The sequence below is a fragment of the Tenrec ecaudatus genome, chromosome 2 (assembly GCF_050624435.1).
Source record: "Tenrec ecaudatus isolate mTenEca1 chromosome 2, mTenEca1.hap1, whole genome shotgun sequence".
NCBI lineage: Eukaryota > Metazoa > Chordata > Mammalia > Afrosoricida > Tenrecidae > Tenrec > Tenrec ecaudatus.
Genome location: NC_134531.1, coordinates 230,699,383 through 230,771,471, shown reverse-complemented (window position 1 = coordinate 230,771,471; position 72,089 = coordinate 230,699,383). Strand labels below are relative to the sequence as shown.

Here is a 72,089-nt window from a genome sequence, read left to right as displayed (position 1 = left end):
AATTAGATGATAATTGAAAGGTTGGTGGTTTGAAATCTAGCAGCACCTAGTAAGAAAGGCCTGGCAATATCTTTATGAAAGGTTAAAGTTATTGAAAATCAACTGTATATAATACAATTCTACTTGGCCTTACATATACTTGCCAGAATCTAATACATGGCCACTCATCCAGGGAGTCAGGATCTAATGCATGGCAGCTATTTTTATGCTCTTCTTTGTTGTTTGTGTTGTTTCTTTAAGGCTGAAATGAAGGAGATGGAAGTACAGAGGTTGAGGAGGACAGTCTTGAAACGTAATGATGGGCAGTGTGATAGGATAATATCCATAGGTCTATAAGGAGGATAAGTTAGTATATCTACTCCAACTCAATTTAGAGACCATTTCAGGAATAAATTTGACCCCGTGAACATGGACTGAAGACTGGAGATGTTTGGATGACATCAGGTACCATTCATAGTGAAAGCAAAATGTCATTTAAAATATAGTGAAGAGAGAAAGAGCAAAATGGTTACAAGCAGAGACTCTGAAACATCCATTTAAATCTAGAGCAGCTAAAGTGGCTGGGAGATTATCCCATTTTCCGGTCTCATAGCAAAGGAAGAAGTTGATCATGGAGGCAATTATCCACACATTCCATTTCCTCCTCCAATTCCTGGTTCTCCTTCTCCCTCTGTTGTTCTTTGTGAATGGAAACTAGTTGTTAATCCTTGTGTGGAAGCTTATACACTTAAGGACCCTAGTCACTAATCGCTGAAGTAACAGACCAGGAGCTCTAAGCACATTATGAGGACAAATAGCTGGGAAGTCCCATGAAACCAAGACCCTACAAAACCCTACAAACCAAAGAACCAAATACCATAAGGTACCAGTTGTACATAAGCAAACTCAAGAGTTACTCTCTTTTCTTTCTTTCTTTCTTTCTTTCTTTCTTTCTTTCTTTCTTTCTTTCTTCCTTCCTTTCTTTCTTTCTTTCTTCCTTTCTTTCTTAGTTTCTTTCTTCAGTCTTTCCATTTTTTGTTGTTGTTGTATACATTCATCTATCATAATTTTGGCCAATTTTCAAATGTCATTTCTAAATGAAAACTTCAGTTCATTCAAGGGGAAGAGAACCAAATTATAATAGCATTGTATCTGAATATATGTTTGTCTAGCTAGGGTTCTACTGTGGTAAAAATAGCACAAAGTATTTACCCCATGCATATTTACATTAAGTAGATTTTCTATTAATATTTTATTTCATATATGAGGTAATTGAGACATAGAAAAGTTATGACATGTCACCAGGTTCATATAACTTGCAAGTGATGTAGTCAGGTAACTTGTTCTATTAACTTTTCATACAAAGTCAGTGTGTATATATTTATATTTAAAACCTTTTAAGAGTATTTTGGAGGATTGATAGAGTTCCTAAGTGGACAGATGGTTACATGATTTGAAAATAATCAAAGAGATAGAGGTTGAAGTCCATCCAGAGGCACCTTGGAAAAGAGGCCTTACAATATAGTTCATAAAAGCTGGGCATTAGTAGGAAAGAGTAGAGCACATCCTGGCCCACCAGGCCTTGAGGACAATGGCCCCAGTTGGAGCAGCCAGTCCACAGAGAGGACTACATGGTCAGCCCCACTATGAGACATGATGCCCCTCACTGACCCAGGGCCCTGCGGGGGACAGCTCCGGATACACAGTGTGGGAATTGCGCCAAACTAATCCTGCCACACCTAGGCAAAACACTGGGGGAGTGTAGTGGAACAGCAATGGAATGGAGCAGCAAGGTTCCCAGGGAATGTTGAAGGTGGACTTTGGGGCCAGAGCATGGTGCCCCAACAGACTGGACTGGAAAACATTCCTAAAGGCCAACAAATGATCCTTGAACTAACTACAAGCTTTTCTTTCTCGTTGTGTTTTGTTTTGTTCTTTGTCAGTGGTTTGTTGTTGTTTTGTTGTATATTGTTGCTTGGTTTTGCTGTATCTTGTTTGTGTGCATGTTATTATTTCCGCAGGTCTTTCTAAATAAGATAGGCTGGATGAATCTGGAGGAGAAAACAATGGGATCTATAGCTCTGGGGGGACATAGGAGAGGGGGAGGTGGGGGGAAAGGAAGTGGTGTTAACAAACCCAGAGACAATGGAACAACAAGTGGTGGTGAGGTGGGTGTGAGAGGCCTGGTAGGGCATGGTCAAGGATAATGTAACCAAGAGGAATTGCTGAAACCCAGGTGGGGACTGAACATGATAGTGGGACAGGAGGAAAATCAAGGGAAATAGAGGAAAGAGTTGGGAGGCAAAGGGCATTTATAGGGGTCTAGATAAAGATATGTACATATGCAAATCTATTTATAGGTGAGGATGGGGAAATAGATTTATATGCCTATATTTATAGGTTTAATATTAAGGTAGCAGAATGACATTGGTAATCCACTCAAGTACTCCCTCAATGCAAGAATAATTTCTTCTATTAAATTGGCATTCTATGATGCTCACCTTCACGACACAACAACTGAAGATAAAGCAGGTGAATAAGCAAATATGGTGAAGAAAGCTGATGGTGCCCGGCTATCAAAAGATATAGCATCTGGAGTCTTAAAAACTTGAGGGTAAACAAGCGGCCATCTAGCTCAGAAGTAACAAAGCACACATGGAAGAACACACCAACCTGTGTGATCACAAGGTGTTGAAGGGATCAGGTATAAGGCATCATCAGAACAAAAAAATCTTACCATAGTGAATGAGTGGGGGAGTGCAGAGTGGATACCCAAAGCCCATTTGTAGGCCACTGGAGATCCCCTTGCAGAGAGATCTAGGGGAGGAGATGAGTCAGTCAAGGTGCGATGTAGCAATGATGAAAAAATACAACTTTCCTCTAGTTCCTAAATACTCCCCTCCCCACCCCTATCATGATCCAAATTCTACCTTGCCAGTCTGGCTAGACCAAAGGATGTCCACTGGTACAGACAGGAACTGGAAACACAGGGAATCCAGGGCAGATGATCCCTTCAGGACCAGTGGTGTGAGTGGCAATACTCAGAGGGTAGAGGGAGAGTGGTTTGGAAAGAGGACACCGATGACAAGAATCTACATGTGACCTCTTCCCTGGGGGATGAACAACAGAAAAGTGGGTGACGGGAGATGTCAGACAGTGAGATAGGACAAATAATAATTTATAAATGTTCAAGGGCTCATAAGGGAGGGGGGAGCGGGGAGGGAGGGGAAAATGAGGAGCTGATGCCAGGGGCTTAAGTGGAGAGCAAATATATTGGGAATGATGAGGGCAATGAATGTACACGTGTGCTTTACACAATTGATGTATGTATGGATTGTGATAAGAGTTGTATGAGCCCATAATAAAACGATTAAACAAAAAAAAACAAAACAAACAAACTGGGCATTAAAAATTGTATGGAGTGCAGTTCTCATTTGACATATGGGGTCACTGTGGCCCAGAGTTGATTTGATAGCAATTGATGGAGTATTAAATAAATCATATTCAATCAAGGAGATGAGAACAGCAAATGGCCTGAGAAACCCTATCTGACTTCCTCAGACTTCCTGAGTGCCACGACGCAGCGGGCAGACACACCTTCATGCTTCAGCCTTCCTCGTTCACTGGGACACCAACTGTCTTCCCCAGGGCATTCTTCTTCCATACAGAGTTCAGTAATGTGTTGCTATGGTCACACAAAGCTCACAGAAAATACGCACAGTTATCGAGGCCCATTGGGGAAGTTCTCAGGTTACCATAAGTCAGGATCAGTCAGCAGTAAGAATACAGTCATTGGTTCACAGCAACACCTGTCCTCAGGTGACAACGAGTCTTTCTCTAGTCCTCTGCCTCTTAGCAACATGGTTATTTGGCTTCTGCCTCTGTCGGCTAGGAAGCCATCCTGATGCTATGTCTCATGACTGCAACTCTTGCTCTGTCCCACAGACTCAGGTCACAGTCTCTGGTGCCTGTGGTCTCAGCTCTGTCACTTTAAATAGAACTGGATCATGGTCTTCCAACGGTCCTGGGATTTCTCTCTTTGATTCTCCTCCAAAGATGGTAATCCTTATAGCCCAGGGAGTGATAACAAAAACTGACCAATCCTCTCAATTAGTGTTATACACACACAATTTGATAGTTCCACCCAATCATGTGGTGGGAGGTACAGGCACTGGAATAGAAGAGCGATATTAAGACATTTCACTCCACCACAATGTGCAAGTTGCAAATATGAAACAACTTGGTTCTTTAACATTAGTAATTGATTCAAGGATTTGATTTTTAAATGTGCAAAATAACGGGCCTAGATTGCTCCATTTGTAATATTACATAACACTTAATGCAATTCTTACACTCTTAATGGATACTTTGAAAAATTCTACAGGTGACTTTTTTTTTAATTAATACATATCATTCCATAGTTCAATCATGTCAATCAGAATTGTACAATTGTTACTACAACTATTTCCAAACATTCTTTTTCTACATGGACTTCTTGACATCATCTCCCCTTCACCCCACCCCCATCTACGACTGCACCCCCATCACCCCCAAACCCTTATTCTACTTGCTGTCACTGTAGGTTTATCCATCCTGGGTTTTATATATTGAAAAATGGGGGGGGGGGTGGAGAAGCCCATATAACAAAACTTCCAGAGGGTGATCTTCAATGACATGACAACTCTGAGATACAGCCTAATATGGGAAATCAAACATCAACCAGAACAATATGAACAAAATGAACAATTTAGGAAACCAGATCAGGTCTAGCATGCATCTTGGGGGTGGGGGTGGGGAGCAGGGGGTTGTCTACTGAGAAAGTTTTAACCATTCAAGTCATATGTATGCCTTTGAACTTCTACACATATCTCTCCAAAGATCTGTTTAGTTACGACATTACTACCCCAGATGCTATTTTAACTGCAAGCAAGGAACCATTGTTCACCACGTTTTCCTATAGCACCCATGTCTTTTATGTTTTCTTTCTAAGGGCAAGTATTGAGTGGGTAGTGATGTAAGAATTAATAGTTCTTAAGTTGGAACTAGAATTTAGTGGGAGCCCAAACCCATTTCTGCAATTACGTATTTTCCCCCTTTTAACTTGCTATTATTTGGGGGTTAATAAATATGTCACATCGCTCCCTAGTTCACCCTTGTCAATCAGAATTGTACAATTGCTTCCATAATCAGTTTCCCAACATACTTTTCCTTCTTCAGGAAAAACATTGAATGAGTCAGGAAGCATCAAGAAAAGATGGAAAGAATACATGCGGTCATGGTTCCAGAAAGGATTTGTTGACACTCCACCATGTCAGGAGGTAGCATATGAGCAAGAACCAATGGTGCTGAAGGAAGATGTTCAAACTACACTGAATGCATTAGCCAAAAACACGACTCCAGGAATTAATGGGATACCCACTGAAATGTTTCAGAGAGCTGCAGAACTGGAATTACTAGCTCATCTATGTAGGGACATTCAGAAGACAGCTACCTAGCCATTTGACTGGAAGAGATCCATATTGGGGCACATTCCACAGAAAGGTGACCCCACAGAATGCTCAAACTGTAGAATGATGTCATTGATATCACACACAAGGAAATTTTTGCTTAACATCATCCAATAGTAGTTGCAGCGGCAAATTGACAGGGAACGTCCAGAAGTTCAGAAGAAAACGTGCATCAGGGATATCATTGTCCATCGGGTGGATCTTAACTCAAACCAGAGAATACCAGAAAGATGCTTACTGGTATTTCATAGACTATGTAGAGGCATTCGAATGTGTGGACCATACTAAACTGTTGATAATCTTGAGAAGAATTAGAACTCCAGAATGCTTCATTGTGCTCATTAAGAACTTGTAGATGGATCAAGAGGCAGTTGTGAGACGGGAAAAAGGAAATGTTGCATGGTTTAAAATCAGGAAAGGTGGGTATCAGGGTTGTATCCTCTCACCATAGTGTTCAATCTATATGCTGAGCAAATCATCAGAGAAGCTGGATTATATGAAGAAGAGTGAAGAATCAGGATTGTCAGAAGACTTATTAACCTGTGAATGCTGATAGCACAACCTTGCTTGCTGAAAGTGAGAACTCGAAGCACTTGCCGATGAAGATCAAAGATTGTAACATTTAGTATTGATTACAATTCAATGTAAAGGAGACCAAGATCCTCACAACTGGACCAACAGATAACATCGTGATAAATGGAAAAAAAGGTTGAAGTTATCAAGGATTTTTACTTACTTGGATGTAGAAGCAAAGCAGCAGTTAAAAGATAAAATGGGATATAGGTCTATGTACGTATATTTATATGTTGAGTATTAAGGTAGCAGATGGACCTTGGGCCTCTGCTCAAGTCCTCCTCAATGCAAGAACACTTTGTTCTACTAAGCTGACATTCTGTGATGCTCACCTTCCCAACACGATTGCTGAAGACAAAATGGGTGCATGCACAAATGTGATGAAGAAAGCTGATGGTGCCCAGCTATTACAGGATATAGTAATTATGGTCTTAAAGGCTTGAAGTTAAACAAGGGACCATCTAGCAGGGAAGCAACAAGCCCACATGGAAGCAAACCAGCTGATGTGCTTATGAGGTGTCAATGGGATCAGGTACCAGGCTTCAGAAGATTCCCAATCAATCATATCAATGGGAATGATAGGGGTCAGAGGAAGACCCAAAATCCATCTGTATACAATTGGAAATGCCCTCAGGGAAGGATTACAAGGAAGGGATGAATCAGCCAGGGTGCAGTAAACCACTGATGAAACTCAGGACAGTCCTCTAGTTCTGTAATGCTTCCTTTCCCAAAACTATCATGACCCCAGTTCTGCCTTACAAATCTGGCTAGACCGGAGCATGTACACTGGTACAGATAAGAGATCTCGACACAAGGGACCCAGGACAGATAAAGTCCTCAGAAACAGTAATGGGAGTAGCAATACCATGAGGTTAGGGAGAAGGTGGAGAGAGAAGGGAAGAAAGGTGGAACTGATCACAATGATGGGCATCTAACATGCTCCCCCTCCAGGGGGTGAACAACAGAAATGTGTGTGAAGGGAGACAGCAGATGGGGTAAAATGTGAAATTAAAAATAATTTATGAATTATCAAGGGTTCATGACGGTGGGAAGGTAGGGGAAGGAAGGGAAAAAGAGGAGCCAATACCAAGGACTTAAGCAGAAAGAAAATGTTTTGGAAATAATGAAGACAACATATGTATAAATATGCTTCATACAACTATTGTGTGGATTATGCTGAGTTGTATGAGCTCCCAATAAAATGATTTATAAATAAAAAAGAGATAAAATGATGCATTGCTTTGGGTAAATCTGCTGTACAAGAGCTCTTTAGAGTATTGGGGAGCAAAGATATTATTTTCAGGACTAAGGTGTGCCTAACCCAAGCCATGGTATTATATTGCATCATATGCACGTGAAAGTTGGCCATTCAATTAGGAAGACCGTAGAAGAATGGATGTGTTTGAATTGTGACATTTTGAAACTATCATAGACTGCTAACAGGACAAACCAATCTGTATTGGAAGAAGTAAGGCCGGTGTGCTCCTAAAAACAAGGATGGCAAGGCTTCGTCTCACATATTTTGGACATATTGTCAGGAGAGACCAGTCCCTGGAGAAGGAGATCATGTTTCCTAAAGGAGAGGGGTGGCAAAAATGGGGACTGTCCTTGCCGAGATGGATGGAAACGTTGGCTACAATAAAGAGTTCAGACATAGGAACAATTGTGAGGATGTTACAAGATAGACCCTGCAGTGTTTCATTCCGCTGTGCATAGGGTCACTATGGGCTGGTGCTTACCAACAATATATACACATATATAAATAGACACACATTTCTCTATATATAATTTCCTTATTGTCTCACCGAGGCAGAACATATTAAGACTGCTGTTTAATTTTTTTTCAAAAACATTCTTAACCTACTGATTTTTTTACTCTGCCAAGTAAACATATGGTACTTTGAGCAAGAACTCATCAGCATTAACCATTTCTACCTTTTATCAAAACTTACCTCGTGTCGACACTGACTGACATAATTTTCATATGTTCTTTAATCTTAAAGATGAAATGTTGGGTAGGAAAAGTTAAATATGCAGTCAACTTTGCATTCGATTGAATGGCTGTTTCTCCCTCGAAGAACGTGACACTTGCTCAAACTTGTTGAACAGCTGGCCTGCAGCCAAACTTAAGGCAACTGCACGTGCTCTATGTACCTCTCATGAGCAATGATGGATGAACTAGAGGGAAGCAGGTGAAATGAAAGGAACAGCACACGAGACCTGCAGAGAAGCATGTGTTGAACACAAGAGCTCTGTCTGAACACCTGTGCGACACCTGAGGTAAGCGAACGCATGTCTCCTAAAGAGGACACCACTGCGGGTAGGGAAAGGCTCAGGCAAAGCATGCTCTTTTCCTCTTTTAGAAAATTTAGAACTTAAAAAAGAAGAGGAAATATGTGCAAGCACATGGAATACAACCAAGATATACAGCAAAACCATATAAACTTTTAAGAGATTTGGGAAACTTTTACGACAATAACCTTCTAACCCAATGACTTGGAGTGGCTTGGGAACTCAGCACATGGTTTTCAGGGAAAATTGAGACCGTCGCCTGTTCATTATTGGGTTAGTCTGGGTAGACTAGAGAAACAAATCCAGAGACATTCATGTGTGTATAGAAAGACGTTTATATACAAGAGCAACTGAACATTGAGAAAACATAGCAGACCAGTCCAGATCAAGGCCATAAGTCCAATATTAGCCCATATGTCAGATTCCAATCTATAAAGTCCTCTTCAGACTCATGAAATACATGTAATGATGGTGAATGCAGGAGGATCACAGGCCAGTGGGTGGGAAATCTTGTGAATCCAGTGGCAGTGTAAGCATCTCAGTGCTGACAGGAGTCTCTATGTGGCTGCTCATGCTCCAGAGACCTGGTGGCATCAGGGTAGGCCCATGTGACTTCTCCAGCTCCCAGGGTGTAGCACCATGTGTCTTGTCAGTAGAGCACCTCTCTGGGAGTGAGCAGCGAGAGAGAGAGTGTGTCTCCAAGGGGGTGAGTAGTGAGAAAGAGTCCCTCCAGTCTCCAAGGAGAAAATCCACATATTCCCAGAATCTTCAGGGGAAGGCCATGCCCACACAGAGGCCTCATTCACTATGACTGATTGACAGACTAGACTCCACCCCTTCACTATGAATCCTCTCATATCCCAAATTGACACCAGATTATGTAACTACCATAACTATCATAATTCCAGGTACTGTTATAAAATGTAATTTTGTACAGGGATATAGAAAAGCGATTTGAAGTTCTATTAATAGAAAATTCATATTAGAATAAAATAGAAAAAGAAAACCAAATAGATTTTTGCCTAACAGCTAAATGTCAAATCATAGATATCAGTTTATACAATTATTTTCAAACAGTAAGGGTACAACAAGAAGACAATGTCCCCTAAGATGATTGCATGGAGCTCCAATCATTTCATTGATAGAATCGAGAATTTTATCAACTATTTTGTTTGTTATCCTAATATTTTACGAGTGAGTTTTCATTAGTTAAAACAAGAGGAGGTCTGTTGATGACCTCAAACATTCATCATAGGCATGGAATCCACATTAAACAACTAATGGAAAAGGACTTTGTACCTAATATAAAAATTAGATTAAGATTTTTATATGGCTTTATATAGAATGCTTGATCACCATCTTTTTTCTTCTTTTCCATTTTCCTTCTGTAAAAGAAAAAATATATTAATCCAATGGGACAAAAAAACACAAAAAAATAAGTAGGGAAAATGTATGTCAGCCATTTCCCTATGTACTCCATCTCTCCCCATATTTACTCAATCTATGTGCTGAGCACGTGTTCAGGGAAGCTGGATTATATGAAGAAGAGTGTGACATCTGGATTGGAGGAAGGCTGAAAGTGAGGAGGAATTGAAGCACTTGCGAATAATCAAAGGTTGTAGCCCTCGTTATGGATTGCAATTAAATGCAAAGAAGACCAGAATCCTCACAACTGAGCTAATAGTCACATCATGATAAATGAAGAAAAGATCGAAGTGTTCAAGGATCTTGTCTTGCTTGGGTTCACAATCAATGCTTATTGAAGCCTCAGTTAGAAAAGTCTAATGATGCATTGCACTGGGGCAATCTACTTCACAAATCTTCAAGGTGTGGAAAAGCAAAGATGTTACTTTGAAGACTAAAGTGGGTCTATTGTATTTTCAATGATGTCGTATGCATGTAGAAGTTGGGCATTGAATACAGAAGACTACATCGAATAAAGAATAAGTTAACCGATGCATTTGGATTATGTTGTTGTTACCATAATATTAAATGTACCATGGACTGCCAAAAGAATAAACAGATCTGTTTTGGAAAAGTAGAGCCAGAATGTTGCATCTCACAAGAGACCTTTCCCTTGAAGAGGACATCCTTCTTAGTAAAACAGATGAACAGTGCAAAGGAGGAAGATCCCCGAGGCGATGGATTGACACCTTGACTGCCACGATGGCTCTAGCATAGAAATAGTTGTGAGGATAGTGCAGGATTGGGGTGCTTTATTCTGCTGTACATAGGGTCGCTATGAATCAAAACCAACTCAATGACGCTTACTAGCAATAGTGGACATGGAGTTAAGTTTATTTAATATATAGTATATAAATCAGAATAACATTTCCACTTGGAATAAAAATATTATAGAGATTTATGATTCTCTGAAGTTTCTAATGCCTCATTTTGTTAACATTACCATAGATATGGATCTAAAATGTAAATAGTGTTTAAACAATAACAATTTACCCCTATACACATCTTCTTTTCTGACTTTGGCATATTTGAATAATCTCGTTTGCTTGTCATTAATGCTTTGCCAGAGTTATGTATAAAGTGGTGGGTGGGGGACAAAGAAGGAGCAGTTAATCTGCATCGAAGACAGTGTGTAAGAGAAATAGGGACGTTTGCACAACAGATGAGCTATTGATCTCTTCTTTACATCATTTTGAAATTCCATGGATATCCTTGATACATAAATAGCACTACAATTTCTGTTCCTTCTCTAAGATGATAAAAATATAAGAAAATTATTTTCTTTTGTAAAAGGGCATATTCTCTAGAAAATGTTTTTCCCTTTAGTTTTAGCTACTTGGTTTCATATGCTTCACTCAAAAAATTTCAAAACCTAAGAACAAAACCCATTGTGTCAATTTCAACTCACAGAGATGCTGTATGCAGAATAAAACTGTTTCCATAGAATTTTCAAGACCACGGATATATAATTAACTTTGTAATTGATGGCACAAAATAGCAAAGATCTAAGAAAGGGAATCTAACATTCCAAGAAAAAAAATTCTGTTTCTAGACAAGAGGTACAATCTTGCCCACTGAGAAATAATAATGACATGGGAAAAATAATTGAATTTTAAATTAAATTTTAATTTTTCTTTTTTTCTGATGAAAATTGATATTGTAGATATATTTCATAGACATCAAGCAGTTCCCTCAATCATATTTTTAAATATTTTGATAGTTTTAAGAGTGTTGTCTGAAATTGACATTATGAATCATAAATATTTTTTGTGTGTGAATCCTTTGGGCATTTAAAAAAATGTTCTGTAAAAGAAATACTTAGTAAATAATTAATCTTTTTATTCTTTCTTCACCTTCTGGTTGATACAAATATACAAAGGAAAGTCTAAAAATTAAAAATAATTACATATCAAGGCTAATATAAAAATTTTAACAAAATTCCAGGGATAATTTTCCCATATCATTGAAGCTTTGGAACAAGTTTGTGGGAATGCTACCCAAAATAAAATAAGGTTTTAAATGGATCAAATGTTTTTTATAATTATTTTATTAGGGACTCATTGAACTCTTATCACAATCCATTCATTGTGTCAGGCAAAATTGTACATTTTTTGCCATAATCATTCTCAAGACATTTGCTTTCTGCTTGAGCCCTTGGTATCAGCTCCGCATTTTCCCCCCCTCTCTGCATGCACCCCTCTCCCTCATGAAGCCTTGAACATTTACAAATTATCGTTATTATTTTGTCATATCTTACACTGTCCAACGTCTCCCTTCACCCACTTTTCTGTTATCTGTCCCCCAGGGAGGCGGTTATATATACATCCCTGTAATTGGTTCCCCCTTTCCACCCCACCCTCCCTCCACCGTCCTGGTATCGTCACTCTCACCACTGGTCCTGAAGAGATCATCTGTCCTGGATTCCCTGTGTTTCCAGTTCCTATCTGTACCAGTGGACATCCTCTGGTCTAGCCATATTTGTAAGGTACAATTGGGATCATGATAGTGGGTGGTTGGAAGAAGCATTTAGGAACTAGAAGTAAGTTGTATGTTTCATCATTCCTACATTGCACTCTGACTGGCTGGTCTCCTCCCCACAGTCCTTCTGTAAGGGGATGTCCAGTTGCTTACAGACTGGTCTTGGGTCCCCAATCTGCACTCCCCCTCATTCACAATGATATGATTTTTTGTTATTTGATGCCTGATACCCCATCCCTTCAACACCTCGTGATCACACAGGCTGGTGTGCTTCTTCTGTGTGGACTTTGTTACTTCTGAGCTAGATGGCCACTTGTTTATCTTCAAGTCTTTGAGACCCTAAATATGTCAGTAGTATCTTTTGATAGCCAGACACTATCAGCTTTCTTCACCACTTTTCCTTATGCACCTGTTTGTCTTTAGCAGTCATATTGGGAAGGTGGGCACACGTGGTATGATTTTTTTGTTCTTTAATGCCTGATACCTGATCCTTTCGACACCTCGTGTTCCATAAGTCTTTTTTTATAACTTTGTTATTATTTTTATTTTTACGTTTTATTAGAGGCTCATACAACTCTTATCACAATCCATAAATATACATACATCAATTGTATAAAGCACATCCGTACATTCTTTGCCCTAATCATTTTCAAAGCATTTGCTCTCCACTTAAGCCCTTTGCATCAGGTCCTCTTTTTTGTTTCCCCCTCCCTCCCCGCTACCTCTCCCTCATGAGCCCTTGGTAATTTATAGATTGTTATTTTGTCATATCTTGCCCTATCCGGAGTCTCTATACCCCTCCTTCTCTGCCGTCCATCTCCCAGGGAGGAGGTCACATGTGGATACTTGTAATCAGTTCCCCCTTTCCAACCAACTCACCCGCCACTCTCCCAGCATCTCCCCTCACACCCCTCGTCCTGAAGGTATCGTCCACCCTGGATTCCCTGTGCCTCCAGCTACAATATGCACCAGTGTACAACCTCTGCCCTATCCAGTTCTTCAAGTTAGAATTCCGATCATGGTAGTTGGGGGGAGGAAGCTTCCAGGATCTGGGGGAAAGCTGTGTTTTTCATCGGTACTACATCGCACCCTGACTGACCCATCTCCTCTCCTCAACCCTTCTATGAGGGGATCTCCAGTGGCCGACAAATGGGCCTTGGGTCTCCACTCTGTACTTCCCTCTTCATTCACTATGGTATTTTATATATATATATATATATATATATATATATATATATATATATATATATATATTGCATGCTGCCTTATACCTGGTCCCTTTGGTACCTAGTGATCGCACAGGCTGGTGTGCTACTTCCATGTGGGCTTTATTGCTTCTGAGCTAGATGGCCGCTTGTTCACCTTCAAATCTTTAAGACCCCAGACACTATCTCTTTTGATAGCCGGGCACCATCAGCTTTCTTCGCCACACATGCTTATGCACACGTTTGTCTTCGGCGATCGTATCATGGAGGTGTGCAGCCAATGATATGACTTTTTGTTCTTTGATGCCTGATAACTGATCCCTTTGGGACCACGCAGTCACACAGGCTGGTGTGTTCTTCCATGTGGGCTTTATTGCTTCTGAGCTAGATGGCGGCCACTTGTTTATCTTCAAGCCTTTAAGACCCCAGACACTATCTCTTTTGATAGCCGGGCACCATCAGCTTTCTTCACCACATTTACTTGTTCACCCACTTTGGCCTCAGCAGTTGTGTCCGTAGGGTGAGCATCGTAGCGTGCCAATTTAATAAAAGAAAGTATTCATGGATTGAGGGAGTGCTTCAGTAGAGGTCCAAGGTCCTGCCACCACCTTAATACTAAACCTATAAATATAGACACATAGATCTATTTCCCCATCCTCATATATATTTGCATGTACATGTTTTTGTCTAGACCACCATAAATTCCCCTTGACTCCTACCTCTTTCCTCCATCTCCCTTGACTTTCCTCCTGCCCTACTACCATGGTCTGTCCCCACCTGATCTACAGCTATACCTCTACTCTACGCAACCTTACCCTTGATCATTCCCGACCAGGCCTGCCACTCCCCCCCCACTACCATTTTGAGTCCCATGTTGTTCCCTTGTCCCTGTGTTTGTTAACACCACTTCCTTACCCCCCTACATCCCCCACCCTAAGTCCCCCCTGAACTGTCGGTCCCATTGTTTTTCCTTCAGATAGTTCATCCAGTGTGTCCTATTCAGACAGACCTGTGGAGACACTAAAATGCACGAAAACAAGACAGAGGAAAACAACAAAAACAAACCACTGACAAAGAACAAAACAAAACTCTTCACGAAAGAAAAGCTTGTAGTTAGTTCAAGGATCATTTGTTGGCCCTTAGGAGCGTTTTCCAGTCCAGTCTGTTGGGGCACCACGCCCTGGCCCCAAAGTCCACTTTCAGCATTCCCTGGGGATCTTGCCACTCCATACCCTTGCTGTTCCGCTGCACTCCCCCAGTGCTTTGCCTCGGTGTGGTGGGATCAGTCAGGTGCAATTCCCTCACTGTGTCTGCGGTGCTGTCCCCTGTATCACTCTTAGTCACTGAGGGGCATCATGTCTCATGGTGGGGCCAGCCATGTTGTTCTCTCTGTTGACTGGCTGCTCTACTCAGGAACATCATCCTCACGGCCTGGTGGGCAAGGCTGTGTTCTACTCTCTCCTCCTCCCCCTTCATCTGCTCCCATGTGCTCTGATCAGATATGTCCACCTCCTGGAGCTGCAGAATCAATGTTGTCATATGAAAAAAATTCTTCTTGGGGGAGGGGCCATAAGTCTTATAAGCATGATCAAACCAGTAAGGATGATTTTATGGAAGTAACTCAAACCAGTGCAAGTTGGGTTTATCAGTACACTCCAGAGAGCAAAATCCAATCCAAAGAGTGGCTTCTGGGGGTATTTGGTATGACAAATTCAAGGTAGTTAGTTCAGAAGGTTATGGAAATTTGTTTAGGGGATTCTAAAGGAATGTCTTGATAGATTTTCTGAACGGACACAAGATGATTTTGGATGCTTACTTTGAAGATGTTTTAAGCAAGTTATAAACTTCATTAGTGAGAAAAAGGCCAGAAATGTTGGTCTGATGATTTTTTTCCCCAAAAACAAGGACAATGTATTGCTCATTCTTTGAGGGTAGACAGGATTGTCCTATGACAATTTTATTGGGAAACTTTAGGCCCATCAACCCTATATCCCTAATTGTGCCTCTTTGGACATATTTTTGTTCCCCAAACTCAAAGAATATTGAAAAGGAATATGAATTTAGCTTCTTAATGATGCCACAATTTTTACATGCTATAAACAGTTTGAGAGATGGAAAAAATGCCTTCAGAAAGGCATAGACCTAGATAGAGGATATATTGAGAAAAACCAGCTTCTCGGTTTATATTTTTTATTTAATAAATTATCCTATGATTTTGTAGTAATATTTTTTTACTTTTCATATGGGCCATGATTCACTTGTAATAAAATTGTGTTTCACAAATTAGTAAAACAATCATAGTCAAATCTAGTTTTATTTTTTAACTAAAGGGTCAAGTACATAAAGCTTTGAAATATTAGGCCTCCAAGACAAAATATACAAAATATATTTTAAATACTTGAGTAAAATTGATTTGGATGTAAGTCATAGCAATAGCAATGTATTTCATTTTACATCCTGTTCTGAATTTAGCCAACATTTCTGACAGTTACCTCTCCATGTACTGGGGCAATACTTTATGAATTTTAGTCAGCATAATTTTATTTTCCTGTATTATAAAGATATTGTTTGATAATTTCCACATTGTGTTAGATCCCCTTCTTTGGGTGGACATACACAGGGATTTATTTCTTTCAGTTGACCAGGCAACTATATTTTAAATGTCTTGGCATAGATGAAAGGGCATTGTCATATGCTGGGTTTTCTAGCAGTAAAGCTTACATATGTATATATAGAAAGAAATTTATATCAAGAAAATTACTCACACAGTTTTATGTAGGAGCAAGTCTACGTGTGGGCAGGTTCCAAGCCTGTGGATCAGTTGTTAGGCTGGAGGCTTCTTGTGACTCACTTAGCTTCAGGGACTGATGAATCCACAGTTGCCAGGAGATGGCAGTCTGTGGAGTGCTGCAGTAAATGAATATGCCACTAGATAACAGGCTGCTGATGACTAGAATCATTAGGCAATATAGAGGCTGACTGGCTGAATCCAAAGAGCTGGAGGTCAATAAGTCATATATAGGATCCAAAACTGGGAAAGGGCCAGCACGCTTTTTCACAATGTTCACTTATCTTGCAAGCAGTTTAGGCCCCCAAAAAACATACTTTCAGTTAAGTAAGTCACCATGGCTGTGATCTGAGTAAGCGCATTGTGTCCCATTCCAATTCTAGCATGTTTTGTTCGGTGTCATCATACGGCCTTGACTGCCAAACCACTGAAAATCCTGGACTAGCCACACTGTCACAAAACCTTACCTACCAACATGAACTTGCCTCACTGTTTTGAATTATTGAGGATTTCAACAGGTATTCCATCATTTCTGAAGCCTTAGTTTTCACCAATGTCTTCAGTGCAGCTTGTACTTCTTGGTTCAGTACCATGTGTTCTTTATCATAGGAAACTGCTACCTTCTGAAATGGTTGATCTTTGACCAGTTCTTTTTGTCACTTTGAGGACTAAGATGGCCTGACCCAAGCCATGGGCTTTTCAATCACTGCATACACATACAAAAGTTGGACAATGAATGAAGAAGACCAAATAATAATGGATACATTTGAATTCTGATGTTGGCAAGAGTGTTAAATTGGGATGTCAGGAGAATGAATCTTTGTGTGTGTGTGGAAGAAATACAGTCAGAAGTCATTAGTCTCATGTACTTGGACTATGCTATCAAGAATCCTTTAAGAGGAATGTTATGCTTGATAAATAAAAGGAAATCTCAGCGAGATGGATTGACACAGTGACTGCAACAATAGGCTGAAACAGAGAAATAACAGTGAGAATGGTGCAGGACCACGCGGCGTTTTACTCTATTGTACATAGTGTTATTTGAGTTGAAATAGACCCAACGTTACACAGTAACAAATATGATGATAACTCAGTTATTGAATACATACTCATTATCAGTCATTATCAAAGAGAACTTCCATGAACTAGCTAACTTATTTTCTCAAAAGCCTGAGAGCTCTATCCTATTATCTGATATTCAAAACTCGAAAACTCATTGCCATCAAATTGATGCCACCTCACAGTGATCCCCTGTGGGTTTCTGATGCTGTGAATGTTTAGAGGAGTAGAAATCCCAGTTCTTTTACCCATGAAGCAACGGTTTCAAACAAACACCATGCGGATCGCAGCCTAATGCATACCCACTACACCATTATCTGGCGTTTTTTAGCTCACCACTCCACTGTCAGTTTGTTGTGTTGTACTGAATTGTGTGTTGCTGTGATGCTAGAAGCTATGCCACCAGTATTCCAAATGTCATCAGGGTCGCCCATGGGTGAAAAGGTTTAAGTGGAGCTTCCAGGCTAAGAACACACTACAAAGACAGAATAGACCCTACACTTCAGAGGGATTAGCCACTAACATCGTTATGAATCTAAGACAGATATTGTCAGATGTTGTACTACAAGTTGAGCACTTTTCATTATTTTGAAAGACACTCAAAATATTACTGGAAAAGAGCTGCCTCTTTAAGGTAGAGTCCGTCTTAATCATCTGGATGGAGAAGAAATGTAGGGCCTTCATTTACCAACGGAGTACAACTTAAAATGGGAAGAACAGTCACATACATCCATTAATAATTAAAACTTGGGATATACAAAGTATGAAACTAGGAAAATGATGTCATCAAAGAAGAAATGGAACACAAAAAAACTGATTTTTCTAGTCACTAGAGATCTAAAATAGTCTGATATTAGCCACTTTGTGTTCGACCACCATATGGTTTTATGCTGAGAATGAAAAATCAAAGACGAAAGGTGTCAGATTCATCACTGAAAAACATTGCAAGAGCTATCTTGAAATTTAATGCTGTTTGTGATAGGAAAATATTTATACAACCACATGGAAATCCATTTTTTTTCAGTCTGTCATATTGTGGAGACTTGTGTGTTGCTGTCTTGTGGGAAACTGTGTCACTGGCATTTAAAATCCAAGCTGGGCCATTCAAAGTGAACAAATTTCAGCTGAGCTTCCAGACTAAGAACAGAGAGCAAAGACTACCAAAAAAAAAAAAAAAAGGCTTTCCACTTCAAAGAAATTAGCCACTGAAAACCTATGGATAGCACCGAAATATTGCCCGTTACTGAAAACCTGATGAGCAGAAGAAGAGTATTGAAGGGAGAGTGCCAGAAGCTGAGCCCCCCAGGTCAAAGGCATTCAAAATATGACTGAGGAAGAGTTGCCTTCTCAAAGTTAGTTGATATCATGATGTGGTTGGAGTGAAGCTTGCAGGAATAAAGCTTCATTTGCTGATGAGGCACAAGCCAAAATGAGAAGAAACAGCTGTAAATTCATTAATATTGGATCTTTGAATGACAAAGTATGAATCTAGGAAAGCTGGAATTAAAAATAATAATAAAAAAGAAACAGAACACAAAGATCCATAATCTAAGAGTTAAGGAGTCAAAATAGACAGGTATTAGATATGTTGAATCAGAAAATCATATTGTTTACTAGGGCCTCAAAGAGAATAGAACCACATTCAGTACCCAAAAGGATATTTCCAGGTCAATATTGAAATACTATTTCCAGATCAAAATTGAAATGCTGTTGTTTATGGGATAATATCTATCTGTATACAAGGAAATCCAATCAATACAATTATTAGTCAAATTTATGAACCAACCAGGAAAGCTAATCATAAAGAAAATGAATTTTACCAACACCTTCAGTCTGAAATTTATCAAACATTGGATCAAGATGCGTTGTTAATTATTGGCAATTGAAAGGCAAAACTCGGAAATAAAGAGAATGGAATGGTAGTTGGTAAATATGGTCTTGGGATAGAAATGAAGCTGTTGGTACCATGAAAGAATTTTGCAAGACTAACAACTTATTCAAAGCAAATGCCTTTTTCAAAAACACACATGGAAATGATAACAGTGGATTTCTCCAGATAAAATACACAGAAATCAAATTGACTATATCTGTGGGAAAATGCAATGGAGAAGCTCAATATCAGTAGGTAAAATCAGTCCAGATGTGGACTGTGGAACAAATCATCAGTTGCTCATATGTAAGTTAAGGTTGAAGCTGATATGAAGCTTCATAAAATGAAAACAAGTCCACACGAACCAAAATATTACTTGAAGTATATTGCATAGGAATGTCAAGAACATCTCAAGAACAGATTTGATGCATTGGACACTGGTGACAGAAGATCTGATCTGATGAGCTGGTGGAGGACATCAGGACATCATTCATGAAGAAAGCAAAAGGTCATTAAAAAGATGTGAAAGAAAGTACAGGTCAAATGGATGTCCAAAGAGACTTTGAAAACTTGCTCTTAATCACAGAGCAGCTAAGGCAAATGGAAGAAATGATAAAGCAAAATAGCTGAACAGGGCATTTTAAAGGGCAGCTTGAGAATGCAGTTAAATATTATAATTAAATGTGGAAGTACCTATTATTAGAAAACCAAAAAGAAATAATTCACATATTATATCTTAATCAGAATGAACTAAAAAAAAAACCCTCAAGCCAAGGGTTGCAATTTTGAAAGACCCTATGTGCAAAATATTAAATGATGCAGGAAGTACTGATAAAAGATGGAAATAATGCAATCACAGAAGTGAACTAGTGACATTCAACCATTTTAGAAGGTAACATATGCCCAAGAGCCAAGGGTAGGATAGTTTTAACCACAAACAGTGCTCCAGGAATTGACGGAATAACCAATTGAAATGTTTTAACAAGCTGATGAAGCAGAGGTAGCACCTGCTCATCACTTGCAGGAAATTTGGAAGACAGCCCCTTGGCTAACCGAATGGAAGAGATTCATATTTGGACCCATTCCAAAAAATAGTGACACAAAAGACTGCTCAAATTATAGAACAAGATCATGATATCAGATGCAAGTAAAATCTTACTGAAGATCATCCAACAATAATTGCATGAGTACATGAGGCAGGGAGCAGTCAGTTTCAGGTTGGACCCAGAAGAGGACGTGGGACAAGAGATATTGTCACTGATGTCAGATAGATCTTGACTCAAAGCAGAGAATACCAGGAAATGTTTACTTGTGTTTAATTGATTATGCAAAGGAATATGACTGTGGATCATAACAAAATGAACAGACAGGCAAATGAGAATTCCAGAACACTTTATTGTGCTCATGTGGAACTTGTAGCTGGATCAAGAGAAAGTTGTGCAAACAGAAAAAATGCATACTACATGTTTTCAAAAAGGTGTGCATCATGTTTATATCATTTCCCCATATCAATTCAGTACATATATATTGAGAAAATAATCAGAGAAATTGGGATATATGAAAAAAAATGCCTCATCAGAATTGGAAGAAAACTTTAATAGCTTTAGTCATGCAGATGACATGACCTGGCTTGCTGAAAGTGACAAGACTTGAAGTATTTGCTGATGAAGATCAAAGATGGCAACTTTAAGTATGGATTTCAATTCAATATAAGATAAAACAAAACCTTTACAACTGGAACAATGGATAAAATCATGATTAACAGAGAAAAGATTAAAGTTGTCAAGAATTTCAACTTGCTTGGGTCCACAACCAATGTTCATGGAAGCAACAGCGGAGTTCAAACCTTGCACTAGGTAAATCTATTGTCCAAGACCCCTTTAAAGTGTTGACAAGCAAGATGTTATTTTGAGGACTACAGTACTCCTGAACCAGCCATTGTATATTTCAATGATCTCAGATGCATGTGAAAAGTTGAACATTGAATAAGGAAGACTGAAGAAAATTGATGCATTTGTATTGTGGTTTGGGGGGGGGGGGATCTTAAAATAATCATGGACTGTTACAAGAACAAACAAATCTGTCTTTGGAGAACTGCAGTTAGAATGACCTTAGAGGCAAGGATGATGAGACGTTATCGTCATGTATTTTGGGCATTCCCTGGAGAAGGACATCATGCTTGATAAGGTAGAGGGGCAGAAGAAAAGAGGAAGACCCTCCGTGACATGGTTTCAGTGGCTGCAAAATGGGCTCTACATAAGAATAACAGTGACGATGCCATAGGACTGGGCAGTGTTTTTCTATTGTATATAGAGTTGCTATGAATTGGAACTGACTCTCTGGCACCTAACAAGAACACACAAGCAAGTTCAGGGAATAAAATTTTATTCAAATTTATGCACAAACCACTAGAGCTAGTAATGAATTAATTGAAGAATTATACCTACTTCTTCAGTGTGATATTTATTACACATGCAGTCAAGATGCCTTGATAACTTCTTATTGGAATGAAAAATTTGTAAAGCAATAGGATCAGTATTTGGAAATATGGCCTTGGTGAGAGAAACAAAGCTGAAAATTGCATGAAAGAATTTGCAAGACCAACAACTTATTCATTGCAAATAAATTTTTTTTCAGCAATATAAACAGTGACTACATGCATGGACTTCTCCAAATATAGTACACAAGAATTAAATTGAACATATCTGCATGAAAACATGATGGAAAAGCTTAATAGCATTAGCCAAAGCGAGACAAGGAATTATCTGTGTAACAGATCATCAATTTCTCATATATATGTTCAGGATGAAGCTAAGAAAATCAAAACAAATTCATGACAGCTAAAATATAACTTTTATCATATACCATCTGAATTTTGAGAACATCTCAAGAGCGTATTTAACACATGAAACATTAGTGAATAAAGACCTGATGAGTTGTTGGATTATATCAAGAATATTACATATATAACAAAGCAGAAAGTCACTATGAGACAGGAAAGAAAGAAAAAAAACAAGTAAATGTAAGAAGAGACTTAAGAGAACTTAAGCATGAACATAGAGTAAATTTAGGAAACAAATGGCATCAATGATGAAAATTTCAACAAATAGAAGAGAAAAATGGAAAGGATAGCTTGAGAAGAAAATGTAGAACATTATAATGATATGTGCAACCACAAAAAGAAAGAACATGCTCAGTAGATCTCAAGTTGAAAGAATTCATGCAAAATGCAATGATTGAGTTGCTACACTGAAGGATTCCATGTGTAAAATATTGAATGATGGATGCATCATGAAAAGATGAAAAAAATACATGGAGATACTGTACCAAAAAGAATTGGTGAATGTTCAACCAATTTTAAGAGATAATAAGTAAAATTTTGCTCAAAATGTTTCAAATGCTTCATTATATTTACAGAGAATTGCTAAAAATTCAAGATGGATGCAGAAGAAGACATGACAGGTGGGATTTCATTGCTTATACAAGAAGAATCTTGGCTGAAAGCAGAGAAAAGGAGAAATATGTTTGCTGTGTCCTGTGAAGTATGCAAAGGCATTGATCTTATATGGAAAAAACTGGGAAACTATGAAAAATATTGAAAAGAGTGAGAATCTAGAACACTTCATTTGTGTCCATGTAAAACCAGTAAACAAGCCAACAGGCACTTATCTCAACAGACCAAGAGGATACTGAGTGTTTTAAAATCAAGGAAGGTATGTCTCGGGTGTATCTTTATCTGTATGCTGAACAAATAATTCAGGAAATATAATTATATGAAGAAGAGCACAGCATCATGAGTAAGCAAAGGATCATTAACAACATGTCACATGCAGATGACACAACCAGTATTGCTAAAGGTGCGGAGTAATTAAAGTATTTGCTGATGAAAATCAAACACTGTCACATTCAGAATGGATTACAACTCATTGTCTGAATCCTCACAATGAAACCAATAGCCAATATCATGATAAAACAGAGAGCATTGTTGTTTTCAAAAAACATTTTTTACTATGATCCACAATCAATGATATGGAAGCCAGCAGTCCAGAAGTCAAATAGCATATTGCATTAGACACATCTGATGAACAACTTTAAAGTATTGAAGAGCAAGGATGTTACTTTCGAGAACTGAGTTGTGCTTGACACAATCATGGTATTTTCATTTTCCTCATATACATGTAAGATTTGGATAATGACAAATCTGTGGTGAGGAGGGTGTAGGAGGCCTGGTAGGGTGTTACCAAGGGTAGTGTAACCAAGAGGAATTACTGAAACCCTAATGAAGGCTGAACATGATAGGGGGACAAGAGAAAAGTAAAAGGAGATAGAAGAAAGAGCTAGGAGGCAATAGACATTTATAGAGGTTTAAATAAAGGCATGTGCATATGTAAATATATTTATATATGAGGATGTGGAAATAGATCTACGTGCATATCTGTATAGATTTAGTATATAGGTAGCAGATGCACATTGGGCCTCCACTCAAGTACTCCCTCAATGCAAGAATACTTTGTTCTATTAAACTGTCTCCATGAATGCTCACTTTTGCCCACACACTCACTGAAGACAAAGTGGAGTCTTAAAGGCTTGAAGGTAAACAAGTGGCCATCTAGCTCAGAAGCAACAAAGCCCACATGGAAGAAACACATCAGCCTGTGCAATCACGAGATGTTGAAGGGATCAGGTATCAGGCATCATCAGAACAAAAAATAATATCATTGTGAATGAGGGGGAATGCAGAGTGGAGACCTAAAGCCCATCTGTAGGCAATCCCCTCATGGGAGGGTCACGGGGAAGAGATGAGCCAATCAGGTGCCGTGTAGCAATGGTGAAACAGTCAACTTTCCTCTAGTTCTTAAATTCTTCCTTCCCTGCCCCCACTATCATGATCCCAATTCTACCTTACAAATCTGGCTAGACCAGAGGATGTACACTGGTAGAGATAGGAACTGGAAACACAGGGAATCCAGGACAGATGATCTCTTCAGGAACAGTGGTGAGAGTGGCAACATCTGGAGGGTGGAGGGAGGATGGGTTAGAAAGCTGGAACTGATTACAAGGGCTTCCTCCCTGGGGGACGGACAACAGAAAAGTGGGTGAAGGGAGACGTTGGACAGTGCAAGATATGACAAAACAATAATTTATAAATTATCTAGGGTTCATGAGGGATGGGGAAGTGGGGAGGAAGGGGAAAATGAGGAACTGATGCCAGGGGCTTAAGTGGAGAGCAAATGTTTTGAGAATGATGAGGGTAATGAGCATACAAATGTGCTTTACACAATTTATGTATGTATGGATTGTGATAAAAGTTATATGAGTTCCTAATAAAATGATTTTTTAAAGATATGGATAATTGATTATGAAGATTGAAGAAAAATTCCTTGATTTGAATTCGAGTGTTGGCCAAGAATAGTTAAATTACCACTGACTACCAGAAACAAATAAATCTTGGAAGGAGTGCAACCAGAATGCTCCTTAGAGGAGGATGGTGACGCTTTGTATCGCATTACTTTGAACATGTCTTACATCATCCAATATATCCATTCACCTACAAGTCTGTTATTCGTTCTCCTCGAGTGGCATTGTATAGTCATCATTACTATCTAGCTCCCCCTATTGATCTTCCCTGCCCATCTTCCAGTACCCGTGGGGAATCATTACTCCTGTTACTGCTTCTGAAGGGTTATCTATCTTGACTTTCAGGCATCAAATGATCTTAATAATACAAATGATCATACTGATGTCTAACAAGATTAATTAGGTGAAACAAGGACCATAATAGTAAGGGGAGGGAATATTAAAGAACTAGAGGGTAGTTATATGTTTAATCAGTGCTATACCGCACCCTGGACTTAACATCACTTCCATGCAGCCCTTCTGTGAGGGACTGTCCAATTACCTCACAGGTGGGTTTTCACTTTGTCCATGTTTTGCACATCAGTTGGCTTGTTTTTAAACTTGCTTGTTTTTGAACTTCTGATAACTGTTCAACACTCCATAATCGCCCAGGCTGATATGCTTATTCCATGTGGGCTTTGATGTTTCCCTGCTAGATGGCCACTTGTTTAACTTCAAGTCTTTAAGACTCCAGATGCTATATATTTTAATAGCCTGGAACCATCAGCTTTCTTTACCGCATTTGCTTATACACCCATTTTATCTCCAGAGATCATGTCAGGAAGGTGAGTATCATACAGTACCAACTTATTAGAACAAACAGTTCTTGTACTGAGGTAAGATTTAAGTAGAGACCCAAAGTCCATCTGCTTCCTTGTTGTGTGTGTGTACATACTACATACAAATACACCTGTCTTTATATATTCATATATGTGATTTTCTTTTATAGTAATCAATGTTTTTTTTGACCAAAGGAATGAGAACAGAGTATCAACATTACATATGTGTGTTTTATGTTTGGAAGAATAAACGTATTTATCCAAAAAGAAAAATAAATTTGCCACAAAAAAAACCCAATGTAAATTTATCAAACCTTATAAAATTTCCTCATGTCAACAAACAACATAAATGATGTAAGTTGAATATAATTTGGATAAAAAAAATCATGAGTGACAAAATGTTAATACTCTTAGAATGCAAAACTCACTTCCATCATTATTAAAATGTTGCTGTCATATTGAAAAATTCCAAGAATATGACAAGCAATTCAGTAAAGTAAAAACACAGTTGATGTCTAAGCAAATTTTAGAAAATCATTAATAATTAGATAGATTCAAAGTAAATCCTAAAATGATATTCCCATATTGATTAGAATCAGGGAAAATGGACATTCTCATGAACTCTGTGGCAATAAAATTGGATTTACCTTCTTAGTGGTCAATTTGGAAAGTCATGAATGTTTTTTGCCACATTTCTGTAACTCTTAATCTAATACTATTTCGCCATTAGCCTCATAATTTAAGGAGACACTTTATCGTATGATCAAATATTTACCGTATATAGAACTATGTTATTGTTGTGTGTTTTTGTTTGTAATTAAGAAACAAAATGTTCAAATATAGGATATTTTAGGGAAGTATAAATAGAAGTTTATGATACAATCTAGGTCATGTAAAAATCATGGTGCTAGAATAATATTTAAAGCCATGATAAAAATGTTATTTGTCTTTAAATTAATAAAATTACTAAATATTATGTATCATGAGTTTTGTAAGACTATGTAAACAACATGTATATTCAACAGATGAATACATCTACATACATATGTTAAATGAAATAGTAAGCAGAATCCATTTTCTTGGTATACCATTACATTATGCTTCCCTTAAAAATAAATTAAGCACCATCTATACAATGTCCAGAAGAACAGGGGCACTGATCGCACCTTTTATTAGAAACCAGTGTTCTGCCAGAAATTGCAGACTGCTGCTGGAACCAATGGAGATTTTCTGAAGTAAATATATATCTTAACCTTCCTTTCAAACTGGCACAACATCAACACCAAGGTCAGCTATTCATTATTTACTGTACAAGCACAGATCAACTCCTTAGCAGCAATTGTTCTCCAGTATTGGCAGGGGCTAGACATGCTGGTGGTGGCCAAAATGGAATTTGTGCCATGCTCAAAGAAAAATGCCATTTCTGGTTAATTCCATTGGTCACATTCAAGAACATATTTGTCAGTTCCCAGATGCAGCAAAAGAACCGCAGGCCCAGGCTCCACATGGATGGAGCCCCAGGTCAGATGTCTGGTCTTGGAGCTCCTGTTTACTACCTTTCCTGCGCCCCTTGACCTCTATTGCTCTCTTAGTTTCTTTTTAGATCTTGTGTTTTGAATGTTCTTGTTCCTTTAGTCCCTTCCAGGGTAAAAGCTGTGAGTTTACAGATGATCATGCAGCCAACACGGTCCAGCCCACCACTCAACCAGTGGTGGGATTCCAATAATTTAATAACGTGTGCCACCCTAATGACCATTTTAAGTATAAAAAAGATATACTTGAGGTAGTTTATTATTTCATATATTTGATCAATAAATAAGAACAATTTAAGAGGTACATAAAACTAGAATTTTGAAATTTAATGCAAAAAAAACCCTTTGGCAAAACCTAATAAAACTGTTAGAGTTTTTTTCATATTGCTCCTTGATTGATATCTTCATGTGCAATATTCTCCGCTTGTATCCAGGCATCAACCTCTGTGTGATTTCTCCTCATGCATCCTTTCACTGTAGGAGTAGGATCCCATTCCTTTAGAGGTAGGCTGATGAGGCAGTAGTCATTGCGTGTTCTCTGAACATATTATGTTCATCTTTTAAAAACCCATTTCCCCTGATGATGATCTTGCAGAAGTTGTTATTATGATGTTTTTAGCTCTTTGAACCCTTTCAGAAATTGCATAATATTGCATGGGAATTAGGAGCAGAGCACAAAACTTAAATGAATGATAACATCTTCACCCTTTGGTTGTTTGATACCTTTTCTCTTTACACTATATGTTTGTTTCCTGAAGTAACAAACATAGGAAATAAAAATGTAACATTATAAATAAAGTATAATGAGTTTTATGAAACCAATGAATGGATACTATAAGCATAGTTCTAACTAATTTTTATACCAGTGGGCAGAATGAAGATTATTACAGGTGTTTAGAATATGCTAGTGTGAAGATGAACATTTAAAAAGAGTAAGGAAGAAATTTGTAATTTCCACATCAGGCTGCGGCCCAGCAACCCACCTGAGCGAGAACCCCGATTACAGTGCTATTTTAACAACCGTTTCACTGAATTCAACAAAACATTAGGTATAGTTTCTACCAATCAGGGTGAACCTGGTGAGTCCACCACTGAGTTCAGCCCCTTAGATCAGGCTGCTACCACATTCCATGCAGACGCTTTTCCCTTAGTCCTTGTGCAGAGGGATGGAAGTAGTGGCATCCAAATCAGCTTAGCTCTAGGTCCCTGTTCAGCAAGAAGTAGTTACAGAAGGATGATCCCTCAACTTTCAAAATAATTTGCATAGTATCACTTGGCAGGGTGTTCTGGTAGGCAAGGATGGAAAGAGGTGAGAGTGGGAGGAGTCTGACAGTAATTGTAAGACAAAGGAGAGGTGGAGACTCCTTTACGGCACCTTTCTTCATCAATTAAAGAGACTAGAGGCAATGGTATAATGAAATGGCCAGGGGAAGAAAGTCAGGGTGTTCACACCACCCCCACAATGACCCAATAGATTCTTGAGTTTGGGATCTGAGCTAAGAGCTGGGTGTGAAGTCTGGGGTGGATGATGCACATACCTGGAAAGAGGAGGTACACTACAGAGGACTAGTCAATAGCAGAAGACCCTCCAGAAAGCCAGTCCGGGCTGTGCGGTAGACCATCAGCCAGGCCTTTCAGACTCCCTTAGGGCCCTTTGACTCTTCTTCCCCAAAGTATTACCTTAACTAAATTACTCTTTCTGTTCAATCCTTTTTTTTTTAATGGTCTAAATGTTGTCCCTCTCCTGACATCTTTCTTACAAGGGGGACAAGAACCAAAGGGTGGAGAGGCTTGAAACTGAGCCTCCTCTTGATGACAGCTGGAACAATGGGCTCCAATGATAACTGTGTGCATTGGTGCAGGCTCAGGCGGTGTTTCATTCTGCTGCACATCGGAGTACTATGAATTGAAATCTATTCAATGGCTCCTAACAACAATGCCTAGTTTGGCCTGTGCACATAATGCTATATCTCTGTACTTTTTCCCTCTTCATAAAGACAGAGCACCCTTTCCTCTTTTGTGCGCCTGGGAAAAATGTCCAGTGATGCCAATTCCTCCCTCACAGCAAATAATAGACTGAGATAATAACAAGTTTCTTTCTTCCACTTTGGTTATACATATCTTTCATAGATGTCAAATTTCACTATTTTCTTGTTTCTCTGGTGGTGCTGTTGGAGAAGGAGAAGCTAGACTGCTAAGCACAAGGTCAGGGGTTCAAACCCACTAGGTTCTCTGTGGGAGGAAGAAGAGGCTATCTGTTCACATAAGATTTACAGCTTCTGAAACCCTCTTAGGGTTGCTTTGAGTTGAAATTAAAGTCCATAGCATTAGACTATATACTTTTCCCACAGGAGTGTTAAGTCTTCTAGGGTTGGGGCTATGTCTTATGTCCTGAAAACTTTTTAAATTTATAGACATCCAAACAACAAATGTTTACTTCAACTCAATTGAAATGAAAGAAAATATTGGAGCAATAGTTGCCAATGATGGAATAAAAATACCCCCCATAATTCTTAAAATTAAGTTTTTATGATTAAGCAATTACAAGCAACATTTATAAAGTTTCATAAAATGACAATCATTAAGTTATTAAATTTTACAGTTGAGAATTTTTATATAAGCATTTAATAGGGATTTGGCATTTATTTTTATAATATAGGATTTCAAAGTTAGTAGATTTGCTTTTCTGCTCCAGGGAATTGTATGAGCTATATTACTTTAAGGGACCTTCTGATGAAAATAATCAAGACATCTTGTTGGGAGGGGGTGATATTAGAAATAAAATCTTCAGGAATGCCTGTGTGAACTGACAAGAAAACAAGGAATTCTCAGAAGGGAAACAGGAAGAGGAAGAGAATTCTAGGACAGCAGGAGGCAAAGCTCAGAAGCCAATTTCCCCACTCAGGGAAATTGTTGAATGAGGGGATTTGCTGTATGAATAAACATTGTTTTCAGGGCTGGTTTGGAATGAGTGCAGGGCATAAACCTCAGATCTGTGAGCACAAGACATTGGACACCAAATGGGTGCTCAGGAGGGATCTTCATCGCTCTGTCTAGCCATGACTCAAAAGAATACAAGGGAAATTGTCTGTCTTGAACTTTAATATTTTATGGAGTGTAAAAACAAAACAAAAACATTTACTTCAGTCTTTGTAACCACAAGTCATCTGATTTTAGTTTTCCAGACTGAATTCACACTTCCTGGGTGGTCTCAGTACCTTTTGTGCAAGTGTTCATTGTAAAGTGGTCCCTGGTTAGAAGAGCCCACAAGGAATCTGGCAGAACCAGACAAAAGCCCTCCTCTCTTGTGAAAACTACCACAGTGAAGGGCTCAACTAATCTCTGTAGAAATAAACCTCACAGAAAAACAAAAGCAAAGCAGGGCAAAAGGAAACAAAGCAAAACAAAGTAAGGCAGCCATATTGAGTGAGACCTAGCAGAAAAGGAAACAGACTAGACTTACATCTGCAAATACATTCGTTATTACAGTGAACAGAGGCAAAGGATAAAACAATGATTTGAGAATGAGCCAAAGGTGAGTGTCCATGTAAAGATCTAAGCGTTGGAAACTTAATAAAATCATCTTAACAGATGACAAGACAAAGATGAAGAGCAAATTACTGAACTGAAGAGAGAATTCCCAGAATTTGGGGGAATAAGAGAAGTGGGAAATAAAGAAAACAAGATTCAGATAGAAGAAACTTAAAATAAATCAATGCTTTGACATAACAGTGAAAATTCATATGACCAAATATGAACTTTTAAAAGGTTTAAAAGCAGCCAGCTGCATACAGAATTACATTTTGAGGAATGATAACTATTAAGAGATGATTTTTCGGCAGCAATAAAAGCTTGAAAAAATAATGATGTATTTAATATCCTTTGACAAAATAGCTTTCAAAGAAAAATTATATAATAGAATAAAAACAACATTAAGAACAAAGGAAACCAAAGAACTTGTCCACAATAGACACTCACTGAAGAAAACCTAAAATTTATACTTTAGGCAGAATGAACATCATATCAAACATATATATATATATATATATATATTTGCCAGAAAACAAGGCAACAAATAATCCCAAAACATATAAAATGGTTAAGAATATCAATAACTATCATTCGCCACATTAACAATTTGAAGGAGAAAAAAAATAACAATTGTATCAGAAGAATTCACACAAAAAATTAGATAAAATTCTTACAAAACTAAGAATGATAGACAACTTTTGTGACTTCATGAAGGGTTCCTTAACAAATTTTATGGCAAACATTATATTTGAGAAATGTTGGAAGTATATAATGTAAGCTCACTAATTTATTAAGGACAGCTTCCGTTTCCACTTTAAGATTGTCATTACAGAGTCCCAAAATAATTTATATTAACATAATTAATAATAAAGCACAACATTTTTAATACAAGATGAGCACACAAAGCTCAGTTGGGGTCCTATACTCAATTAACAGTGAAATCAGATATGACCTGTCATTTAAATGGAAATGGATATATATACCAAGAAATATGATAAGGGATCTAAAAATATGATAAGGATTCTAAAAGTATTTTGCACCTATGCAATTTTATTGAAAATCATTAAGGAAACCAAAATAAAGGGATAATTGTAATATAATAGGTGGCTTCAACAAGTACATGGAAAAATCCCATTCTTTTAATTTCCATTTTCCCATGATTTTTAGCCCCATTCATAGATTGAAAGATATATAGAATCTCTAGATTCTAGAGAAAGTAATTTGCACTTAACTTTATCTATAATTCCAATATTACTAAGCTAAAAATATCAAAATTTTCTCTTGCTGGTTTGATAAACTGCAAAATTGATATGGAAGAGAACCAAGCTACCTACCACTCCTGTAAAACAAAACCAAACAAAAATTTTGTAACGAGAGTTAATATGAAGAATTGTTTTTAAAAGGTCTTAGGAGGTAGCAATAGATCACTGCTTCTATCATATCAGCTAGCAACTCTAGATAAAAAAGTAAAAATAATATAGATTAGAAACACATTAGAAAATTATTGATGGAAAGAGTTCAAAATAGAGGATATTTCTGAGGTAAAGAAAATTAAATCTATAGGAGAAGGATGAGGTAAGTGGAACATGTCCAACCTGAGGGACTGGCTGAGGCTGGGGATGGGCTAGGAATTAGATACAACATAGGCACAGAGGTTTTCTTGGGTAAAAGAGAAACAAGCAGAGCTTTTGATAGTGATCTGCTTCTGATGGAGTAAATTTAAAGAATTGGAGTTTGGAAGAATGAACCCCAAATAGCTTCCCTGCCAGGTCCTGACCCTTACTGGGTCAGCAAGGAAAATGAGAGATCTTTGCTGGAAGTGCTGGTACATCTTTCTAGATGGAGAACTCACAATAAACATATGACAGGCTCTTCCTGTGAGAAGTAAAGCCACACGTTAATTGAATTTACATAGAACAGCAGCTTAGTGCTGGGGTAAATCAATTTTTAAAATTATATTCAATTGAGCAGCTTTTTCAGAGACTCTTCCAGAGTCTCTTACAGTCTTCTTTAACGAGGAAGAAAAATGCTTTTCCTCAGAATAATATCTTCTTCATTGTGTAGTTGCGTCTCTCTGTCCTTCTCTTACCTGGTCTCTCCTCCTTTGTGCCATGTGGTGTTTTCCCAGAACGATGACTTCAAAGCAGAGTTCATGATTTCAAGAGACCACAGTGAATCTGCCAGTCTACTTAAAGTTAGGTTCAGCACTGGCATAGTTTTACTTCCTCTTATATTATTTGCTGTTATTAGGCATCATTAAGTTAGACAAATTGATACATTGCCTTGTCCGGGAAATGGGAAAAGTGACCCACATCTGGATAATGGGCTGTTAATTAATTCATGGTCATCTGTAGCCCATCACAGCAAAGACTATTCTTTCCACATTACATCATCATCATTTAAGTGAACATCTATGAGTGAATATTTGTGAACCCTATTTTGTTCTTTAAAAGTTACACATACACTTATCACATGGCACTGTAAAATATATAACGACAGAATCTCTTTCAAATGTTTGTAGCTACTTTTTCATAATTATCCCCAAACTAGAAACAATCCAAATGTTTTATAAACAGGGAATAGATGAAAAAATATTGGTACCCTATGCAATGGAATCCAATTTAGCAAAATTAAAAAACAAAACAAATACAAACTGTTGATCTACACAATAATACAACTTGATCTTAAGATTCATTTTTTTAAATGAAAGAAGACAAACTCAAAAGGCTTTAAAAGGTTCAGTGTATTTTCATGGCATTAAGGAAAAGTAAAACTCCTAGAGATGTAAAGCATATCTGTCAAGTGAAGACAGATGTTGATAATAAAGCGGGAGCATGAGGGAAAGTATGAGAGGATGAAGCAGTGTGGCATCATGATTGGAATGGTGGATACTTCGGCTGTTAACTGAAAACTGGGTTATTCAAACCCAACAGCCAATCTGCTGGAGAAAGAAAAGGCTTTTTACTACCATAAAGATGTACAGCTTTAAGACCTCTAAGGAGCACTTTGACTGCCCTATTGGTCACTATGAGTCAGAATGAACTTGCTGGCAAGGGGTATATGACTCTGTAATTTTCAAAACTTGTAGTAATGTACAGCACAAAGACTGAGTCAGTAATTTAATGCCACATACAAGAAGAACACTATACAACCACTACTCCATAGTTAGTCCGTTTCTTCCTCTTAGTGGAATGGATTAAGAAGCTGTGCACTACTGTATATGTATATGATTATGGAAGAAATGAAGCAAATGCACACATGTTTCAGAAAATGGGGCAAAGTTTGTTTATTATTGTCTGAGGCAAAATGTTACAAATAGTTAAAGGAGGAAGGCTACTGTAATAATTAGGTTTTGTGTCAACTTGACTGGCCCTGGTTCTGAATAATTTGGCTATAATCCCTCGTGATGTGATCTAATACAGCATATCATCTCCATGATAGAATCTAACATGATGCACTCAACTCTGTGAGCAACCAATAGTGGTGGTGCAAAGTTGTCCCTTTGATTAGATTGCAGCCTTGATGCACGTGGAAGAAAGGTGTGTGATGTGCCCTTTCTTAAGCAGACTCTGTGGAAAGCTTGTGACTTGAACTGAATCTGGACCCTGCATCTGGTTCATTGACCTGACATTGTCTCCCCATCTCAGTAGCCATCAGTGAACCGCTGACGCTGAATTCATTTGATTTTGCATCCATCATCCTGTGGTATTCCTGTTTCATCTTCCTGGTTCATCAGTCATTGCAACTACATGAGTCAGGAGAAGCCTCAAGTTTAATATCTGACCCATGGACATGAACTGGACTAGATTTACCCACATCTACAATGGTGTGAGCAATTTTTGATATAAATTTCTTTCTGTATCATTACACATTTAAACATCACTGGTTTTACTTACCTAAATAAACCAGCACAGCTACTATGTGGTGCTAAACTAACCACAACTGAGGAATGAGAATAACCTGGTTATCAGACAGAGCATATTGGAAAGGCGTCTACAGTAATTAAATGATAAAATCTGTCTCAAATGGTTGAAATTGTATCACTTGATCTCACCTTTGATATATGTTGTGCTTGATCTGGTTTTTAATATTTTCTGGGTTTTTTATATTGGAGTTTGTAAAGTTCAATATGTGGAACCTAGGGTAAGTGGATGTGTAGAGACAGCAAGTAGAATAAGGCTTCCGGGGGGGGGGGGGGATTGCAGGAGGTGGGTGGAGAAAGGGGAAGATGATATCAAGGAGTTCAAGAAGGAAGAACATCCTTTGAAACTGACTGAGGTAGTATCTGTAAAACACTGCTTGATACTATTGAACTATGGAATGGTATGATACTTGGATTGGGTTCTAATAAAATGGTTTTGGGGAAAAACTAGAATTAGTAGTTTTTACATTGCATATATCAATATATTCAGGAATATATAGATAAACAGATAATAGACGTATATGTAGTTTACTTTTAAGTTAAGATTTTATTCATTTTAATTAATATGCATCTTCAGTGCCTGTGTTAGCCCGGAGATGACTAGAGAAACAAATCCAGTGACACTCATATGTGCGTATGAGAGAGCAAGCAAACATCCCAGCCCAGTCTAGATCAAGTCCATACGTTTGACACATGTCTGTGAGTCCCTCTTCAGACTCACACAACTACGTGCAATGGTGAAGAATGCAGAAAGATCACAGGCCATGTGGGGAGAGGTCAGACGCTTACAGACATCCTCTCCGAGGGCAGTTAGTCACCAGACTATATGGCAGGCCTCACTCCCTGCTACTGGGGACAATAAACTATTCCTCCCTGAGGTCTGCGACCAAGCGATCTCACCCTACCAATAATGATCTCTATCAGTTGAGTCAGGGAACAGGCCAAACTGGCTCTGTGACATCCAAAGTTAAGTTATCCGCCCATCTTATCACATGTATTGCATGTACGTCCCTAGACCACCCCCTCTCATTACTGTATTACCTATGGCACAACCCTTCCCTGTGATGTATGTACTCACCTGTAATTAGGGGGCTTGCATGTCCCCGGAGAATATAAAAAGTCTGGGCTAACATTAAAGATCGCTCTCTCGCTCCATGTGGACCATCGAGTGGGGCTGAGGTGAGCATGCTACTATGAATCGTATATGACTCCATTTATTTCAATACTTCATTTATATCTCTCATGCTCTCTATAACTTTACTATGATCTTTACTTGTTATCGCTGTACAATTGCACCTACCGGGCCCGTAATGATGTGTTAGGGGCTGGCTTCTCCTGACAAGGCCAGAGTGTACAAAGTCATGTGGAGCTAATGGTGGTGGTCAACGCACAACGATGGCAGCAACCAGGGTCCACCAGCAGGAAGAGGAAGTCAAAGAGAGAGGGGGAGGCTCCCGGGATGCTCCTTATGAGAAGACCATGTCCACAAGGAGGCACCATTATGCTGTGACCTGATTGACAGTTTGAACTCCACCTCTAAAAATCCTTGATATATCTTCTATATATCTTCAAGTTGATATGACTTTATGTAAAGTAACACAGTGTTCAAGCATAATTTTACTTCCAATATGAAATTGCATTACAATTCTGTAGATATAGATAGCTGCCATCCAATCAATTCTGACCCACACTAATCTTATGTTGCTTGGTCCTGTGTCATCTTCACACTCTCCAGATGTTTTGGCTATTGTGCCAATCTAGCTCACTGGAGTCTTTCTTCTGTTTGCTGACTCTCTTCCTCTCCAATGGATCTTACTTGATGATGTGCCCGATGCAAGTAAGTCAGACAGTGTTCTCTTGCTCCTCAGATGGGTCCACTGGCTAATATTTGGTAGCAGGTCACTAACTCTTTCTTCATCGACTCTTAGTCTGAACACTTTCTACCATGAGTGACTGTTGGTATTTGAAATACAAATGGCACAATAACCCAGCAGCACACATGTTACCACACTTTGACAAAATCAGGTGGTGAGATTTTTAGGTAGATGTTTGAAAATTGTGTTGTTATTAGTAGATGCTGTCTAGTTGGTTCCCACTCGTAGTAACCTGGGATACAACAGAAGAAACATGCCCTGCCTGCACCGTCTTCCCCATGGTTGCTATGCTTCAGCCTATTGTTGCAGACCCTGTGGCAATCCATCTCTTCATGTTTTCATTCCCCTTCCACTGTACACTTCAGTATGATGTTCTTCTCCAGGGACTCGTCCCTCCTGATAACTTGTCCAAAGTCCATGAAATAAGGTCTCAAAATGCTCACTTCTAAGGAGCATTATGAAGGCATCTTTACCAAACAGAGTTGGTTGTTCTTCTGATGGTCCACAGCACTTTCAATATTCCTCATCAGCACCGTAACTCACATGCATTGATCCTGCTTCCATCTTTCTTATTCAATATCAAACTTTCCCATTTTATGAGGTGATAGAAAATACCACGGCATAATTGGATAAGTCCCACCTTTTAAAATCCACCATGCAAACTTATCTAGATAATCAATAATGTACTTTTAGTTTTGAATTAATATTTTAAAGCCTTTTCTAGAAATTTGCTGATAGTTAATAAAATAATAGGTAATAAAATAATATATTTTAAATATTTATTATTTGAGCACTGTAGAATAATTTTTTTCTGGAAAACTTTTTTTTATTACATGAAGTTGGTATTTAGGATGAAAGCTTTTAAGTATATTTAAATCTTCTGTTACATATATTTTAAAATGTTATTAAATGAACAATACAGATAATTATTGACAAACATAAGCATATAAAGTGCAAAGCAATCTATATTAAAATTTAGAGTGATTATTTTAGACTGTAATAAGCAAGTCAATCTTCCATGAACTTAAATAAATTAATTTCTGAGGCTTCATTTCTAAATTTGTGAAAAATGAACAACCAAACATATTGTAATTATCTAATATGCTATGAAGTTAAGTTAATGAGGGTGTTTAAGCACTCGATAAGGTTTCTATTTAGGTGTAAACAGCACATTGAGTTATTGGCAGTACTTTATAAACAAAATTCAGACATACTTTATTACAGATGCTATATTTCCACTGTTCTAGTGGAAGCAATTGTTCATTGATAAAACTATGCAGTAAAAAATGAGCAAAAACATTTATTTGCATGGTTTGAATGTGCGTATATTTTTCAAAGATCAATATTGTATGGAATTATATCTAGGAAGGCTTAGAAAAGTTGAGAAAGAAAGTTTTTCTTATGTTTGTATAATTTATGATTAATTTCAGAGTACTTCTTAAGCCAATAGAGTAAAACGTGAAGCACCTTTTTGATTAGCTTTAATGTTTATCATCGTACAAACAGAAAGTTGGCAACATGGAGTTCTAGAAGCCACAGCTTTTGAAACAATCTTACAGCACACTTTATTGCACAGGGAAAATGATAGTGCTATAGTTTATTGTGCCAGCCTGGCCGATAAACACAAGTAGGATTAACTGAAGGGCAGAGGGATAAATGGCTCGGTGAGCCTCGCCTTGCTTGTTCTGTGCCTCAGTTTAAAGGGGTACACTACCTGTGGGATGCCTAGCCTGTGGACTGTGTCACTGTAAGGTGAGGTCCCATCAAGCCCACACGATTGGAATGTTCATCTGTGGAGCTGGGGACCGACAGTTGATGACAGTTGGGGACCTGCCTTGCTGTTTGCTGCCTGGATATATATAGCCCAGCTCTCTCTACAGAAGGGGACTGGCAACTGGCAGCTCTCAAGCCTTAAAGGACTGCTAGTGTCTCACTGCTCTATAATTTAACTGTTAATTTCTTGTATTATCTATCTGTATGTACTTTAACGGTTCATTTCTTGAATTATATATCTATCTTTATAAATATATTTATATATAATCACCAGCAATCTGGTTTGTCTCTCTAGAGAACCCTGTCTAATACAGATACTAAACCTTAAAGAAACTTTGTTGCACAGGGAAAATGATATTAAACCTTAAGTACACTTTGTTTCACAGGGAAAATAATACTAAAACTTAAAGGAACTCAGTGTCCACAAATAATTCAATTTTGTACTCTTGTACAAAATTTACTCATTTATATAGTCTATAGTCCAAAGGACTGCGCATGAAAATACTGGCCAAGGAAAATAGAGACACCCTCACCAAAATGAATGGACACAATAGCTACAAGAAGAGACTCACACATACCAAAAGTCACGACAATGAATCCTCACCAGACAAAATTCCATTCTGTGGTACATGAGTCATGTCCATAAGTACATGAGTGAGAGCCAACTGGAAGATAATTAACAAGCTGCTAATCATAACGTAGTAGTTTGAAACAACCAGCAAATCTGAGCGATTCTACTCCTAAGGCTTACATAGAAAGTAAATGTTTAGAAAAGAATGATGGCAACATATATACAAATATGCTTCATACAATTGATGTATAGATTGTTACAAGAGCTGTAAGAACCCCCAATGAGATGTTCTTTTAATTAAAAAAAAAAGTTGCAGTCTTGAAAATCAACAAGGGAAGGTCTACCCAGTCCTGATGGTAGTGAAATTTTTGGAGTGCTTTTACCATTTCTCAGAACCAGCTGTTTGGGAGGAAAACACTGGCTCCTTACCCAAAGAGAACTTCTACCTCTGGGGAGCATGATCTGTAGTTCGCTGTCATAAAAGACTAAGCAGATGACCACCGTCGTTTTGCTCCACCCAGAGCCTCTCACTTCTCATTGGCAAACACATGCTGACTCAGCTTTGCAGCCATGTTGGCAGGGGTGAACGAATGGATTCCAACCCCTGATGGCCTTATGCACAACAGAATTAGACACTTCCCAGTCTTTGCCAGTCTCACAATTGTCCCTATGTTCATTCCATTGTTGAAGCCACTGTATCAATCCATTGGCAGAATTTCTTAAAGATGCACACATAGGCCTTCGCTTAAGAATATATCTCAAGTCTTGTTTGGCTACAAATATTCTGGACCCTTTTTTCCAGCATGTCTGGTAATGAGCTTTTCTGTGTTGATTTTGCATTTGTTTTCATTTCTTTTGCAAATCTAGCTACGTGTCCACACACTCTATTATCAGCCACCTTAGCTCAGACTTTGAAATCCTAGAGGGTGTCTCAGAAGCTACCTCCTCCACACTGTTCTAGTGCGATTCTCAATGTAGCAACCCCAGCATCCTTGTTGGACTTCTTGAATGAATCTTCTACATTTTGGCACTCAAGATACATCCAATAGGACTTATAAAAGTAATCATTACATAATATAGGGCAATTTGGAGAGAAAACAAAACCAAAAAAATATGCAGAAAGGATAAAGACCAAGTACTTAAGATTACCAAATTGCCATAACTGAGTACAGAGTGTGATTTTACTAGAAGCAAAGACATTAGGCTGCTTTTGATTTTAGAGTCATTAATTTAAAACATACAAATTCACTTGCAGCATCCTTCCTCTCATAAGGTTACCAGAGGGAAAGTCGCATGCTTTTACAAAGCATTCTAAAATTCTATTTAAAGCAATGTCCAAAGTACCTGAGAAGAGGTCTTGCCATGTTTGCCTCTCGGGAGCATTCTGGCCATACTCCATCCAAGACAGATATGCTTATTCTTTTTGTAGTCCATGGTACTTTCAATATTCTATACCAACAGGATCAGATAATTCAACTGCGTCAATTTTTCTTCAGCCTTCCTTACTCAGTTTCCAAATTTGCATGCATATGGAGCAATGGAAAATACCATGGCTCAGGTCAGGTCAACATAGTATAGCAGACTGAGAAACAAGCGGCTGTAAATGTGTAGAGTCATGCTATAATCAGTCCCACTCATTGAATAATTAATGCAAAAAATTAATGCTTATACTTAGCGATCTAGAGTTTAATTAACAAGAGACACAGACACTGAACTTCAAGAGCTATGCTATTTTGATGTTTTGCAATAACATTACCTCCCAAAAGATGGCACTAAGAAACAACCGTTATATGACCTTCAAGTAAATAATAACTGACAGGGAAAAATAAATTGTCGAGCATCTGTAGCTTTATATTTAATTTATTTTCTTTCAGCTTTAAAGGTTTGTTTCTTAAGTCATCCAATACATTGGCATTTATAGGTTAATTTTTAAAAAAAATCAGTTTCCATTATAGCTTTTAAATGAGTAGAAACTTTTATCTGAATCTAAACTCACACATAACTTTATGATTATATGCTTCAGAAGATGATATTTTAAAGCTGATTTTTAAAAAATTCCTTTTTGGCATTGTGTAAGTATGTTCAGAATATACTGCATGAATTTTATATGTAATTCAAATTAATAATATAATTTTAATGAATATGTTATTGAAGCTGCATGTTCTAGAAACTGATGAACTGATTAATATTACTTAATAAATGGCATACCATAAGGGCATCTTTAAACTAATAGTAAAAAACAACCTATAAGTATTGGTGAACGTATGTTTAAATCAAACTACAAAAAAATGCTACCATTTGATATTTGGGGGCTTAAAATCAATCATACTTCACTTAGAAATCCAGGTTCTGTACTAATCAAGGTATAAATGCATGGATCATCATATGAAGAACAACAATAATCCCTTTTATTATAAATAAAGTTGAATTTGGAGAATGCAGTTTATGGACGTGGGTTTCTATATACTGAAATCCAGATTAGTGCAATTTCACCATCTCAAAGGGGCTTTCTATAGAAAGTAAAGGAAAATCTATAGACATGTGTTTCCCAAGAGTAACAGAGAAAGGAAAAATTCTGGGCATCCCTTGCCCAGAGTCTTCCAGCTCACCAGTCAGATACATCATCTTCAGTTAGATCAGCCGAATGAAAGCATGATCATAAACTGTTAGACTGAGTGAGAAGGTAAGGAGAGTCAGGAAGATGAGAACCATGGACTCTTCATGACAGGAAAGGATGATAAGAGCGAAGAACAAGGGCCTTCTAACTCCCAAAGGAATTTCTAATTTAAGAAGACTCTGGGACTGTCCGGGGCCCGGCACAAGCAAACTCCTGAGAACCAGGTGAGAGGTATCCTCTCGGTGGACCTGCGGTTTCACCTGGACAATGTCTCTGCTCACAAACACTTAAGTCAGTCCCGCGGTACACTTTCAACCACCCAGCTTCTCTGCCTGCTGCAGCTCACTGTGTGTACACTCTAGAGGCCAGCAAGACCGCCCTCAGAGCTCCACCTTCAACTCACAGTTTTAATTTAGAAAGAAGCCCAAACTGACCAAGATGGATGTCACTCCGTTCCTTCAACCTCCAGTCACCTCCAACAAGTGAAACATTGCATGTCTGTCATCTTTATGTGTGAGCAAGACAGGACAGCCCATTTAACACGTCTCTGCTGGTCCCCCATGGGTACCCCTGTACCTGAATGACCCGAGCGTTCATGCTTATCACAGGTGGTTTTCTCCCCACTCTCAGAGGAGCCTTGCAGAGGCCTGGCTGCATGTCCCGTGGGGACAGAGGCTGCTGAGTGTGGCCAGCTGCCTGTCCCCAACACCGCAGAGGGCAGGGAAGTGTCAGGTCAAAAATGTAGGAGCCCCTGCTTCCAGCTTCCCTCAATTTGAGTGAATACTTCAAACAGTTTCTGTTTTCCCCAAATGAGAGTGAGCTCCATGACTTTCGACTTAGCTTCAGTCAGTTCCAGTGGGACAACTGGATTGTGGCCCCTCACTGATACAACCCCCGGTCCTGTAAGGGGGACTGTCCTCATGCCGTGGGACATCACTATGGCTCCCAGTGCACAGCCTGATACAGAGCATCATCCATGAGAAACTGGACTCCTCTGTGAGCAGGCCAGCATGCGTGCCTGCCAATGACAGCCCCGTGAGTGTGCTAACGATTGATCCCGATGGCTCACTTGAGAATAAAGAATATGAAGACATCATAGCCACCAAGGACACCTGTCGTTAACACATGCTGCTCCAAAGTGAAGCCGCTTTGAGCTAAGAAAGGTGGGGTGCCTATCCAGCTTCACACAAGGACTCATGGAGCATCATATCTGTGGAGGATGCAGTGGGATGTGGGGTTAGACGGGGGCCTGCAGAGAGCAGTACCTCTGGGGGACAGCATTGTCAAAGGATGGCTTCACATGTTTTCACTGAGTCGGTTTTAGTCCCGAATGAAAATGAAAAGTCAGCATAGAGGAGAACTTTAAATGTCCCCCAACTTCCCCCGTTGGGGTGACTATTTTTCTTTCTCAGATGAGTCTTGTTTTTTGTTGAAAGGTTTTTTAAAAATGTAATTAGCACATCTCTTGGATAGAATTGTAGCTCTATGCAGAGAATTTGGAATGTGATACTCTTACTGAATGGAAGAAAAAATTCCTGTCTGTGGCATAAAAAAGAGAAAGAAAGAAAGAAAGAAAGAGGGAAAGAGAAAGAAAGAGAAAGAAAGAAAGAAAGAAAGAAAGAAAGAAAGAAAGAAAGAAAGAAAGAAAGAAAGAGAAAGGGTTCAGGTCCACTATCAAACCGTCTTAAATATTCCCTAATAATAGGATGTTAGAGTACAAGAGAAATTAATCTTATTGAAGGTCAGTTATGAAATGGAAAATATATAGACTCTAGAAGAGTGCACTAAAAGAACCAGTTCTTATCTTTAAATGTTCTTCTGGAGATTTGGCATAATTTAGCTCTCTCTGAACAGATAAATCCTAGGTCAATGTGATAAAGTTTTGTGCCATCTTGGTTGGGACAAAATTCCCCATGGTTTGGGAGTGAACATCTAGCAAGATCAACGACCTGACTCAATGCAATATAATGAAAAGTCAGTCAGTTGTAAACCTCCATAATAGTTTAAGATGCAGTTAGAATGTAACACCTTTACTCAAGGTACAACCCTGATACAAATCAAAGGAAGTTATCCTTGGGGATATCGCCTTTCCTCTTCCAATAAAATAACACTGTGGAAAAGCTTGCTTGGATTTTTGCTGGGTATAGATCCTGCATCTGACTCATCAACTACCATTTCTTTCTTTTGTTTCCTTGTCTTGCAAAATAGAACAGTTCAATAGGTTTTTAATCTTTTTAAAAAATTGAGCTAAAATTAACATATCATACAATTTAAAAGCTCAATCAAATTGTTAGGTCTCTCTCTCTTGGCTAGATTCCAACCTCAGTCCTTGGCTCCCTGCGAGAAAGATTTCACATCGAAGCCGCGCTCGTGATCCAAGTGAATTTAATGAGAGTTAAAAGAAGCTTCAGGTTTTACGTAGCACCCATAGGATTCCTTTGACCATGAGGCCTGGCAGAGACTGCTCCGGGTCATGCAAGGATCTCTCTCCCACCACGAAGACGACCAGACAAGCCAAGCCAAGACAAGCCCCTCTCCCTCTCGGTTCCTGCCTTTTCAAGGATTCCAGGGGGAGGCATGGTGAACGACCCCAGGTTGATCCCATTGGCTGAATTGCAATCACCTGGTCCAGGTGGGTTGCTCCAGGTGTAACACCTATCCGAGGCCACCGGCGGGAAAATCCAGCTTTGTCCTATGCTGGCTCTCCTGGGCATGTGTCAATGGACTTCCCAATCCCTGATGCTAGCTACCTAACAATATCAAAAATGTTGTAAAATCATTGTCACAATCAACTTTGGAACTTTTCCTTCCTTCTTGTACCCACTGATGTTGGCTCCCATTTCCCCCACCCTCCCCTTTCATACCCCCGGGAAATCATTATTACAGCTACTGTCTTCATAAATCCACTCGTCCTAGTTTCTCTATACAGGTAAACATGCAAAACTAGGACAAAGAGCAAACAGGGACCCAGCAACAATGACCATACAAAATAGGGAGACCAGGAAAGATGGTGTCCAGATAGATTTACCCACCTGGGGCTCCTGCTGCCAGACCAGAAAATTAAGGGCAAGGAGAATGAGTCTGGGAGGCCAAGTCCTAAAATTAGAATCAGGGTAGTAGGGTTTGGCCTAGACTCCTGCTTTTTTAAAAAATTTCACTCACAAAGGGAACTGAGAATGCACTGCAATGCTCTAGGTTCATTGTGCTGGGCTCATGGGTTCCTGACCCCAGCCCCTGCCAGAGCCCTAGTCCAACAGCAGCAGCTATTACACCAGGCTGTTGCCTAAAGGTGGTCATAATCCCAGACTGGAAGAGAGCCTGTGAAAGGTAGTCACAGAACCACACACCAGAATTCCCTGCACTGTTAGCTACCTTGTGCTCATAGCCTAGGGGGGTGGATAGCCATAGATTTGCAGCAATTGAAAAGACATCAGGAAATCTACCCGAGTCAGAATACAGTGTGACAGCACACAAGCGAGTAGCTATAGCTGGGGGCAGGGGGGAGGGGCAAACTCAGTTCCAGTTGTCCGAGAAGAAATCAACCTCTGTGATAAGCTAGATCTCTTCCCCTGGGGGTTCAGCATGACAGCCCTGAAATCAGGGCACCCCACAAGCCCAATATAAAAAAGAGAAAAAATATATTTTCTCTATAAAAACTGCAAGTCCAAGGCTCATTGTTGAACTCCGAGACAAAGCTGAAGAACATGTCCTTGAGCATACATTAACATCATAAGGGAGCCAGAGCTAAGGAGTGCCAGAAGTTAACTACAGAGCCCAGAGACTTTCATCATAACAAAGAGCTTCTGGAGCAAACTGCAGGCTCAGAATAATTCCACTGAGCCCAAATGGAGAGCCCATAGCTGGGGGACCAATTTAATTTTATTCAATTCAAGTTGACCAGGGAGGGGGGAAAAAACAAACTTCTCTGAGCTTCTTGGGGTTCCGCAGTCTTGACACAAGCTAGGACAACTCTACAAGTCCAGTGGGGAGAGCTTCTGTCCACCCTCAGTGGTCCCACACCCAGCTGGAGAGATCCTGCCTGTTTTTCCAGTCCCAAGGTCAGGTGATCAGGGCTCAGCTATCTCCTTACTTTTTATTGTATTTCTTCTCTCTTTATTCTCTCTGCTCTCTTTCCCACCACAGTTGGTCTTAGCAGGCCCAGTTTTTTCCCTTTTTCTTTCGTTTTCTTCTTTCCCTCTCTCTTCTTTCACATGCTACTGCTGGCGTCCCGGCCACTACCCTCCGCGTAGGGCAACTCCACTGAAACAGCAGGAGGAGCTCCAGCCTGCCCTCTGTGGGAGGGCTGCACATCACACAAGGCAGCCCTGCCAGCCCTCTCCAGCCCTCCACACTGCTGAGGAATCCTCCACCTGGCCTCCACGGTGATCTTGCCAACTAGGGCAATTCCGCCGAGTACTTGTGGTACCCTGCACCAAAAGGGCACATCCACTCATCACCTTGGGGCAGGGTTTAAACTCTCCAGCCCCATGTTCATGCAATCAGGAATCAGCTATCTCTCTACTCTTTATTTTTATTTCTTCTCTCTTTTCTACCACAGTCTCAGTGAGCATAGCTGTGTTTTTCTCTTTGTCTTTCTTTTCTTTATCTTCTTTATAATTTTGTTTGCTTCTTTTCTTTTTCTCTCCTCTTCCTCTCTTTCCTTTCACATACACTGTTGGCTTCCAGCCCCCCCTACCCTCTGCCTAGGGCAATTCCTTCCACCCAGTGAGGAGAGCCTTCCCTCTGTGGCAATGCATCACACGACATGACGCAGTGTTGCACATGGCATGGCATGGCACGATGCTCAGCTAGCTCTTTATCTATCTATTTATTTATTTTATTTTCTTCATTCCCTTTTTCTTCCTTTTGCCTCAGAGCAGACAATCCACAAAGAAGATCATATGGCTGGTCCCATTATGAGACATGACTTCCCTCACTGATCCATAACCCTACAGGGCACAACACTGGAGACACAGTGTGGAAATTGCACCTGATCTGATCCCACCACACCAACGCAAAACACTCTGTCTTGGTTTTGTGTATGTCATTATCTCCGTAGTTCTTTAAATAAGATAGGCTGGATGATCATTCTGGAGGTAAAAACAATGGGATCATCGGTTCCAGGGAGACATGGGAGAGGGGGAGGTAGTGGGAAAGGAAGTGGTGCTAACAAACCCAGGGAAAAGGGAACAACAAGTGATCCAAATTGGTGGTGAGGAGGGTGTAGGAGGTCTGTTAGGGCATGATAAAGGGTAATATACCCGAGAGGAATTACTGAAGCTCAAATGAAGGCTGAGCATGATAGTGGGACAAGACAAAAGTAAAAGTAAATAGAGGAAAGAGCTAGTGGGCAAAGGGCATTTATAGAGGTCTAAATAAAGGAATGCACATATGTAAATATATTTATATATGAGGATGGGGAAATCGATCTATGTTCATATATTTATAGGTTTAGTATTAAGGTAGCAGATGAACATTGGGCCTCCAATCAAGTACTCCCTCAATGTAAGAAGATTTTTTTCTTTTAAACTGGCATTCTATGATGCTCACCTTCCTGATACAATTGCTGAAGACAAAGCGGGTTCATAAGCAAATGTGGTGAAGGAAGCTGATGGTACCTGGATATCAAAAGATATAGCATCTGGGGTCTTAAAGATTTGAAGCTAAACAAGCGGCCATCCAGCTGAGAAGCAAAAAAGCCCACATGGAAGAAACACGCCAGCCTGTGTGATCACGAGGTGCCAAAAGGATCAGTTATCAGGCATCAAAGAGCAAAATATCATATCATTGTGTGCTCACTTCCCGTATATAATCACTAAAAAATGAGTACATAAACAAATGTGGTGAAGAAAGCTGATGGTGCCTGGCTATAAAAAGATATAGCATTTGGGGTCCTAAGGGCTTGAAGGTAAACAAGCAGCCAATTAGATGAGGATTATCAAAGCCCACATGGAAGAAGCACGCCAGCTTGTGTGATCACGAGATGTTGAAGGGATCAGGTATCAGGCATCAAATAACAAAAAATCATATCATTGTGAATGAGGAGAGTATGGAGTGGGGACTCAAAGCCTATCTGTAGGCAACTGGACATCTCCTTATGGAAGGGTCATGGGGAGGAGATGAGGCAGTCAGGGTGCAGTGTAGCAATGATGAAACATATAACTTACTTCCAGTTCCTAAATGCTTCCTTCCACCCCACCCCCATCATGATCCCAATTCTACCTTACAAATCTGGCTAGATCAGAGGATATACACTGGTACAGATAGGAACAGAAAACAGAGGGAATCCAGGACAGATGATCCCTTCAGGACCAGTGGTGAGAATGGCAATACTGGGATTGTGAAGGGAGGGTGGGGTGGCAAGGGGGAACCAATTACAGGGATCTATATAAAACCTCCTCCCTGGGGGTTGGACAACAGATAAGTGGGTGAAGGGAGACGTCGGACCGTGTAAGATATGACAAAATAATAATTTATAAATTATCTTGGGTTCATGAGGAGGTTGGAGCAAGGAGGGAGGGGAAAATGGGGAGATGCTGTCAAGGGCTTAAGTGGAGAGCAAATGTTTTGAGAATGATGAGGACAATGAATGTACAAATGTGATGTATGTATGGATTGTGATAAGAGTTGTATGAGCCCCCAATAAAATGTTTTTTAAAAAAGTCACCCAACAGCAGCGAAAATAGTGAGGGATTTCTTTTTTTTTTTTTTCCTTACACATGGAACAATTTTATTTGGTCTGGGAGGGGAGGCTGGGACGGGCAGGGCTAGTGGCCACCTGCGGGGGCTTTCCCGGACATCAGGTGTTCCTCCATTCCGGTTTAGAAGAAACACCCTTATTGATGAAGTCCCCACGCAAGGCCGGCAGCGTAGTGCCTGCCAGGCAGCCTGCGGGAGGTGCGCCCTAGGCACTGCGGGGTCCCTTGGAGAGCAGGGCCTGGAGGTCGGGCTGGAGGTCGATGGTGGGGAAGCGGCGGCTGTACCTGCGCACAGGCACACCATCGCGGCCCACCAAGAACTTCTCGAAGTTCCAGGAGATGTCGCTGAAGCACACAGGCGACCAGGTGATAAGCTTGGGGTTGGTCAGGAGAGAGGTGGCATCTTGGTTGGGCGCCGGCAGGGCCTCCCGGAGGAAGGCAAAGAGCAGGTGAGAATTGGCGCCGGTCACCTCGCACTTCTCAAACAGGCAGAAGTTGGGCTTGAACCTGCCGCCAGGTCGTATGTGCTTGAGGAAATTCAGAACCTCTTCATTCTTGGTGTTCTCCTGATGCCCAAACTGGTTGCACGGGAAACCTAGCACGACCAGGCCCCGGGGGCCGAGGCGCCGCTGCAGGTCGTTCATCTGGGTGTAGTCCCGGACCGTGGTGCCTCAGAGCAACGCCACGTTCTCGATGAGCAGCACCTTGCCCTGCAGCGAGGCCAGGCAGTGAGGGATTTCTTAGAAGAAAACTTTCCAAGCTTAATAAATGAAAATCAGGCAATGGTTTAGGTGACCTGGAGAACACCAACTAGTCTGAAGCCCAAGAAGAAGTCTCCAAGATACATAACGTATTAGTTACCTAATTTGTGTCAATTTAAGGATTTAGAGTGCAGGGGTAGAGTCTAGGCTGTCAAACTGGAGATAGCCAATGAGACTTCTGTGAGCATGGCCCTCTCCTGAGAATTCTGGTAAATCTGGTACTTCCCTCTTGGAGGCAGAAAACACATCTCTGCTACTCCTTGGGAGACATTGCAGAAGACAACCCACATGGACGCAACCAGACTTCAGAAGCCGGATTAGCCACCGAGAGACCCCTGCCAGCATTGAGATGCTTACAACACCACTGGACCCAAAGACTTTCTGCCCACTGGCTTATGATCATCCTGCATTTGGCTTCATTGCATGTGTTTCATGAGTCTGAAGAGGACTTTATAGATTGGTATTGGACATATGGGCTAATATCAGACTTATGGCCTTGGACTGGACTGGACTGGGATGTTTTCTCAATGTTCAATTCCTCTTGTATATAAACCTTTCCCTTATATACATGCGTGTCCATGGATTTGTTTCTCTAATCCACCCAGACTAACACGCATAGTAGTTAAATTATCCAACTATGAGGGAAGGATGATAATCATCAGAGGAGTTGGGAAAAACAAATAGTCACTTATAAAGGCACCCAAACAAGAATATGCTCAGACCTATCAGTGGACACGGTGAAGAAGAGTACGGATGGAGTAACATATTCCAAAAAGTGAAGGAAAATAACACAAAACCAAGAAGACTCTATTCTGCCCAATTATTTATTAAGATAGATGGAGAAGTAAGAGTCTCCCCAGACAAGGAAAAAGTTAAAGAATACGTAAAAAGAAACCCAGCCCTACAAAAGATCCTTGCTGACCCAGTATGGGCAGAATATCAACACTCACCAAGCAAAACCAAGTGAATATCACATAGAACAATTCCACTCAGAAGGTGACAAAGAGAAAACAGCCACTAAGATAGTATTAGCTCTATGGTGGAAAGAAGGCAAGAATGAATCATACACACACACACACACACACACAACACAAAATGATAATATAGGTAGGTAGGAAAACACCCCCCAAAAAAGGTACAAGATGGCATAACAGAGTTCACAGATGGTTGTAATAAACTGAATATCAATAGACTGAACTCAGTCATTAAAAGGCAGAGGCTGGAAGACTGGCTTGAAAAACATAACCTGTTGATCTACTGCCTACAGGAGACACATCTCAAGCTTACAGACAAAAATAGGCTGAGAATTGAAGGATGGAGAAAATATACCAAGCAAATAGCAATTAAAAAAAAGCAGGGGTAACAATCTTAATCTGTGAAAAAATTGATCTCAGTGTGTAGGCCATAACAAGAGACAAGGAGGGACACTATATAATGCTCAAGGGAACAGTAGACAAAGATATAAGGCCAAGAAAAGGCATCAACGGTATTCATCTGGGGAAGGAAGGGGCAAAAACTATTGTTATTTGCAGACGATATGATCTTAAATAAGAAAAAAACTGCCCACTAAGGAGGTGGGTAAAAGACCTGAACAGAAGTTTCACAAGGGCAGAAATTTGAATGGCCAATAAACATATGAGAAAATGTTCCCGATCTTTAGCCATAAGAGAAATGCAAATTAAAATTATGAGATACCAGCTAACATCCTCAAAGATAACCCAATTCAAAAAGTCAGAAAGTAACAAGTGTTGGAGGGGCTGTGGGGAGATAGAAACTCTTGTTCACTGCTAGTGGACCTGTAGGTATGTACAGCCATTATGCAAATAGATTTGACTTTATCTAAACAGATGGAAATCGAGCTATCATATGGCCCAGCAATTCTCTTACTGGGAATATACCCAGAAGAGGAAAGAAACAAACCACGGACAGACATCTGTGCTCCAATGTTCATCAAGGCACAGTTCACAATCACAAGGAGTTGGAAACAACCTAAATTTCCATCACCAGACGAATGGATCAAAAAATTGTCATACATACATACAATGGAGTACTACACATCCCTAAAACGCAGTGATGAACACATGAGGCACATTGTCTCATGGGAAGAACTGGAGGAAATCATGCTAAGCAGAGTAAGCCAAGCACAAAAGGACAAGTACAACATGGATCCACTGAGGTAAGCTTAAAAAATGGGGCATAGGAGAAAAGCTACTATATACATACACTCCTTCGGTGAGGTCCAGGTACTATGGCAGGGGCCAAATCCAATCCAGGGATACATACAGCAACCAACTAAATAGGAGGGGGAAGAAAGGAAAAAAGAAAGAAAGAGAGAGAGAGAGAGAGAGAGAGAGAGAGAGAGAGAGAGAGAGAGAGAGAGAGAGAGAGAGAGAGAGAGAGAGAGAGAAAGGAAGGAAGAAAGGAAGAAAGGAAGAAAGAAAGAAAGAAAGAAAGAAAGAAAGAAAGAAAGAAAGAAAGAAAGAAAGAAAGAAAGAAAGAAAGACATGGGTAGTGTGGGGAGCAGGGCACAAAACCACCCAAGGGAAGGGTATTGTTTATATCTCCACGGGAGAGGGAGAGAGAGCCCAGGCTTCAACCTGATGCACCAAGACATGAATATAACATAGCGACATGTACCAGGGAGCCAATAAAGAGGTCTGTGGGACCTGTTCCAATCTCCACTATGTGGTCCCCCACTCCCACCCCCCTAGATGAAAGCACTTCAGGGGACAGCACTGAAGCTACAACTTGGAGAGAGTGGCACATCTGATTAGAGTACACAGGAGAAAAGAAGAGGGATGAAGAGGGAGAGGCCCAACAAGCCCTGAGGACGATATTCTTGCTCAGCGAAGACAAAGCACAGAGAGGACCATAGGGCTGGCCCCACCACAAGACAAGACACTCCTCAGTGAACCACAACACCACAGGGGATAACACTGGAGACACAGTGTAGGAATTGTGCCAAATATGATCCCATTACACGGAAGTGAAACACTAAGGGCATGCAACAGAACAGCAAGGGGAACAATATGATGAAATCTCCTCCAGGGAATACCAAAAATAGACTTTGGAGACAGAGTGTGGCACCCCATCAGACTCTACAGGAAACACTTGTAAAAGCCAGCAAACAGACCTTGAACTATTTATAGGCTTTTCCATTTTTGTCAGTGGCTTTCTTCTTGTTGTTATTATGTTTTTGTTACTATTATTTTGTTGGTTTTGACTTCCTTTGTTGTTTTACTTGGCTTTGCCTGTTTTTTGTGTGTGTCCTTATTAATGTTTCTGCATGTCCATCTAGATAATATAGGTGGTATAAACAATTCAGAGACAAAAAGAATGAGACAGATGGTTCCAGGGGGATATGGGAGCAGGGGAGGTGGGAGAAAGGAAAGAGGGGGAGGAACCAACCTAGCGACTAGGGAGCAACAAGTGAACTAAAATAAATGGAAAGAAGGGCATAGGATGCCTAGTGGGGCTTGATCAAGGGTAATGTAGGAGTGAGGAATTCCTAAACCCAAATGAAGGCCAAATATGATGATGGGACAAGGGGAAAGTAAAAAGAAATAGAGGAAATAACCAGGACACAAAGGCCATTTAAAGAGGTCTAAATACAGGCATGTACATATGTAAATATATTTATATATAATGAGAGGGGAATAGATCTATGTACTTCTACCTATATGTTAAGAATTAAGGTTGCAGATGGACATCGGGCCTTGATTCAAGTATGCCCTCAACGCAAGAACACTTTGTTCTAATAATCTAGCATTCTGTGATGCTCACCTTCCTGACATGATCACTGAAGACAAAATGGGTGCATAAACAATTGTGGTAAAGAAAACTGATGGTGCCGGGCTATCAAAAGATATAGCATCTGGGGTCTTAAAGGTTTGAAGATAAACAAGCAGCCACCTAGCTGAGAAGCAACAAAGCTCACATGGAAGAAGCACACCAGCTATGTGATCATGAGGTGTAGATGGGATAAGTTATCAGGCATATAAGACCCAGAACAAAATCATACCCAATGTGAATGGGTGGAGAGCGACTTGGAGACCCAAAGCCCATCTGTAGACAATTGGACATCCCCTTACTGAAGGGTCACAAGGAAGAGATGAGGCAACCAGGGTGAAGTATAGCACCTATGAAACACATAACTTTCCTCTGCTTCTTTAATGCTTCCTCCCACCCCCCACACTGTCATGGCCTCAATTCTACCTTACAAATTGGATTAGACTAGAACATAGATACTGTTACAGATAGAGCCAGAAACACAGGGAATCCAGAATAGATAAATCCCTCAGTACCACCAATGAGAATAGAGATATTAGGAGGATAAGGGGAAGATAGGGGTAGAAAGTGAAAATTGATCACAAGGATCAACATATAATCCCTTTTCAAGGGGACGAACAACAGAAAAGTGGGTGAAGAGGACAATGTAAGTTATGAAAATAATGATCTTTAACTTATCAAGGGTTAATGTGGGAGGGCAGTTGGGGGAGAGAGGGAGAAAACGAGGAGTTGATATCAAGGGTTCAAGTAGCAAGAATATGCTTTGAAAATGATGATGTATATGTACAAACATTCTTGACACACTGGATGAATGTATGGATTGTGATATGAGATTTAAGAGCCCCAATAAAAACATTTAATTTAAAAAATGAAAATGGAGTAAACAAAAACAAAACAAAAAAAAACAGAGAGACCTCAATCTAGGAGATAGAAAATTTTAAATTTTAGAATAAATTCACATTGCTTCTAGAGGAAAACTGAATGACAAAGTGTTACATTTTAGCCTAAATACAATCCCTAAAATCCACATGCAATGCTTTCCTCTGATAATAGGGCTGTTTCTGTTTTTAGTCTATGAGCAGTAGGGATTCATTGGGAACTCAATCCACAAAGGGACAGTGAAAATAGATTTGGGGCTACCACTATCATCCAGATGTTTAGAATTTAGGCAATGGTACAATTCCCTCCTCTGGGTTTGCATCTTATTATTTATAATCCTTGGATCATACAGGCTGATATACATCTTCCATGTTGACTTAGCTGACTCCTCATTTGCATGGCTGCTTGATTTGAAACAGGTCTTGAAGACTCCTGATCCTGTTTTCCATGATAATAGAGCATCATCTGATTTCTTTGCCTCATTTTGCTATGACACTCATGTCTCTAGTGCTCTCTCCATGAGTATCGGCAGTCAAGTGATCAAAAGATGTATTGCATTGGGTAAATCCCTTTCTCCAGATCTCTTTAGAGTACTGAAAAGCAAGGATGTTACTTTGAGGACTAATGTGCACCTGATGCAAGCCATGGCATTTTCAGCTGCCTCATATGCATGTGAAAGTTGAGTATTTATTAAGGAAAAGCAAACAAGAATTGATGTTTTGAATTGTAGTGCTCAACTGCTAGAAGGAAAATTGATCTGTGTGGAACATGTGTGACTGGAGTGCTCCTTAAAGACAAAGATGAGGAGACTTTGTCTTAGATACTTTTTGCATGTTCTCAGGAGCTACCATTCCCTAGAGAAAGACATCATGTTTTATAAAGTAGAGGTGCAGCTAAAAAAAGGAAGGCTCTCAAGGAGATGAAGTGACATAATGGGTGCAAAATTGGCTCAAGCTTAGGAACAACTTCTAGGATGGTGCAGGGCTGGGCAATGTTTTGTTCTGTTCTGCATTCAATTGTTATAGGTTGGAATATACTTGATGGCACCTAAGAATAACAACAATGTAAGCAATCAGTGAATACAAAGCAATTCCACTCCAAGGTAAAACCCATCCTCTGAACAAATGGAAGAAACAAATTATCCAACTTCATATGAATAAAGATGAACAAAGAACTCGAAAGGAAGAACAGGTATGAGGCCTTGTACTACTGGATCTCGAAACCTATCACATAGTCTTGTGCTGGTATGTGGCAGATATATGGACCCATGGAACAGAATAGAAACATCAGCATTAAAGCATTTGCCTACAGGCAACTAATTTTTGACAAAGGATCAAGAAACATAACATTGGAAAGAGACTCTCTACAACATATGGTGATATAAAAACTGGAGCTACATCTGCAGAAGTATGAAAGAGGGCCAACACCTCAATCCAGCACAAATAAAGTCAAGGTGGATTAAAGACTTAAATGTAAACCCCAGGGACATAAGGATCATCTATGAGAAAATTGGGACAAAGTTATCCGTCCTTTCGCAGGGTATACACAGTTTACCAAATATAGTCAAGGAAGATCACACAGTGAAGACGAAATAGATGGCTGGGACTTATTAAAAATAAAACACTTGTTGTTGTTGTTAAGTGCCACCAAGCTGCCTCCAACCCATAGAGAGCCTATGTGCAACAGAACTAAACACTGCATGGTCCTGTGCCATCCTCACAATTGTTCCTGTGCCCGAGGCTCTTAATGCAGCCACTGTTTAATGCAGCCACTGTGAAAATCGATCTCATTATGGTCTTCCTCTTTTTCACGGCCCTTCCACTTTACCAAACATGATGTCCTTCTCAAGAGATTGGTCTCTCCTGACGATATTTCCAAAGTATGTAAGATGAAGCCTTGCCATCTTGCCTCTAAGGAGCACCTGGTTTTAGTTCTGCCAGTACAGAATAGAGAGTGTTTTATCCTTTGAGCAGTCCATGGCACTTTCAATATTCTTCCCCAGCACCACAATCCAAATGCATGCATTCCCCTACAGTCTTCCTTATTGAAGGTCCAACTTTCACATGTATATGATGTAATGGAGAATCCCATGGCTTGAGTCAGGCACAATTTAGTCCTCAAATTAACATTCTTGCTCTACAATACTCTAAAGAGATCTTGTTCAGAATACGCCCCCCCGCCCCCCGGTGCAATGCATTGTTTGATATCTTAACTACTGATTCTATGAGCATTGTTTGTGGATCCAAGCAAGATGAAATTCTTGGCAACTTCAAACTTTTTTCTTTTCATCATAATGTTACCTATTGGCCCACTCGTGAGGATCTTGAACTTCTTTACACTAGGTTGTAATCCATACTGATGGTTACAATCCTCGATCTTCATTAGAAAATACTTCAAGTCCTCTGCATTTCCCCAAAGCAGGATTGTGTATGAGAGGCTGTCAATAAGCTTTCCTCCATTCCTGATGTTGCACTTTTCTTCATATAATACAAGTTCTCGTGGTTTTGCTCAAAATATAGATTGAACAAATATTGTCAGTGAGAGGATCCAGCCCTGTCACATACCTTTCCTGATTTTAAACCTTGAAGTATTCCTTTGTTCTGTTTGCAGAACTGTTTCTTATACACATACAGTCTCTGAATGAGCACAAGGAAGAGTTTTGTGCAAACTTTTTTTTGATATTCTCTGCTTTCAGCCAAGAATTATCTGACATCAGCAATGATATTCCTTTTTCCAAGACCAGATCTGAACTTGGCCTTAACCTTTGGAAGCTCTTTGTGAATATACGGCTGCAACCTTTGTTAGATAATCTTCAGCAACATTTTATTTGCATGTAAGATCAATAATACAGTTTTCTAATTTGAGCATTCTGTTGGGTCACCTTTCTTTGGAATGGGTACAAATATGTATCTCTTCCAGTCAGTTTGCCCAGTAACTATCTTTCAAATTTTCTGGCATTGACCAGTGAGTGCTTCCGGTTTTCCATTTAGTATCTCAAAACAAGTCAATTGATATTCCATCAATTCCTGAGCCTTGTTTTTGGATAATGCTTGAACATGTTTTGGAGAGGGCAGCTTGAACTTCTTCCTTCAGCACTTTTTGTTCTTGCTCATATGCTACCTATTGACATGGTTGTATGTCAGATAGTTCTTTTTGGCACAGTAACTGAGTATTCTTTCCGTCTTCTTTGATGCTTCATGTATCATTCAATATTTTCGCATATAACCTTTCAATATTGCAACTCAAGGCATGAATTTTTTCTTTAGTTCTTTCAGTTAAAAATACGCTGATGTGTTCTTCCTCTTTGGTTTTCTAGTTCTAGGTCTTTGCATATTTCATTTTAATATTTTACGTTTTCTTCTCGATATGACCTTTGAAACTTTCTTTTTAGCTCTTTGGCTTCATTATTTCTTCTGTTTATTGCAGTCACTCTATGGTTAAGAACAAGTATTGGCATCCCTTCTGACATCCCCTTTAGTCTTTTCATTTCTATGTTTTTAATGATCTTTTTACTTTCTTCATGAATGAGGTTCTTGATGTCTTTACACAGCTCATTAGTCTTCTGTGATTAGTTTTCAATGTATCAAATGTCCTTTTGAGATATTCTTGAAGTTCAGGTTGATAGACTTAAGGTCACATTTTGGCTTTTGTGGACTTGCTTTTATTTTCTTCAGCTTTAACCTGAATCTGCATATGAGCAATGGTGGTCTGTTCCACAGAAAGCAGCTGGAGTGGTTTTAGCTGCTGATGTTCAAATGTTTCATTGTCTCTTCCAACAGATATGGCCAACTTGATTTCTGTGTATTCTACCTGGAGAAGTCCATGTGTATGAATCACCTTTTGTGGTGTTGAAAAATGGCATTTGATATGAACAAGTTGTTGGTGTTGCAAATTCTATCATTCAATCCCAAACTCCGTGTCTATTACCAACACATATTTTCCAAATACTATTTGTCCTCTTTGTTTCTAACTTTTGCATTCCATTCATCAATAATTATCAATGTGTGTTTGCTTAATTTCCAGCTGAAGATGGTGGTATAATTCTTCAACTTCTTCATTACTAGTTTTTGTGGTTGGTGCATAAATTTGCAATATAGTTGTATTGATTGGATTTCCTTGAAGGCAGATTGATATAATCCTATCACAGACAGCATTGTACTCTTCTAGACTAATTTTGCAATGTCTGTTCTGTCAGTGACTGTAATGCCATTCTCCTTGATGGTGTCATTCCTGGTGCAGCAAATCACACAAATTTATTGTTCAAAATAGCCAATCCAGTCTGTTTCAGTTTGCCAAGGCCTAGAAATTTGATATTTATACATTGTTTCATTTTGATGATGTTCAATTTTCCTAGAGTCATACTTGGAACATTCCAAATTCTGATTAGTAGCAGATTTTTGCAGCTATTTTTATCTTACCTTTAGTTGTGCCCCATCAACAAATGGAAATCCCAATGGATCCATTTCCATAGGATTTATCCTATTCAAGTCACCATGGCTGTCTCCATTCTGAGAAAGTAGCTCCTTTTGATCACATTTTGAGTTCCATGTGACTCTAGAGGTCCACCTTCTGTTACTATATCCAACAATATTCCATTTCCACTCACTAGGTTTTCAGAATTTGACAGTGTTTCAAAGTTATGCACAAAGTTTTCAGTGATTACTTCCTGGGAAGTGGGAAACTGAGTATTCTTAGTCTGGAAGCTCTGCTGAAATCTGATCACTTTGGGTGACTCTGTTGGAATTTGAAAGCAACACAGAAGCCAGTACAGGACAACAAACTGAGAGACAATAGTGGATTTCTTTAGGTTGTATAAACATTTACTATGTTAAGTATTCCTATCTATGACCATGGAATACTCTTCCATTTGTCTAAACAATATTTTGATTCCTTTTAATACTGTTCTGTAATTTTCTTTATAGAGGCCTTATATTTCTTTGATTAAATTTATTCCTTATTATTTAATCTTTTGTGGCTATTGTAAATTATATTGTTTTCTTGATGTCTTTTTCAGAGTTCCTTTTGTTGGTAAACAGGAATCTGATTGATTTCTGTTTATTATTAAAGAAAAGGTGTGTTTATTCAATCAATTAATGAACATTTATTGAATATGCTCATGTGCTAAATGCTCTATTGAACATTGGGGATGCAAATTGTTCTTAACATAGTTTCCATACTCAAAGAATACAACTTATGTTCTAGAAAGGAATGACTACAATGGAATGAAAAATTAAAACATATTATTTACATCATGTGTTGGAGGTATCCATCAAGTGACTAATGTGGCAACGCACAAAGTAAGAAGCAGGAGTTTTTTGGTTGAAATGACAACATGTAATTGGAAGAGCATTCTGGAAAGAAGAGTTGCCAATGAGAAGGCCAGGAGATGGGATGATGGCGCCGGGAGTTACTCTAAGTAGCTTGGTATGCTTGCAGCTAAGGGATGAAAGATGAAGTTGGAGTGATAAGCGGGGTCCAGATCACGAAAGGCGTGTCTCTTCAGTTGTTTGTTTTGTTACAACTCACTTTGTTCCAGAAGAGATTTCAGATGCCTTGACAGGCCACGAATATCCTCATCAACATGTGGAGCGCTGCTTAAGAGGTTGGCACGCCTCAAGAGGTGTACGGCTCTATCTGATTTGTATTTTAGAAAGATGAACCTGTCTTTTTTTTAAAAAGCCCTCATCATTCTCAAAATTCACCTTCCACTTGGGTTCCTGGAATCAGCTCCTCATTTTCCTTTTTTCCCTCCCCCTCCCTCCCCACTCCCCCCTCTCTCATGAACGCTTAATAATTTATAAATTGTTATTTTATCTTATCTTACACTGTCCGGTGTCTCCCTTTACCCAATTTCCTGCTGCCCATCCCCCAGAGAGGAGACCATGTGTAGATTCCTGAGACTGGTCCCCCCTTTCTACACCCCCTTCCCTCCCAGAATCGCCACTCTCACCATTGGTCCTGAGGGGTTCATCTGTCCTAGATTTCCTGTGTTTCCAGATCCCAACTCTACCGCTGTGATTCCTCCGGTCTAACTAGGTTTGCAAGGTAGAATTGGATCATGACAGTTTGAGGGGAGGAAGCGTTAGGGAAGGGGGAGACGTCAGACAGTGTAATATATGACAAATAATAATAATATATGAATGATGAAGGGTTCAGAGGGTGCGGGGGTGGGAAGGGAGGGGGAAAATGAGCAGCAGATATTAAGGGTTCAAGTAGAAGGCAAATGTTTTGAGAATGATGATGGCAACAAATGTACATATGTTCTTGATACAATGGATGTATGAATGGATTGTGATAAGAATTGTACAAGCCAACAATAAAATGATTTTTTAAAAAAGAACTAGAGGAAGGTTGGGAGTTTCATTATTGCTACACTAAACCCGAGGGACTCATCTCCTACCCACTACTCCTCTGCAAAGGATGTCCAGTTGTCTATAGATGTGCATTGGGTCCCCATCATGCACTCCCCTCATTCATGATGATATGATATTTTTTTTCTCCCCTGCCTTTGGTGCTTGAAACCTGGTCCCCTCGGTATGCTGCTTCCATGTGGACTTTGTTGCTTCTGGGCTAGATGGCCGCTTGTTTACTTTCAAGCTTTTAAGTCCCCAGACGCTATATCTCTCAATAGCAGGGAACCATCAGCCGTCTTCACCACACTTACATATGCACACATTCGTCTTCAGCTTTTATGTGGGGAAGGTGATCACTCAATGATGGTTTTTGTTCTTTGGTGTCTGCTACCTGATGCCTTCAACACCTCGTGTTCACGTAGGCTTGTGTGCTTCTTCTCTGTGGGCTTTGTTGCTTCGGAGCTAGATGGCTGCTTGTTTGCCTTCAAGTCTTTAAGACACCAGACACTATATCTTTTGATAGCCGGGCACCATCAGCTTTCTTCACCACGTTTGCTTATGCACATGTCCGTCTTCAGAGATCATGTCGAGAAGGTGGGTATCATGGAATGAACATTTAGCTGAGCATGGAGCTCTTGTATTGAGGGAATGTGCATGAGGACCCCCAATTTCCACCTGCTACCCTACTACTGAACCTATTAATATATGCATATAGGTCTATTTCCCCCATAATCATAAATATATTTACATATGTACCTGTCTGTATTTAGGCTTCTATGTATGCCCTTTGCCTCCTACTCCTTTCCTCTATTTCCTTATACTTTCCTCCTGTCCCTCTACCATGCTCAGCCTTCATTCTGGTTTCAGCAATTCCTCTCATTTACCTTTCCCTTGGTCACTCCCTACCAGTCCTCCCATCCCCTCCCTCCACTGGTTTTGAACTACTCGTTGTTCCCTTGTCCCTGGGTTGGCCAACACCTCCTCCCTTCCCCTACCTCCCACACTCTCATGTCCCTTCGGGACCGTTGGTCCCGTTATTTTCTTCTCACCTTGTTTGTCCAGCCTATCTTATCTAGGTGGACCTGCAGATATAGTAATATGTGCATAAAAATGTGGATGGCTTTGACAGCACCAAAGTGGCACATAAGAACATGGCATGAATGGCAGAAACACTGACAAGCTAACAAACAAAAAGTCACTGACATACAAAATTTAAAATAAGAGAAAAAAGAAAAAACAAAACAAAAAGACAGCCAAAAAAAAAAAAAAGCCTGTTAGTATTTTAAGGTCTGTGTATTGACCTTTAGGAATGTTTTCCGGACGAGTCTGATAGAATGCCACATCACAGCCCCAAAGTTCATCCTTTATACTCCCTCAGGACCTCCTTGCTCTGCTTACCCCGCCCCTCCATTGTATGCCCCAGTGTTTTGCCTCAGTGTGGTGGGGTCAGTTCAGTTGCACACCCAGCACGGTGTCTCCCATGCTGTCCTGTGTAGGGCCATAGGTCAGTGCAGGATGCCGCATGTCGCCGTGGGGCTGGCTATATGGTCCTCTCTGTACATTGGGCCCTCTGAGCTGGGCTATTGTCCTCTGAGCTTTGTGGGCCCAGGTGTGCTCTGCTGTGTTCTTCCTCCTTCCTTTGCTTCAGCTTCCTTATGGGTGTGGTGTGGTGTCAGTTCCCTTCCCACACCAGGTGATCTATTTTAATTTTCTGTGGTACTCTTTTCGATGGTGGGGGTCGGGCAAATTCTGGTTTGGGCCAGCATATGGTCCAGTCACTCTGTGGATTCCTCCACGTGTTACGTTGCCCTCCTGGTTTGGCGTGTCATGGTAGGGTCCGTATGCATGTTCCAGTACTGTGGGGACACAACCAATACTCTCCCCCTGGGTGGGTTAGTGCCCTGTTCCCCCCTTGCCATCCACTCGGTTTCTCCCCACCCTGCTTCTCCCTCCACCTGCCCCCTTCCTCTTCTTTATATTGGGTTCTCATGTATCTCCCTAGGTGGGGGCCTGCTTTCCCTCCAACTATGTATGCTTCCACCTGTTTATTGTGAGATAGGCGTTTATTCTTCTATTCCTGGCATACTGATTGTACTTACCTTAGGGGACTTATGTTATACCTGTCCTTTTGAGTTTGACTTACCTCGCTTAATATGATTCCTTCCAGCTCGTCCCATGAAACAACATGTTTCATGTGATTGTCTGTGCTTTTCAGTGCTGCATAGTACTCCATTGTGTATATGTGCCAGAGTTTACTAATCCACTCATCTATCAATGGAAGCTTAGGCTGTTTCCAAGTCTTTTAGATTGTGAATTGTGCCACAATAAACATTAACACAGATGACTTGTTGTGTTTTATTTGTTGCTTCCACCGGGTATATGCCCAGTAGAGGGATGGCTGAGACATAAGGTAGATCAATTTCCATTTTCTTTAAGTATTGCCAGATTGCTTTCCACAGTGGCTGTACAAATCTACATGACCACCAACAGTGGTGGTGGGTTCCTACTTCACCACAGCCCCTCCAACACTTGTTGCTCTCTGATTTGCTGATTTGGGCTAGGCTCAGGGGTGTTAGGTGGTATCTCATGGTTGTTTTGATTTGCATTTCTTTATGACTAATGACCTGGAACACTTTCTAATACACCTATTGGCAATATGGGGCTCCTCCCTAGTGAAAGTTCTTTTCAGTTCTTTTGCCCACTTTCTTAGGGGGTTAACTGTTTTCTTGTATTTGAAGGTCATGATGGTGTTATAGATTTTAATAATTAGTTGTTTGTCTGATGTGTCATTGCTAAAAATCCTCTCCCAGTTTGTGGCTTGTCTTGTCACCCCTTGCTGAAATCTTTCGAGGTGCACAGGTATTGCATTCTTATTAAATCCCATTTGTCGATTTCCAGTTCACCTTTGTGTGTACCCTTCCCTACTGCAGTGAGCCTATGAGTTCCCTGGATCAGTCCTCTGAGGTTAGTTCCAATCTCTCCTTGATGGTCCTGATGGTTTGGGGTTTAACTTCTAGGTCTGTGATTCACCTTGAGTTTATTCTTGTGCATGAGGTGAGGTAAACGTCTTGTTTCATCTTTCTACATGTGGATATCCATTGTTTCCAGTACCACTTGTTAAAAAGGACATCCGTTTCCCACTTGATGGTTTTGGGACTCTTGTCGTAGATCAGTTGCCTCTATGCTGAAGGTTTTATTCATGAACTTTCTATTCTTTCCCCCGGTCTGAGTGCCTGTCATTGTGTCAGTATCACGCTGTTTATACCACTGTAGCTGTGTAATAGGCACTAAAATCGGGTAAGGTGAGACCTCCCATTATGTCCTTCTTCTCGAGGAGTTCTCTGCTAATTCTGGCTTTCTTTCCTCTCCATGTGAAATTGGTGGTCAGTTTTTCCTATTTGTTGAAGAAGGTTGATGGTATTTGAATTGGCATAGCATTGAACCTGTAAAGTGCTTTAGGTCATACTGTCATCTTTACTATGTTGAGTCTTCCAATCCACAGGCAGGGGATGTTCTTCCATTTGTGGAGGTTGCTTTTGGTTTCCTGTAGTAGGGTCTTATAGTTATCCTTGGATAGGTCTTTAGTATTTTTTGTTAAATATATTCCTAGTTATTTCAGTTTGTTCTTAGCTACTGTGAAGGGCGCTTCCTTCTTAATCCCCTCTTCCATGGTCCTCTCCGATGTGTATAGAAAACCTACTGACTTCTGTTTATTGATCTTGTATCCTGCTACTCTTCCATATTCCTTTCTCGCTGTAAGTACTCCAGCTGTGGAACTTTTGGGATTTTCAATGTACAGGATCATGTCGTCTGCAAATAGCGATAGTTTCACCTCCTCCTCTCTCATTTGGATTCCTTTGATGTCTTTCCACTGTCTTATGTTGTTAGTCAGAACCTTCAAAGCGATATTGAATAGAAGTGGGGACAGGGGGCATCCTTGTCTTTTACACATTTTCAGTGGGATTGTTTTTGTCTTTTCTCCATTAACTATTATGTTAGCCAATGACCTTTCATAGATAGCTTGAGGATCTTACCTTCCAATCCTATCTTCATGAGTGTCTTGATTAGGAATGGGTGTTGGATGTTGTCAAATGCCTTTTCTGCATCTATGGATATTGTCATATGGTTTTTATGCTTTTTTATTCTCAATGTGATGTATATATTGATGGATTTTCAGTTGTTAAACCAGCCCTTCATCCCTGGGATGAATCCTACCTGGTCGTGGATGATGTGTTTTATATACTTTTGTATTCTACTGGCCAATATGTTGTTAAGGATGTTTGCATCTATGTTCATTAGAGTTATTGGTATGTAATTTTCTATACCTGTGGGGTCTTTGCCCTATTTGGGTATCAAAGTAATGCTGGCTTCGTAAAATGAGTTTGGGTGTTTGCAATCCTCTTCTATGTTGTGGAGCACTTGTGGAGGATTAATGTCAACTCTTCCCTGAATGGTTGGCAGACTTCTGCTGTGAAACCACCTGTCCCTTGGCTTTTTTTGTTTGTTTGTTAGTAGGTTTCTGATGACCCTCTCTATTTCTTCATTCGCTATGGGTTTGTTGAGGTTCTTGATCTCTGTCTGATATAATCTAGATAGAGAGTGTTTTTCCAAATATTCATCCATGTCTTCCATGTTTCTGAATTCATTAGAATACAGACCTTCATAGTACTTTGTGATTATCCTTTTAATCTCACTGGGGTCTGTTGTTATTGTCCCTGATTCATCCCTCATCCTGACTATTGATGTTTGCTCCTTTCTATCCTTGGTAAGCTTTTCCAGAGGACTGTCAATTTTGTTAATTCTTTCATAGAACCAGCTTTTAGCTGCATTTATCTTTTGCATTGTTCTCTTGCCTTCCCACTGGTTTAACTCCGCCCTGATTTTTATTATTTCTTTTCTCTTGCTATTGGAAGGGTTGCTCTGCTGACTCTGTTCTAGTTGTTGGAGGTTTTGTTTTAACGTATTTGTCATACACACCTTTCTTCTTTTAAAATATGTGCATTTAATGATATCCAGCTACCTCTGTTAACTGCCTTCGCAGTGTCCCATAAATTTTGATACATTGTATTCTCGTTCTCGTTAGTTTTCAAAAACTGTCTAATATCCTCTCTGATCTGCCCCTGTAGCCATTCATGTTGTAGGAGATGGTTTTTCATTCTCCAATTGGTTGCCCTTGCTTTTCTGGACATCCTCTTAATAATCTCCAGGTTCATGACATGGTGATCTGAGAAAGATGTCTTGATAATATCTATGTGTTTCAATTTACTCAGACTGGAATTATGCCCCAGCATGTGGTCTATTCTTGAAAAAGGTCCATGTGGATTTGAAAAGAATGTGAAGTCCTTTGCGTTTGGATGGCAGTTCTATAGATGTGTATCAGGCCCTTTTGCCTAATTAAATTGTTTGGCTCTATGGCCTCTTTGATGAGCTTCTTTCCGTTATCTGTCTTTTTTCTGATAGCAGAGTGTTAAAGTCATCTACTATTATTGTTGATTCTGTGATTTCTTTTTTGATCTTTTTAAAAGTTTGTGTGACGAAATTAGCTGCACCATTATTAGGAGTGTTAATATTCAATATGCTAAGTGCTTCCTGGTTTACTGAACCTTTGAGCATTATGTAGTGTCCCTCTTTGTCTCTTTTTATGATTTGGATCTTGAGGTCCATTTTCTCAGAGATTAAGAGAGCCACCCTGCCTTTTTGGAGTTACCATCCGATCGGTAAACTTTCTGCCAACCCTTTATTCTTATTATACTCTTGTCTGTGTGCATAAGATGTGTCTCTTGCAGGCAATAGATTGATGGATTATGTTTTCTGAGCCAGTCCTCAAGCCTTTTTTCTTTTAAAGTATGAATTGGGTCTATTCGAATTTAGAGTTATTATCACTATGTGTGGATTCATAGTTGCCATACCCTGTTTTGTGTTTTCAGTCCTTACCTATCTCACTTCATATCAGTGTGCTGTGTTTGAGTGGAGAGGTTCTATCTTGCCCTCTTTTCCATCTGAGACCCTGTTGTCCTGGTAATTGTTGCTGGCATGTTGGCTTCTAGATGGAGATGGGCTGTATGGTGGTCTCCTGTTTGTCTTGGTGGAGGTTGCTCCTCTGGCCATAGTGAGTCAGCCAGTATCATCTGCAGTCGGGTGACTTGCAGCATATTCTTTGAATCTTTCCTTGTCCTGGAAGACCCTTATCTTACTATCTATCTTAATGGATAACTTAGCAGGGTACAGGATTCCGGGGGAGGCATTTTTTCTTTCAACGTTTGGAAGATGTTGCTCCATTCTCTCCTCCTCTTCGTGGTATCTGCAGATAGGTCTGAGCATATTCTTAACTGCGCTCCTTTGAATGTGACTGTCTTCCTTTCTCTTGCTGCTCATAAAATTTTCTCTTTTTCATCTAAGTTGGACATTTTTACTCTTATATGTCTCAGCGTGTTCTTCTTGGGATCTTGTCTAGCTGGCATCCTTTCTGCTTCCTCTTTGGGTGCCTGGTTCTCCCTTGTTAGGGTGGGAAAGTTTTCTTCCAGAAATTCCTTTGCTATCTTGGCTGTCGACTTGTGTGTTGTGTTGTGTTGTGCTCCGGTGGACCGATTATTTGAATATTATTCCTCTTCATAGCATCAGTCATTGATCTCAGGCTATCTTCAGTTTCTTTAAGTTTCCTATCTGACTGTCTTTCTTGCTTGCTTACATCTGTTTGCATGTCCTTGAGATCACCAATACAGTTCTATGCCTCCTCAAGCCTAATCGTAAATTCTGTTACCTTGTGTGTGGCTTTCGCTAACTCCTCTGTTAGCTACTGCAATTCCATTTGGTGGGTGGATTTCATCCCCCTATTGTGGACTTCATCCCTCTCTTGTGGACTTCATCCTCTCTCTTGTGGACTTCATCTCCTCTATCATTTTATCTTTATTGTGGGTTGCTTCCTTCAGTTCCTATATTACTGCAAGGAGACTTCTGAAGATTTCCTTCGGTGGCAGATCTGTATCTGTTTCTTCTATGAGAGACGTTAGCTCTGTTACTATGTTTCGACTCTATGTTCTTTTTTGGGGGGAGTGATTTGGTCTGTTGTTTTTTCCTCCATCCTTTCATCGGCCCCATACTTCTGGGAGGCCAGGGGAATCTTATTCTCGGGGAGCAGAGACTAGGAAGTGCTAGCACAGAGGCTACAGACTTATGTCCAGCACCTACGTGCAAACCCAGATAGACCTGAACATGTCTTCTTAAAGTATTATATCTTATAAGGATCAAAGGCAGAGACAGAAAGGCACATTTGTACATTCATTGTCCTCATTATTCTCAAAATATTTGCTTTCTACTTAAGCCCCTGGCATCAGGTCCTCATTACTTTCTGCATTTTTTTTTTTTTGGTAACTCGAACATACTATAAATGTTCAAGGATAAGGAAATACCTTATTTATATATATATAGTACAATAAGTATATATTTATATATATAGTACTTTATATATCAATACTGTGTTTTGTGCTAAATATATAATGCACATTTATTATATATAAAATAATATATTATATATAATAATACATCAATATATAATATATTGATGTATTATTATATATAATATAAATATATAATATATATTATGTAAATATATTTAGCATAACAACCCAGTACTGATCATGCAAAATGTGGTTCATTCAGAGAGAAGAATCAATGTGTGGCAACTATGGTTTTGGCAAAGTATATTGAGTATATCCTGAGCTGCCAGAAAAACAAACGTATTAATCTTAGAAGAAAACCACCAGAATGTTGCCCAAATAGCAAGACTTCTACTTGCTTATGATAGGTATGTTATCACGTCAGATTAATCACTAGAAAAGGATACTCTGCTTGGCAAAGTAGAAGGTTAACGTGAAAGAAAAAAAAAAGAAAGAAAAGAAAAATATGGAAACTTCAGTAAAATGGCTTTGTCCAGTAGGTTGGCTCAACAATAGATCGAAAAAACAATTATACAGGACAAGACAGGATTTTATTCTGTTGTATATAAAGCCATCATGAGTCATAGATTAATCCATGCCAACTAGCAACAACATCTTATTTGAATTATTACAGTACAATTAATCCACTACATGCTGTTATCTGAAAAATTGAGGTTTTAATTGAATATCAGTTTGGTTCTTTGGCTGTATTCAAAAGAAACTGACTCAGACTAACATGAGCCAAATAGAAGTAGGTGAAGGGCTTGGTAGTGCTCAAACTTGATAACAAGTCTAGAGGAGTGAGTTTTGAAATAGTCAATACATAGAACGATGCAGAGACCCCTCCAGAACCACAGGGAGTGTCTTATAACATGAAGGATACCATCAGAAAACTGTTTTAGAACTGGTAAACCACAACTTTCAGTTTCTTTGTTCCTTTTATCAAGTTTCAAATTTAAGGGAGCTCTGAATTATTTTCCATTTTGGATCTCATCTACAATGCATGACTGGAAGAGAGTTGAGTCCCTCAATGTACTCCAACTAGAAGGAAGAGGTAATTTTCCACAAATTTGGAAGTATTTGTATTCATAGGAAGAGGAAAAAGATGCTGCTCAGTTAAATAATTATGTTTCCTCTACAAGCTGATTCTAGCTTTGATAATTTTTTGTTTATAACGATTCTATTTTTTTAAGATTCCTAAAAACTACAATAAAGCTTTATGGAGCAAGAGCACAAGAGATTCACTTTGTGGTCACACTTAATATAGATGTTTAAAAATTTTTTGTTCTCTTTGATAAAAAATCTATTAGTTATCTTCTGGAAATTAGAATAGACTTATTAAAAATTATAGGGCACAAGTACTGAATTAAGAATACACAGAAGGGAATTCCAAACTTGGAAAGAAATATATAGATTGTGTAGGTGAAAACTGAATAGGTAAAGGGCAGTGGTATAGAGAAATCATGTGAGAAAAGGCCAAAAACACACAGCAGAGACAGATCCAGCATTATTTGAATAAGTTTCAGCACAACATTTAACCAAACCTCTAGCTCCCGAGTGTCCAAAGAGAACAGCCACCACTAATTACAGGACTAGGATATGGAAGAAGCCACTTCAGGGCCACGGGATCCAAGGCAGTCATCCTGATGATGGCTTTTAAGATGTGGTTGTGTGGTGGTAGAAGAAAGTTTAAATTTACTTCTATGACCTTGATAGAGGTTGGTATGTCTTCCATCTCCAGTCTTACTCCAGAGTTAGGGGTTATACCTGTGCCAATTATGGTTTTGTTTGGTATGCCAGGCCATCCTGTGTTGTAAAATCAAATCACTATGAAGGATGTTTATGTTAGTGTGGGAAACAGACTGTAGTCCTATTTGAAGTTTTGCTTAGATGTCGCTATGAAGGTTCTCCACCATATCTCATTTGAGAAAAGCTGTTAAAAGCATTGCTGCTGTGTTTGATTCTCAGCACTCTGGAAGGGTTGTATGGTGTTCCATTTTCGAAACTACAATACTGGGGAGCACTCTCTTCCTTCTGATGTCCAATATTTTTTTCCCTAGCAACAATTTCTCCGTTGTTAATGGTTTTCTTTTCTTTTTTCTTTTTTGATGTGTGACAAATGAAGGTCTCAGTGTTGAGAAAATGCGCATTATATTGTAGAGCTAAAGCATTAGATATGATGGATGTAAACCACTTTTTGAAAATTTGATGATAAAGGTTTTGTGGAAAGTTATACTCCAGCTGGAATGAAAGTTTATATACCTAGCTATTAGTTTATCAATCAAAAAATTTTTATAGAGTATGTTTATTGTAACAGCATTTCCCCCATTTCCTCCCTTGTTTGATTCATCCTTCTTTCCTGCCTTTCTTCTCATAGGGTTGGTTGTCCCAAGGGGAACATTTCTTACAGATGTTACTGTTCATCACACAGGCCTGCCTATTGTTTTGCTGACAGGTAATCCATTTTGGTAGGTTTAGAGACATTTTGAAGGGTACCAAAGGTCAAAAGTTTTGGAGGTTCGACCAGTTTCTTCCAGACCAGTATACTTAACCTTTATATAAAACTCTCTCTTCTACATGAGTTTCTGTGGATTTGTTTCTCCAAAGTACCCAGACAAACACAGAGTGAAACACTGCCTCTTCCTGCACTGTCTTCACAACCCTTTTTATGCTTTCACCCTTCTTGCAGTCACTGTGTCAATCCAGCTCCTGGAGACCCTTCCACTTTCTCACTGCTCCTCTACTTGAGCAAGTACGGTATCCTTCTGCATGATGTCTGTGCACTATAAGTATATACAGTCAGTGTTTTTAACTTAAACAGAAACTGCACATTTTTTCCTAGAATGATGATAAAAAAGTAAAAACAAGGTATTATAATCCATTTGCTTACATATCTGATTTCACTACCGGGTATGTGAGACTTTAAAATTTCTTTATTCCATGTTGAAGAGGTGGTTAGGAACAGCCGCGGGGTTAGGTCAAATTCTTCCTTGTTTGTAAATCAGATATATGAGTTGCTTAAGAAATAACTGTAAATTATTTTAATTCATCGCATAAAAGGCCCTGTAGAATGCTGCTTTAGAAATGTTCTCTTGTACTTACTTCTAGGAGAATTAATATACTCTCAGGTATGATAATGAACACATTAAGTATCAGTTTGCGAGTTGAACTAGATATCTTCTTACATTCTTTGAAAAAATTAGTTTTTATGTTACTAGTGTGGTCAAGGTGTGAACCAGACTGCCAGGATTTGAATTCCAGCTCTAAACCACAGAGCTAAATGCCATCCGTATGTTGCGAACATGTGGTCATTTGCAGAGTTACATCTATATGTGTTCATGCTAGTTCACGAACCTGGAATTACAACAGCTTGCATATATACCTGGCTAAATCAATTTGTGCTTGATTAACAGCTTAAAGTTTAGAGGTTCAAACCCACCCAATGGCACCATAGAAGAAAGTCCTGCTTATCTGTTTTCATAGTGATTATAGACACACACACACAAAAAAAACCTAAAGAGCAGTTCTACTCTGTAACATATGAGGTCAGCATGAATCTGAATCAACTTGGTGGCAATGGGTTTGGTTTGGGAGTAATATATGCATTTAATGTGTGTATCACGAACAAAGGACTTACTGATATGATAAAAATGTATTCTGACTCTGATACTATCAAGCCATTCAAAGGTAGAAAACGTTTTCATTTGAATCTCATATGGCTGCTATCCCGGTGCATTGCATTGGGAAAATGTGCTGCACAAGACCTCTTTAAAGTGCTGAAATGAAAAGATGTTACTTTGAGGACTACAGTGTGCCTGACCCAAACCAGGGTGTTTTCAATGGCCTTATATTTCTGTGAAAGTGGGACACTGAATAACACAAACCAGGAAGAATTGATGCATTTGCATTATGGTGCTGCCAAAGGATATTGAAAGTACTACGGACTGTCAAAAGGACAAACGCATCTGTCTAGGAAGAGATGCAGTAGGAATGCGCCTTAACAGCAAGGATGGTGAGGCTTTGACTCGCATATTTTGAACATGTTGTCATGAGAGACCAGTCCCTGGAAAAGGAAATCATGCTAGTACAGTACAAGGTTATGAAAGAGAGGTAGGCCTTAACAAGATGGGTTGACACAGTGGCTTTCACAAGGGGCAAACATAGCAACAGTTTTGAAGATGGTGCTGGGTTGGGCAGTGTTCCCTTCCATTACACGTAGGGGTCGCTATGAGTTGTAACTGCCTTGGTGGCACATTACACAAGAGAGTTAACTACCTTGTTTAGCTCATTTGTCTGGCACAGACTATTTTTCCACTACACGAATGATGTAAGTAAGTAACTCCGGAACAAATTGAATCCAAGGTAATTCTTTTTTTCAATCTGGAAGGAGGAGAGAGAAGTGAGTTCTCAACATACTGACCCACAACTGGCAATCAAGGTTAAATTTTATTTATTTATACTTTTTATGATTGAATTTTATTATGGATTATGAAATTATATGTTAATGATGAAAACTTGTTAACATCTTGTGGGAGATAGATGATTTTGTCAATGAGACACTCCTAGCTAGGGTGGAGTCAAACCTGTCAATCAGGTCACAGCCTGTTGCTGGGTCCTTGGGGTGTGGCCTTCCCTCACAGCTCTGCCATGGGTCCTAAGAAATGCCTGAGCCCTGCCATATTTCTACAGACCTGGGAGCCATAGGATTCTGCACCTGCCAGTCTGTGATCTTCCTGCATTCTGCAGCATTACATGTGGCTGCATGAGTCTGCAGAGGGACTCGTGGATGAGTATCAGACTTATGGCCTGAGTTGCACTGGCTTGGGATGTTTTCTTGATATATTTTTGGTATACCTATATGATACTCTTAATTATGCATATATGATTCTCCCTGCATTTGTTTTTCTAGTCAATGTGGCCCAATGCACTCCTTAGGGTAAAGTTTTTACAAGGTTTATTTCA

General features: G+C 39.5%; 2 pseudogenes; one reads left to right on the top strand and one right to left on the bottom strand.

The window, feature by feature from the left end:
* The first annotated feature begins 36,207 nt into the window (after positions 1-36,207).
* On the top strand, positions 36,208-42,333 carry LOC142440550 (growth/differentiation factor 9 pseudogene; annotated as a pseudogene).
* A 5,782-nt stretch (positions 42,334-48,115) lies between these two features.
* LOC142440549 (glutathione peroxidase 1-like) lies at positions 48,116-61,215 on the bottom strand (annotated as a pseudogene).
* Positions 61,216-72,089: the final 10,874 nt, after the last annotated feature.